The 72,089-nt window shown below is 38.9% G+C and overlaps 2 protein-coding genes, 1 long non-coding RNA gene and 1 other non-coding gene across 4 annotated transcripts; 3 read left to right on the top strand and 1 right to left on the bottom strand.

Annotated features, from left to right (window-relative positions):
* The first annotated feature begins 28,422 nt into the window (after window positions 1–28,422).
* Window positions 28,423–28,497, top strand: Trnat-cgu (transfer RNA threonine (anticodon CGU)). Its single transcript has one exon. It is a non-coding gene; the product is annotated as a tRNA-Thr (tRNA).
* Window positions 28,498–29,770: 1,273 nt separating this feature from the next.
* Window positions 29,771–32,357, top strand: LOC126260597 (uncharacterized). The gene is made up of 4 exons (XM_049957933.1): window positions 29,771–31,616; window positions 31,761–31,832; window positions 32,059–32,142; window positions 32,275–32,357. Exons 1-4 carry the CDS (start codon window positions 29,771–29,773, stop codon window positions 32,355–32,357), a joined length of 2,085 nt encoding a protein of 694 aa, XP_049813890.1.
* A 157-nt stretch (window positions 32,358–32,514) lies between these two features.
* On the top strand, window positions 32,515–36,773 carry LOC126259580 (uncharacterized). The gene is made up of 9 exons (XR_007546531.1): window positions 32,515–32,646; window positions 32,775–32,846; window positions 33,067–33,150; window positions 33,280–33,448; window positions 33,675–33,908; window positions 34,058–34,517; window positions 34,667–34,917; window positions 35,067–35,327; window positions 35,538–36,773. It is a non-coding gene; the product is annotated as an uncharacterized LOC126259580 (long non-coding RNA).
* An 81-nt stretch (window positions 36,774–36,854) lies between these two features.
* Window positions 36,855–38,699, bottom strand: LOC126260596 (uncharacterized). The gene has a single exon (XM_049957931.1). It carries the CDS (start codon window positions 38,697–38,699, stop codon window positions 36,855–36,857), a length of 1,845 nt encoding a protein of 614 aa, XP_049813888.1.
* Between the last annotated feature and the right edge of the window lie 33,390 nt (window positions 38,700–72,089).

Here is a 72,089-nt window from a genome sequence, read left to right as displayed (position 1 = left end):
TAGAAGGGAGAACCGATAGAGGTACTCCGGGTACCCTCCGCCACACACCGTCAGGTGGTTTGCGGAGTATGGATGTAGATGTAGATGTAGAAATCACTTAGGAACGAAATAAACTGGAAGTGCATGGAATCTAAGGATAAATGGCTGTATGAAAAATGCAGGGGGGGGGTGAAAGTTTCTTTTAATTTTTTTGTTTCATGTCGAACTCGTACTCGTTGGTTTGTTGGTTGTAACTTTGCTGTTGTTTAGCTTTGGGTGACTTTCCGCACTTCCAGCTGCGAGAGAAACCAAATATAACTGCCTGCGAGCATAGAACATGAATTTTGCCCTATTTTATAATCTTTCAAAAATGTGCAAACTGATTAAATCATGAACTTTACTATCAATCTCTTTAATTAAACAAAGCTGTTCTCATGTGTTAATGATCTGCCTGATAATGCTGTTTATGAAATGGTTCCTGTGCGTTCACAATTTTCGTAGCAAACTGATCCTGAAACGAAAAATACCTTACCTGCTAATATTCCTGGTAATGTAACTGGTTGGAAATGCGGTGCTTGCTTCTGTCTGTGCGCCAACTGCAAAATTTTAACTACAGTTGCTGAGAGCTAAGTGCAATGCCCCAGACAACAAGCAAACTATGTTATACGCATCATTGAATGAGAAACTCTTTAAATAAAAATGAATTGGATAGAGAATGTGTTAAATGCTCTTAGGTGAAATACTTCTATAACAATCTGTTTTTAAAATAATCTGATATACGAATTATTACTTTTTGAAATTTATGTTACAACACTCATTAACACTGATAAAAGGCAACATTGATATCAAACTCTTACGCTGACACATGTTGGACACATGATTAATAAACGTGAAAAATACCTTATAGTGAAAATTACTTAATCTTTAATCAAAAATCTAAAATTACCTGGTATGGACGTCTCATTCAACAATGATTCCAAACTATGCGCGACTACAATGCAAATAAACGAAAAAGGTATTACGGTGCCTTTATTCCTCTTTATAAGTTTTTCTGATCTCATTACATCTGATTTCATTCTGAATCACTAATCGCTTCTTTCTCCTCTATTTCACCATATTCAAACACAAATCATTTTACTTTAACACAGATGCTCTTAACTTTACGTCTACAATGACACGAGTCTTCTGTTGGGCGTCTGATTCACTACTCCTCGAACAATACAGTTCCTGCGCTTCTCGCAGCGATGACAAATCAAGCACATCTTCAAGAGACACAGCTGCTCTGACCAAAGACTGCGCACGAATAATAATGAATTCAAGATTGTCCCTTAGCGTCTGAGACATCCAGAGTATGCACAAATCCCATAAATGCAAATGACAGACTACCGGTACACCTGTTTCAGTGGTAACATTAAGAGAGCAATGGGATTCCAATGTTAAATACAGATGAGAGAGTGTATAGGTGAAAAGAGTACACTGAAGGCCTCTATGAGGGGAAAAATTTGTCTAATGTGATAGAAGAAGAAACAGGAGTCGATTTAGAAGAGATTGGGACGCAGTATTAGAATCAGAATTTAAGAGAACTACGGAGAACTTAGGATCAAAGAAGGCAGAAGAAATGGTTAAAATTTCATCAGAATTTCTAAGATCATTGGGAGGAGTGGCAACAAAACGACTATTCCCGTTGGTGTGCAGAATATATGAGCCTGGCGACATACCATCTAAGTCTCGAAAAAATACCATCCACACAATTCCGAAGACTGAAAGAGCTGACAAGTGCAAGAATTATCGCACAATCAGCTTAACAGCTCATGCATCCAAATTGCTGACTAGAATAATATACAGAAGAATGGAAAAGAAAATTGAGGATGTGCTTGATGATCAGTTTGGCTTTAGAAAAGATGAAGGCACCAGAGAGGCAATTCTGACGTTGCGGTTGACAATGGAAGCTAGACTAAGGAGAAATCAAGACAGGTTCATAGGATCTGTCGAACTGGAGAAAGCGTTCGACAATGTCAAATGATGTAAGATGTTCGAAATTCTGAGAAAAATAGCGGCAAGCTATAGGTAAAGACGGTTAATATACAATACGTACAAGAGCCAAGAGGAAGCGTAAGGTTGGAAGACGAAGCGCTCGGATTGGAGTGGGCTTAAGACAGGGATATAGTTTATCGCCCATACTGTTCAGTCTATACATCGAAGAAGCAATGAAGGAAATAAAAGAAAGGTTCAACAATTTGATGAAATTTCAAGTTAAGAGGACATCAAATGACACGATTCGCTGATGTCATTGCTGTCCTCAGTGAAAGTGAAGAAGACTTAAAGGAACAGCTGAATAGAATGAACAGCGTAATGAGTATAGAACATGGAATGGGAATACATCGAAGGAAGACGAAAGTAATGAAAAGTGACAGAAATGAGAACAGCGAGAAACATATCATCGGGACTGATGATCACAGAGTAGATGAAGTTAAGGAATTTTGCTGCCTAGGTCGCAAAATAACTAACGGATGGAGCAAGGTGGACATAAAAAGGAGACTACCATGGGCGGAAAAGGTATTCCTGGAGACGTCTGCTAGTGCCAGACACAAGCCTTAATTTGAGGAAAAAATTTCGAGGATGTACGTTTGGAGCACAGCATCGTGTGAATTGTGTGGTAGTAAAATATGGACTGTGGGATAATCGGAACAGAAAAGAATCGAAACATCTGAAATGTGGTGCTACAGAAGAACGTTGAACATTAGGTGAGCTTGTAAGAGAACAATAACACTTAACATACGAACTGTGGATCGATCATGCACAGGCAACAGACAGCACAGTTGTAATTGTTGTGGAGCGACTCAGCTCGGTGGCAGTAGCATTCAGGCAGAGCTGATAGTCGCTCACTGGAAGCAGTACCTTACACCAGAGCTGACAGTCTATCTTGTAAACGGTGATTGTGTAATGGCACACAGTTTGTTTGAAGTGTGTCTAATTGTGTCTGTTAATATTCATGCTCGTATGTTCAACGAAATAAATGTTGTATGGTAAAATCCGCGAAATGTTAATTTCAATAGTATATCGGCCAGCATCACTTACAATAATGAGTAAATTTAACAGTAGGAAAGCAGCATTTACAATATAAATCAGTTAAATACAGGCCACCCGTTGGCAAAAACGAGTGTATTCGGTGCGCAGACTCGGAGAGTAGCCTTGTATATGGCGACGCGTTTCGGACTTCGATTCCAACACAGTTTCGGATACGACGGAGAAAACATCACAGCAGTACGTAAGTCCTCAGTAGCGCAGCACAATAATGCATCGAGTGGAAGTGATGCAACGTTATGTAGGAGTGCCTGGGAAAGGAACAGTACTGGTGTTAGTAACATTTAATTACATGGAAGAACTTTTTTAATTACGTGTAAGCAGCAACTTTTAACAACCAGTGACTGTTGATAACGTTGTTAGCATATCCGACACAAAGCAAAACGGTAGTGTTGTAAATGAGGAAGGATATGTGAATGAATCAGTGAATGGAGAACAGAGTGTTATGCTAGAAAATACCGCAGCCAATTTAGCAGTAGATAGCGGCATTGTTAGCTTTGATCTGCCCAAACATAGTTAAACGCCGTTGGCTATTCAACAAACGGGCGCCAGTATTGTTGTTAATGGCTTCCTTACTCAGTTATTAGGGAAAATAGAATTAATCATGGATGACAAAAGCAAAGAATCGCAAAGGCAGTTAGGACCTATTCGGAAGGAATGCAGAAAAAGAAGGAATTGCGGGAGGAAAACAAACAAAAGCAGGGAAAAATTGAAACTAAATTGATCACATTAACAGATACTGTTAATAATTTGCTGATCGAGCTAACTAAGACGTTCGATGAAATCATGATGAAGTCAGGGCGAAATGTAAAGTCAAACACGAAGAAATTGAAATGGAAATCCAATAGTTTCGAAGCGAAGTTGATGATAAATGCAGACAAACAACCAAATTTGTTAAAAGCTCATGAAAAAATACGGGTGATAATGACGAAATCGTTAAAAATCAAGAAAACGTGCAGGAAGGACAAAGAATCGATGAGTATAATGGTTAGCGGCATACGACGCAGTGCAACGAATTGAACGGTGAAGTAGACAAAATCTGTAACATAATTACTGGCAGTGATGAAAAGTCGATTGCATTTAGTAAAAGAAATTTACGCAGACAGCAATAATGTTGGCGGGACTCATGTAATTCTTGACAAATTTCCAGAACTATGATCCGAAACAAGATATATATGTTGTTGCCTTTAATAAGCAATTTAAACACGCATTTTCGAAGCATTATAATGAGCGCGCTAAAATTAATACTTGCGTCAGTTACATGCAAGGGGAAGCTCATGTTTAGGGTACCGGAGTCCGAATTTCACCACAAGCATGAAGAATTTGAGTTCGCATTTTTAAATAACTGTTGGTCTAAAGAGAAACAGTGGGACGTTAAATCAAAAATTCTTGCGACCCCCCCCCCCCCCATGCCCCCCACTCCCGAATTATGCAAGACATCACAGCACCATGCGGGAGTATATACAGAAGTACTGGAACGGCACCGCATATTTATAAGATCCGATCAAGGAAGAAAGGTTTATGTTGATTTTATACAGATATTACCCTTCGTAGTTTGTGAGTATCTAGCGCTTATGTTAAAAACGGGACAAGTGTGTTTGTTAATTGACTACATGGTTACACTTAACATGGAACGAGAAAAGTGAGAACGTAATAACAACAGTAATTATCAGAGTCGAGATAATGGCACGCTGCGAGAGGAATTGCAAGGGCACGGACGACCTAGTAGATTTGATCGCCAAGATAACGGCAGGCATCGAATTAATAGTTATGACATACGCGAACGGTTCAACCAAAACAGTTTGCCGAACCGGCGGAGAAAGAACATAATATTGATCACCGGAACATCGTAAAAGCTGTGACCGTAACAAGCGGGGTAATGAATCGTTAAACTAAGCCAAGTTTCGGAAGCGACTCGCTCCAAAACTCAGTCAGCAACGCAATGGTCAGAAATTATGAGGAATGCTATTCAGTATGAACGTATTGACGCGGTAGAAGAAGATTTGTACCAGGAAAATAAAGAAACAGAAAAAGAGACTTTAATGCCTTTTGTTGAAATTGAAACTTGTGGCATAATTTTAGATGCTCTAATAGACTCAGCGAGTGAAACGAGGACAGTTTCTGAAAGCTTATTTACGCATTTAATTAGTAGGATGACAAAATGGCTCTGAGCACTATCGGACTTAACTTCTGAGGTCATCAGTCCCCCAGAACTTAGAACTACTTAAACCTAACTAACCTAAGGACATCATACACATCCATGCCCGAGGCAGGATTCGAACCTGCGACCGTAGCGGTCGTGCGGTTCCAGACTGTAGCGCCTAGAACCGCTCGGCCACTCCGGCCAGCTAGTGGGATGACATTCTCAACGTTCCCTGTGAACGGCATACGTATTGTCAGTGCAGTCGGTAACAGAAGCAAACCCATTTAAGGACAGGCCTTAATGAAGTTTCGGATTAAAGACGATAAATACGAACAGAGTATACTAATTGTTGGCTCTCTTAATGTTGGACTGGTTCTCGGAATAGATTGGCTAAGGGAAATGAAGTGTAGTATTGTTTTTGACGAAAGTTGTCTGCGGATTAAGATGAATAATGGAAAGAAGAGGGAGACTTTGTTTGAACGATTAATAGTAGAAGATGATAGTAGCTCTGCTAGAGTCAAGATAACGTTAATGTGTTTTCGAGAAGAAAATGAAATTTAAAAATTAGTCATTCTGAGAACTATGTTGAACTGTAAGAGAAGAACGATGATGAGGACGCTCTAAAAAGTATGCAAATCAAGATTCGATCGTTAATAGAACAGTCCGAAGAGAAGCAAGAAGAACTGCTTGAAGTGTTGAAATTTTGTGCCAACTTATTTTCAAAATTACCTGGACTAATTAAAGGATGTGTTCGCAGAAATAAAGTGAGGGCCACGAGCCGCTTCGCAGAAAATCATATGCTGTTCCATTAGCCAGGAGGGAAGCCGCTAATAAAGAAATCACGAGAATGCTGAATAACCAAACAATTTAGCGCTCAGATAGTGAATACTCAGACCAAATACACGCTGTTGCAAGAAAGACGGCAGCATTCCTATTGTTCTGGACTCCCGTGTGATGGATCGCATAACTCTCCCGCAACGTGATTAGGCGGAACACTTAAAGTGTTTACTACAAAAGTGCAAAGGAGTCAAATATTTAAGTAGTCTTGACTTGACTAGGTGATATTGGCAGCTACTCCTAAACGAAGACAGTAGAAAATATATTGCATTGCTACACAGCGAAAGTCGTTACCAGTTTAAGAAGATGCCGTTCGGTTTTTGAATACCTTCAGTAGGTTTTATGCGAGCGCTTGATGAGGTGTTAGGAGGGGTTTTATTAAAGCATGTGACGCTCTATGTTGATGCCATTTTACAATAATTAGTACTGTCACCTGGGAGGAACAGCATGGTATTCTATGTCGAGTACTTGACGCTTTTAGAAAAGCTGGAGTTATCATTAACTTGCAAAATCTGAATTTGAAAAATCACAGGTAAAGTTTCTTGGCCGTGTTATTTCGTCGTGTGCAACTGAAACGGATCGTGCAAAAATGAACACAGTGAAGAATTTTCCGCTACCGAAATGCCGCAAGCAATTGAAATCTTTTATCGCCGTTTTCTGCCTGAATTTTGCTTATCTTCTCCACTGTTAACGGAACTGTTAGACAAAGATACCATTTGGAAGTGAGGTAAGGAACACCAAGACGCGCTCCAACTGACTGAAGAACAACTAAATGAAGCACCAATACCACAGTGATCTAAACAAGCAATTTTATCTCGGAACCGATTCAGGTGACTATGCTGTTGGCTCAGGGTTATATCAGATAATAGAAATTAACGGAGTAATTGAGCGCCACACAACTGCATTCGAGATACGTGCTCTCACTAATGGTGAATGACAATAGACACAGAAAAAAATCACTTCCTATCGTGTGGAGTTTTGAAAAGTTTCGCTCTTACTTGTTTGGAAGACATACAGTTGATTGCAAATTGTTGCACGACAGGCTTACCCGCTGGGCGTTAGCTCTTCAACAATGCAGCGTCGAAATACCGTACATACCAGGATACAAAAACATAGTATTTTTTAAAACAGGATAAAATTTTATACCGACGGAAAATGTTAACTCAGGCCAATGGAGGCTGTGCATACCTACGCGTGTTGTAGACTGTCTAATGAAATATGCTCATGCCAGCTATGTTCATTTTAGACCACGTCAATGCATGTTAAAGTTATAGGAAAATATTATTTTCGACAATATGGCTAGGAAAGTCGCTCAATACTGAAGTCTTGCGAGTTGTGTCAAAAAACTAAAGTATCTACTATGCAGCATAAAGGATTTATGCACAGTATAATACCTCAAATACTTGGAGAAATCTCGGCCCTTGACCTCTAAGTATCCCTGCTTCGATCTAAGGAATTCACTCAAATTTTAACTGTGATGGACTTTTTTTTTCAAAATTTGTACGCCTTTACCAACTGAGAAAAGCCAACAGAAAAAATAATAATGAAGAAATTAAAAGAAGAATACTTCGTGAATACAGTTATACCAGAGTATATTCTATCTGATAACGGCGCAAAATTCCGTTCACATACGCGGAAAGATGTGGAGATTGCACCTATTACTATATCAGCACGCAGGCCCGCTTCCAACCTTTCTGAGCGCCCTATGCAAGAGTTGGGACGTTAGTTCCGTGCCTGTTGGGGCAAGAAACACACTAAATGGATTGACCGACTAACTTCATTTTAAAAATGTGACGAACAGCTTAGAATTAAAAAACTAGTACATCCGAATTCAGTGGAAGTCGAAAGGATACAGTCTGGGCAGTATCACAGTCCTCAACATTTCGAGAACTTCAAAATATACCATCAGCGAGAAAGAGAGCAAAGGTATAATTTTGTGAACAGTATTACTGTGTTTACAAATGACAGTACAGTGAATTATAGAAAAGGACAATAGTTGGTAGCTGTTGTGAGCTAGGGTTAATAGAATGAAGAGCTTAGTTACAGCGAGATGGGATCAAGCAAATATTAACGTCACATGTTGCTATACACTATGTTGTGCTACCCCGAAGAACGCTGCAGCAGACTATATTTGTCTCGCGTGGTGTGAGTGTTTTGTCGGTACAGGCTGCTGAGAAGGCTAGGCGATGCGCACAGCTTCTGTGTTATTGCACCCTTCCGTAAGAACGTTTTTTTTTTTTTTTTTTTGTTCGCATGTTGGAGAGTTGTCCAGATGTGCGAGCATCCCTGTTGTCGCTGCTCGAGAGCTGTTGGCTGGCTGTTCCATGGAAGTAGGCTGCCAGTGAGCTACGTCGATACTCAACGTAAAGGGGTGGGGGGCAGGGGTGGGGGAAGACCAAAAGCACAGTACACAGTACAGTGATTATCAGGCGTTATGAGCAGCACAACGACAGTGTGTATTATCAAATATACTTAGTGTAACGACAGTGTGTATTATCAAACATGTTTGGTGCAACAACAGTGTGTTCTCAAATATGTTATGAGGTAAATATTGGATACCAGTTACAAGGAGTGTCATACTATGGTAAACATTTAAATCTGGGGTAATTTTAAGTACGTAGCAAAATCATAACAATTCCATATATGCCCTGTTTATTTTTGTAGTGGTAGAAAGAGATTTACGTTTTTATGTCATTTAATTTTAATAATTTATGCAAATTATATCTTTGTTTATGAAAACTAATGATTTTTCATAATTAAATGATGAGACTGATTGCAGTTCGTTATTAGGGACAGCGAAGTCAAATGTACAGGCCATTTCAGATATACTGTTTCATTTATATTGTATTCAACCATCAGATCGATAAATTCTATATGGACTCTGATCAAACATACAGACAATTCAGAACATTATCTTCATGATTTATTGATCTTTTTATGTCTTCAAATTAATGCATCCGTATTGTGCATATTTATTGCTTTATAAATATGGTGATACTTTAGCATCTTTATGAAGTGATTGTGCCTATTTGTATGGTTAGTTAACTTTCCATAAGGTATGTAACATTTACCTCACTGTTTGTTTTCTTTTGACTTTAATATTAAAATTGCATGTATTTATTTAATTTATGTAACATTTACCTCACTGTTTAATTTCTTTTGACTTTAATATTAAAATTGCATGTATTTATTTAATTTGTAAATACTAAAGTCTTGTTTTTATGAGGATATGTAAGTATACAGTACCCGTTACTTGGGATCAATAATGCGCAGGTAACAGAAAGTACAACTGTAATTGTTACGGAGTGACCGAGTTATGAGACATAGATTTCAGGCAGAACTGACAGTCGTTCATTGGGAGCAGTACCGTACAGGCAGAGCAGATAGTCGGTCATGTATATGTCTTTTGTGTAATGACACACAGTTTTCTTGAAGTGTTCTTTAACTGTGCCTTTTAATACCAATGCTCGTGCGTTTAACGAAATAAATGTTGTACAGCAAAATCAGCGAACTGCTAACTAGTAGTTACCGCCCAGCATCACTTACAATAAAGAGTAAAGATAAGAGTAGGAAAGCAGCATTTACAACCTAAACCTAAATGCAGGCCACCCTTTCACTAAAACGAGAGTATCCGGTGTGCAGACGAGAGGAATAGCCTTAAAGACTGATAAGGAATGAAGAGGCTCGCCGCAGAATCAGTGAGGACAGGAATATATGGAAAACACTGACGAGAAGAAGGGACAGGATTGTTGGACATCAGTTAAGACATCACGGAACAGCTTCCATGGTACTAGAGGGAGCTGTAGAGGGAGAAAACTGTAGAAGAAGACAGAGATTGGAATACATCTAGCAGATAAATGGGATGTAAGTTGCAAGTTCTGCTCTGAGATGAAGAATTTGGCACAGGAGAGGCATTTGTGGTGGGCCGCATCAAAACAAACTAAAAAATGCTCTGGCAGATTGTTGAATGCCCGTTTACCTATGTATCTGAGCACCTCAAAACTTTGTTCTCTCACTGGTTAAAGCAAAACTTGGCATTGGGATGAATTGGCACAAACAGAGTTTCTAAGTCCAAAGGATGCTCTTTTCTTGTACGCACAGACCGGTCATGCGCTTTTTATTTGGCAACAGATTCTTCAAAAGTTGGGTTGGTGTTCATCTATTCCAGAAATTTGAGGAAAATTGTACTATTATCCAAAGAGTTTTGTTAGCTGTGTTCTAAGGAAATCTGAAAGAAATTATTCAGTAACTGAATTAGAAGCCTTAGCAATAATTTGGACATTTTACAAATTTCGTTTTTTCTTGTGTGGCAGACACACGGAAGTCTATGCGCATCATCGTGCATTACAATTTTTAATGTCTTCAAAATTGAAACATGACACGTTAAATCTTTGGGCATTGTATCTTCAAGAATTCTGTTTCACAGTAATTCATATTACTGGTTGTCACTGGCTTAAAAAAAGTCATATAGAAACGAATCTTCAGAAAAACTTCAGTACACTGGATATTCAGAAAGTTACCTCTGAGATCTTTATTGCTTCTTCTTTAAAAGATATTGCACAGGATCCCGTCTGGAAAGATCTGAAAAATAAATGGAATGACAAATCAAACACAGAGATAAGACATTCTTAGCTTGTACGCAAGAACATTCTCTTCAAACAGTGTACTATCAACAACTCGCTTTCAGTCTTATGTATTCCTGATGATTTAGTAAACAAACTCATTTGCTACACACATCTCAGTTACGCTCATTTTGGACCACAGAAGTGTTTCAACGAACTTCGCGCAACCTGTTCCTTCAATAACATGGAAAAGTCTCATATAAGTCTTATTCGTATGCAAATTGTTTGAGAAAAGTGTAAGTGGGCTGTTTATGTTTTCTTATTGGCAACGTTACGTAGCGCTCTGTATGAAAATCACTGGCTGTGCTAGTAGGCTGTTTATGTTTTCTTATTGGCAACGTTACGTAGCGCTCTGTATGAAAATCACTGGCTGTGCTGTGTGCAGTCTGTGGCTAGTTTGCATTGTTGTTTGCCATGTAGTGTTGGGCAGCTGGATGTGAACAGCGCGTAGCGTTGCCCAGTTGGAGGTCAGCCGCCAGCAGTGGTGGATGTTGGGAGAGAAATGGCAGAGTTTTGAAATTTGTAAGACTGTATGTCATGAACTGCTATATATATTATGACTTTTGAACACTATTAAGGTAAATAAATTGTTTGTTCTCTATCAAAATCTTTCATTTGCTAACTATGCCTATCAATAGTTAGTGCCTTCCGTAGTTTGATTCTTTTATTTAGCTGGCGGTAGTGGCGCTCACTGTATTGCAGTAGTTCGAGTAACGAAGGTTTTTGTGAGGTAAGTGATTTGTGAAAGGTATAGGTTAATATTAGTCAGGGCCATTATTTGTAGGGATTATTGAAAGTCAGACTGCGTTGCGCTAAAAATATTGTGTGTCAGTTTAGTGTTGATCAGAATAGGTAAAGAGCGAAATGTCTGAGTACGTTCAGTTTTGTTCAGCTGTTTGAAAATCAAATAATGTGAGGGATTTACCAGCACAGTAATTCAATAATTTTTCAAAGGGGACGTTTCAAAAGTAAAGCCATCTACTGTTACACCACTGTACACCGTTATTTTCCATCATTTCTAAAAAATTAAAAGAATTAGCAGCTGTCGATCTTCCAGGTCCACTCTTAAAAACTCAGAACGAATTTTCTAATGTTTTGGCACTGTGGAGCTAACTTCTACTAAAAGGCGCAAAGGACTCCATCACGTGTCACGTATCAAACCATTTGTGAAATAATAATTTTTGCATTTTGACCAGATCTCACCTTCTTGAAAACTACCTTGAACTGTTACTGGTATGGCGTACATTTCTAACATTTTTATGTTTTACGAACATTTCTTTTATTTTTCTGCATATGACATACAAGAGCATTATTCTGTTGACATATGTACTTTTTTCTTTTGTAACTACCTATGCAACTTTGTGTCTCTGGACCGGATTAGGTCAGACATGATGATATACATGTATATTAAAATTAATTTGGCTACTATGCATACATTCCAGTTTTATGAGACACAGTTGCACATAGGATTCACGTTGAATAACCACTTTTTGTGACGACGCTAGATAGAGATGGAAAACACGAAACGTATCATATGGTAAGCTGTGTATTTTAGTGGACAAAATGATACTAATTAATAACAATTTTTATCCTTTTCATATTTTAGCCCTTTTTAAGCAATTTTCTTGTCATGGCTTATATCAGTATTGTGAAATGTTTGTATTATTGTTGTATAATACGCTTAACATAGCTTTTGCCTCTTGTGTACTCATCCATTACACAATCATTGGTGCGCCAACGAACTGCAAGGAGTGCTGTCTTAATGGCATTTTGCCATGACACTGGTCTCTTGCATTTTTGTAATATCAAACTTCGCCTTAGTTTCTGCATCGCTTTTATGACGAAACTTTTTTGAGTGATTTGTCTTAGCCTAAGAGTATCTTCTTCATTTTGCTGCATTGCCTTTCTGATGCAATATTTATCATGTTTATATGTGTATGATAATGAATCCGTCTGTATTGCTTCTTTGATGAACGATTTTTGTGCATATATGTATATAAATAGTTTTATGAGATCTCACTTAGAATAAGAATATATTGTGAGAGGTTATAAATAGGGTACACATCATGACATGACAGAATTATGAAAAGTGGGTTTAAGAGAGTAAGTTGAAAATGTAGTAGTGCATATAGAAATGAGGACGAAATGTGACTATAATAATACAGGAATATAAATGTGTATATGCAGGTTGAATATGATTATATTAGGTGGTTATGAGGAGCTGATACTGGAATGCAGGCAAATTGATATGACTTTTTGGCAGATAAACTGACACAAAAGGTATTATTATGTGAATACGATGTTTTTTGCAAGTAAATTGAGGTAATTGATATTATGAGATGTATGCATAAAGTACAGAAGTTAGAAAGTTGATCAGTACACTTGAGTAGCACATGACACTAGGATAAAACATCATACACATCCTGACAGAAATTTTACTTTTGTAGTGCACTTATTTCCCATTTCTTTTCCTTTACTTGAATCATTATACATTTGTTTCTTTCTCGTATATTTCTGGTCTATATACTTTTTTCTTCCTATGTTGCGTGTATGTATATATTTTTATTGTCACTGTCCCTATGTTTTACATGTTAGTTGTTAGTTCTGAATAACTAAACCTTTTTGTAACATAAGAGCTATTATTGTTTGCACACTAGATTTTCTTGTACATTTCCAAGGCCCTTTGTCACCATTAGAAGATAACAACGTTTTGTCAGTTGCTCCTCCTGTTAACTTTACTTTGTATCTGGCATATAGTATTGCATAATTCTTCTTGCATATAGATGTTTTCTGATCACACTGACTGTTGTAATCTACAGATATTAATGTTTTGTACGTAAGATTCATCATACCTTTTCATGCAATGCTCTTGGACTGTTTGAAATATTTGCTTGGATGAAGGTCATGTCTTAGATAGACAATACTGCATGTACAGTTCACATAGCCTATTTTTAATGTAAATCACAATTTCATTGAAGATCCCAGGGATTAAATGAAGTTTTGCACGCACTTAAGGGATGTTTATCTACGAGATTTCGAATGGACATATGAGTTTTCAGTGGAAAACTACTACCATGAGTTTGCTCATATTTTATTCTGTATTTACTTCCAACCTTCAGAGTGTTGTGAGTGATGGACATTCTGTTGTCTTACTGGCTGCCCATAAGCCTGAAACATTCTTCATATCTGTCAGTACTACAGGATCAGAAACTTCAAGAAATGTGTCAATATTGTGCTAGTTGACTTCCTTTTCTTAGGGAATAGGTTAATGAGAAGAGACATTAACAGTATGTTTCTTGGTGCTAAGTGATGCAACAGTTATCTACAATCTACAGATCTCAGGAAATAGTGTGTGTGTGCTTCCTTCCTGAGCAATGACAATCTTGACATGTAAAACTCAAATCAGAGCACCCTCTTGTACATTTTGTAGTCCAAATCATAACATTGGTAATGTTTTTTGTAAATGTATGTTATGGTACTCACTTCTTTGTATTGTTTTAAAAAAAATCCTTCACCTTGCCTTACCACAGCTAAGACTCCACCCCGATACCTGAGTGGTCAGCGTGACGTATTGCCGTCCTACGGGCCAGGGTTCGATTCCCGCCTGGGTCGGGGATTTTCTCCGCTCAGGGACTGGATGTTGTCTTCATCATCATTTCATCCCCATCCGGAGCGCAGGTCGCCCAATGTGGCGTCGAATATAATAAGACCTGCACCAAGGCGCCCAGACCTGCCTCGTCAGGGGACTCCTGGCCAATGACGCAAAACGCTAATTTCCATACCACAGCTGGAACAATCATTAAGGCATTTTTCTGGGGGAGCAGGGGATAACGTATGGTTCTCATATATTTTCTACTACTGTAAATAATTCACTTTAACTGTACAGGGACAATAATGAATAAGTGCATTGTAGGAGTAGTGAATAAGATCCTTGACGCTGTGTTTGGTTTTATCTGTGGTTGACTTGTTATTCAGTCGGTTGAACTGCACTGAGACATTCTTGTTTGAGGCATAGTAGTGTGCACTCGAGTTTTTTATTGAATGAGAACTATTTTATGTGATCTGAGAGAAACTACGCACTAGAGGTTTTTAAAGAATGAGATCCGTTTTATGAAAATCTGGGAGAAGCTATCTAGAATACTTTATTGTTGAAATGAAAACTGAGATATAACGCTTTCTTGTTTATGCTTGTGACAGAATAGATTTCGGACGAATTTTAAGGGTATGTTTCTAGTTCCTTTGTAAAGAGAGAACTTTGTAATATCTAGAGCCTTCTTATGTTTTGTAGTCTTTCCGTCAATAGGTAGAGTTGAATGTCTTAAAACGGATTTTCCTTAAAGTAAAACCTATCTCCATGGTAGAAGAGTAACGAATTTTTGTCGTGTGTGTAATGCACCTTACGCCACACGAAGCAACAGAAGTTTCTGACAAAAAAGTTAGAATGGATTATTTATCTTTAACTGCTGATTTCCATTGTCTTTCGTACTTAAGTACATGTTACACGAGGAGGAAGTTTTCGAAGTCGGTATATTCAGTCGTCTCACATACAGACTAGATTTTTTTTTCAGAAAGGTTATAGGTTTTTCTAGTAGCCTTTGATTTACAAAATGTATGTTTTTTTCTTGATACAAAGAGTGTTTTATACATCTTTCCAGCATGTCTTTCACAAATTATTGTTGAACGCCTCAATTCCTTTTTCATCTAACACCCTTGCAGTTTTCAAATTTTTTATGCCCCAGTGCTATTCAGGAATAGACCATAGTGCTATCTGAGGTTGTTTATTACGGGAATTACACTTCGAAATCAGGATACATGAGTAAAAACTTGGAATAACAGTTTGTTAGATACTATAACTATTGTTGGAAGTTGTATGAGAGAAAGTAAACTGCATCCAGTTCCAAGGATCTCTGGAATAAGTACGCTTTAAAAAGTTAAAGTGATATCTTCACTGAACATTCCCCAGTTCTGCTTGGAAGTTGAGAAATTTAACAAAGCCTCAAGTTGTTTAATACGTAATTCGAAATCACCAGAGAGCGTATTATAATGCGACCTTTATTATTAACTTTCCATGAAAATTTACTGCTGCAGCAGACGCTTAAAAATGCTGATATCTACAAAATCTCGTTGTTTTCATAAATGTATCCACTGTTAACGTTAGGTGACTGCTCTTATTTCCTGACCTGTAGAAACTCGATGCTGAATTATATAGACCCATGTTCGGCATTTTTAAACAAGTAGTCAAATTTTGTTCAGAAATAAATATTACTGCACAGCTATATGGTACGCAGGTTGCAGCAGATCTCGTACATCACATGCAATTATAATAACAAGGAACTGATCTAATTTTCCTTTTTGCCTACTCACATGTTGTAATTACTGTGATGCATTCCGCACTTAGTACATGCAATCATGGTGTCATTGTCAGCGAATGATAGTAACATAATGGGTTCGAGCCCCATGCCAAACGTAAATATGTTATAGCCTCTTTTGCCAAATACTGTTAAACCAGGGGTATATTTGTAACAGAAGCATTAATGTTTTTATTTTTTTATAAGCTCCAGTAGCTTCTGATAATGTTTTGTTATCAAATGTGTGCATTTATTAACTTTTTTTATCTGCTTCAAAGGCGCTCCTGAATAGCTAATGCTATAGCTGTTACTATACGATCAAAGAAATAAAATGTTAATTCAATATTAGAGGCGTAAACTCTTGACATTCTACTCAGAATATCGTAACTAGGCCTTTGGCGTTTCGCTGACTCACTTCTGGCGATTGCCAGGACGACTCCTTGAAAAATCAGCATCCAGTTTATTTACTCGCCGCTGTACTAATATACTAGCGGCCTCTCTAACAACCTCGATGTAGGTATTACAGCAAAACAAAAGTTTTTTTTCTTAGTACGTAGAAGGTGTCTTGTTGTTAGTCTGTGGATATTTAATAAAATTCCTGGTAGTCTGAAATTGTGAGTCTTACTGAGATTCGAAACGGAATTTCTTTCTGGTGATTTTCATACAAACTAAGCCATTCAGTAACACAGTTTTTCATATGACGTTAGGTGTCTAATAACACATTTTGACGGGTCGGCTTTCATATTTTCCATACTTTGCAAGGGCTATTCCTCATGTCTTGGTGGACCTTGTGTGGTTTATAGTCACAAAGTCGCTGTGTTAATGTAACTACCCTATTCAAAGTTATGCGTCAGACTGTCTGAATACGGTGACAAAGCATCTGTTTAATGGTTTTGTGACTGAAACGCCTTCTTTATTATGAACAGCGTAGCCCGGTTTTACAGCGACGAAGTGGTCCTTCTTGTTTTTCCTCTGAACTTCGAAGCCAAGTACAGTCTCGTATCTCTTGGATGTAAAGTTTGAGATTTAATGAGTGAATACTATGTTAAATTTAAAGTCCCTTTGGTGTTATTAATGTGACCGTGGCGTTTAAATTACGAGATATGAGACCAACTTACTTTCTCCACAACCTCGTCAGTGTCTGGCAGCTTATTCTGCGAACAACGAAATCTGAGGGTATCAGTAGTGACCATTAAATGATAAAAAGACAGTTACATTTACCTTTCCTTTAATTTTCTTTAGAGCACTTGGGTTATCAGTTACCACATGAGCTTATATTGGCTACTTTTTTATCCTAAATGCGTTAGAAGGCACAGTAATAATTAATTGCGTTATGCTTCCATAAAGTGGTGGGCGGGCTTATTTCAAGAAGCGTCAATTTGCCAGGAATAATTAACCAGAACTAATCTCTGATAATGTCCACGCCTTCGCGGAGAGGAAGACGATTGCTCGATCAGAGAGTTAAAAAATGCACGTTACTGCCTTGTTATGAATATCAGAGGCCAGCGTAATATATAACGGGTGTTCATAGATGTTTACCCTGATCTCAAGATTAAATATTAATTACATTTATGATAGCAACGTTCCTTTTTGTTACAGGTCGACTAGGGATCCCATGAAATTTCTGTACGACTGTGTCTCATTCAACACTTTCGCCACAAGGGGCGCTGTGTGAACTATATCGTAAAAGTGCCTTCCCCCCACCCCAACCCCTCTCCCAGAAGAAAACTCATTGTATTTTGTGGCTAGCAGGAACCAAATCAGTGATAACTGTGCAGAGAAAGTTTTCGTCCCATTATGGGAAGAAAGCGCTTGATGTCAAGTTAATAAGAGTATGGGAATTTTTTTGCAAAAGGGTCGGTTCAGAAACGGACAAGCAGCAGCAGACCACGTGCTTCGGAGGAGGCTGTGCAGGCAGTTCGCATTCACAAAGTCGCCATAGAAATCGATTAGACAAGCATCACCGCCGTTTCAAGTGCCAAAAAGTACAGTGCATAAAGCGGTGCGCAAACGTCTTAAACTGAATGGGTACAAGGTCAAAATTGTTCAGGCATTACAACCAGATGATCATCCAAAAAAACATGAACGATTTGCAGTGGACATGCTGAACCGTTTGGATGAGAACAATGATCTCTTGAAGTATTAGTGTTTTTCCCATGAGTCTACATTTCAGCCTCTGCTTATGGCTCAGTTAACCGCTATAATGTCAAGATCTGGGAATCACAAAAACCTCATGTCGTACAAGAACACATTCAGGACAGTCTAAAGGCTAACGTCTGGTGTGAGTTATTTATTCCTTGAAAGCAATGTAAGCGGATATGTTTACCTAGAAATGTTTGTGAATTATGTCGTTCTCAAGCTACAGGATATGCAACACATTATCATCTTTCGGTAAGATGGTGGTCCACCTGATTGGAATTCAGAAGTCCGCGATTTTTTTAATGAAACTTCCCCGAACAGATGAATTGGCAGAGACGCCCCAGTTCCATGGCCCTCGACATCACCTGACATTTTCCACCTAGATTTCTTTCTTTGGGGGTATGTAAACGATATTGTGTACGAAACAGCAGTTTCTGATGTCTTGATATTGCAACAACGTATCAGAGATGCCACTGACACAGTCACATAAGACATGTTGCGAAATGTGTGGCAAGAGACTGAATACGGACTTGATATTTTGCGTGTTATCAGGGATGTACAAGTGATTTAAACGTTGAAGGGTATTGTCCGTATTAAATGTTTAAGTAAGGTTCGAAACGTAATGAATAGAGGCATATGCGGTATAACGCCTGTTTCGTTTACTGTCTCCAGTAAAGAGTTACATTGTTTTGTTATCAGGGTAAACATTTATGGACATCCTGTGTATTATAATGAAATTACTTCTCCTACACTGGAGTCTTTAAAATAAACATGAGATGTTACAACAGGTTATGTTTGACACACGTCGAACTGTAGCACTTATGTGTTGTATATAGGAAAGTATGGCAAACTTCATATGAGCATGGTGTGCTTCCTTTCAAGCATCATCTGATTCCACACACTGATTGCCCAAATTAAAATATATTACTACACTGAATAAAATAATGAAGGAACTTAATTATTTATCTATTATGTATTCTATTGCTTCTGAGCTACGCTAAGATTGGCCTACAACGGATAGAGATGGTACGTCAGCCGTGGTGAAGGCTGCTTCTCCAGCGGAAGAGTAACCGAAATTACGGTTCCTTTTCTCCAGCAGTAGAGGCTTAACTACGGGCCAGTAACATCTACTAGGTAAAAAATTAACCACTTAAAAGCTTTAGCAGATACATAGACGGATGGACAATCATTGGCTCGACCATACCATGAAAACGTACAGAAAGAAAGGATATGGAATAGGGGACAGCTGAAAGATAGACAAGAGAACTGATATATTAGCTGTAACGGAAAGGAAGAATATTTTAAAAGGACCAAAGGTGGTTAATAACATGACGAACTTTTACAGGAGAGTACCGCAAGACACCAGAGCTCAGGCGGGAGTGGCCATACTTGTTGACAAAAAATGAGCATCTAAAATAGACTCACATAGCTTAATTAAAGAACGAATCGTGCCTGTAAGATTAAAGTACAACAGAAGCTACTTGACGGTAATATCAGTACATACACCAGAAGAAGGAAAGGAAAAGAAAAGAAAATAGTTTTATTCTCTTTCGCAAAATGAAATAGACAAACAAAATAAAAATGACTCAGCGATTTTACTTGGTGATTTTAATCTGAGAGCAGGAAACCTGTTTATAACTAATGGAACTGGCGCGCAAGGGGAAAGAATTAAAATAAATAATGGACAAGAATTAACAAAATTCAGAATTTTCTAATAACTTGAAAATTACTAACACTTTTTTTTTAAAAAAAAATAAGGGTATTCTCAAGTACACTTGGACACCTCGATGTCGAAGGAACGTAATTAATTGATTACATAATAATTACAAAACAGCATCATGACTGATAACCGATAGAGCATATCGAGAATGTGATGTTTATTACGAAAATTTAGTAATTTCTAAAATGTTTATTTTAAAAGATGGAGAAGGAGTAATAAAACTCACAGAAAAAAAGAAACAACATTCAAAATTATTTACGAATGCATGGTTTTTCGGCGGTTTGTACTGGTAAAATTCTCTCGAGCTCGTGGATTTTAAATCACTTGTCACGGCGGGAAGCTTGAGAGCTTATTATCAACAACATTCAAAGTACACTTATTACAAGATAGAGGCATAAAAACGTTGTATGAAAGATATTTAATGAAAAATTGTTAATGAAACCCCTAGTGAAGATATTCACGACGAATGGGAGAATATAAATAATAGTGTTCAGAAGACAGCTTTTGAAGCATTGGGAACAAGATTTAAAATAATAATAAGAAAGGATTGATAACGTGGGATGATGAATTACAAAACCTAATAAGACAGAAAAAGGAAGCATATCTAAAGCGTCTAAAAAAACCGCCAGAATTAAGAGAAGCATACATTCGAAAAAAAGAGCGATTGCCAAAGGAGAATTTAAGGAATCACTCAGGATAAATTGTTTATTATTTGTCGTTGATTGTGTTAATGTTTGATGTACCGTTCTGTCGTCTGTTTGCGTGTTTGACATGAGACAGTCAAACTCTTATGCAAACGACAGAATGCTACATCAAACTTTAACACAATCAACGACAAATACTGGTAAGAAATTAAAAAAATTCTGGTACGACCAAAACTTAGAGGAAAAGCAGAAAATCTGAAATTTATGAGTGTGGGAAAGGGGTGGATGTCCCGAAATTAGCAAAACTAGAAGCAGTTGTAAAAACAATGAAAAACAGAAAGGTAGGTGGTATAGGTGGCATTAACAGTGAGTTATTATCATGCGCGGAATTGTGAACAAACTCACATTTTTCGCTTTCTTAATTCTATGCTGGGAGAAAGCGAGAATTTCAGAAATCTGGTCAACAGCTATTGTGTACTCAATCTTTAAAAAAGCAGATCGAAAAGATTGTAACAATTATAGAAGAATAAGTATTTTAAGAGCTGGATATAAAGTATATGCAAAACTTTTAAATCCGAGGTTAAGAAAAATAGCCAAAACTGTTTTAACTGAAGACCAGAGTGGATTTAGATTTGGACGAACAACAATGGATATTTAATTGAAGTTACTGATAAACAAAGCAAGAAAATTTAAGAATGAGACACGATCAGCTTTTATCGACGGTGTCAAGGTGTTTGGCAGATTGAGCAGGAGAAAACTTTGGTTAACATTACAAGGAAATGGAATTCCACGACACTTGATATAGATCACGAATCTGTAATGAAAACATGGAGCAAAATAAGTAATAACGTCGTTTTAACTAACACAGTGCTGAACAAGGTTTTTAACTTCCCTCCCCTGTGAAAGTTGAAGTTAAATTATTATGACTGAATAATTTGTAGTTACTTGAACGGAAACTTTTGGGCGAGAGAAGTCGCTTCCCCAGTATTTTTTGCACAATCATCTCAAACTCTCTAGTTAATTAAATTAATTACTCCGTCTGGAATAAAATCTCTGTGGCTCTGCATTTTTCCGCCGATCGTCGACTCTGAAAGTTCTTAAAATAATCAAAGGCACAATCGTTAGCCATGAGGAAGCCGTCTTGGGTGCTATGACGAACTCATTCTGCAACTTGGGAATCAGTGTCTAAGTTGTGTATCAGTTTCGATAAAGACCAGAATCTGTCCTCGTAAAATAGAGCATAAACGATGGTGGAGTAGGCTCTACTGATTTCCCAGGATACCAACTTCCCTACCAGTTACGACACACCAAGTACTGTTGCGAACCACAGAGAAGGGAGAAGATAGAATAACAAAATAATTGAACGTATCTCTCTTCCTTTCATGAAATTATATTTTTCCATAAACGATTTTTCTAGCTACACTTTAGTACACATCATCCTCTTGCATGCGATGAAACGTTATCATAATTCATAAAACTCCATTCGGTGTTCTAAATGGCAGCTTACAACAATGCCGCTAATTATAATTTCACTGCGATCCTACTCTCCGCAATTCTAAATCAGAAGTAAGTCAGTTGCACAAGTAATGTTCCACATTCTATCCACAGAGTTTTTATATCACGAGTCATAGATAATCTGTCTCTCGCAGTCGTAAGGATTCTTTTAAATCAATTGCTCGGTTTTATATATATTGTTTGTGCTCCATGAACCATGGACCTTGCCGTTGGTGGGGAGGCTTGCGTGCCTCAGCGATACAGATGGCCGTACCGTAGGTGCAACCACAACGGAGGGGTATCTGTTGAGAGGCCAGACAAACATGTGGTTCCTGAAGAGGGGCAGCAGCCTTTTCAGTAGTTGCAGGGGCAACAGTCTGGATGATTGACTGATCTGGCCTTGTAACATTAACCAAAACGGCCTTGCTGTGCTGGTACTGCGAACGGCTGAAAGCAAGGGGAAACTACAGCCGTAATTTTTCCCGAGGACATGCAGCTCTACTGTATGATTAAATGATGATGGCGTCCTCTTGGGTAAAATATTCCGGAGGTAAAATAGTCCCCCATTCGGATCTCCGGGCGGGGACTACTCAAGAGGACGTCGTTATCAGGAGAAAGAAAACTGGCGTTCTACGGATCGGAGCGTGGAATGTCAGATCACTTAATCGGGCAGGTAGGTTAGAAAATTTGAAAAGGGAAATGGATAGGTTAAAGTTAGATATAGTGGGAATTAGTGAATTTCGGTGGCAGGAGGAACAAGACTTTTGGTCAGGTGATTACAGGGTTATAAATACAAAATCAAATAGGGGTAATGCAGGAGTAGGTTTAATAATGAATAAAAAAATAGGAGTGCGGGTTAGCTACTACAAACAGCATAGTGAACGCATTATTGTGGCCAAGATAGACACGAAGCCCATGCCTACTACAGTAGTACAAGTTTATATGCCAACTAGCTCTGCAGATGATGAAGAAATAGATGAAATGTATGACGAGATAAAAGAAATTATTCAGGTAGTGAAGGGAGACGAAAATTTAATAGTCATGGGTGACTGGAATTCGTCAGTAGGAAAAGGGAGAGAAGGAAACATAGTAGGTGAATATGGATTGGGGGGAAGGAATGAAAGAGGAAGCCGCCTTGTAGAATTTTGCACAGAGCATAACTTAATCATAGCTAACACTTGGTTCAAGAATCATGAAAGGAGGCTGTATACATGGAAGAAGCCAGGAGATACTGACAGGTTTCAGATAGATTATATAATGGTAAGACAGAGATTTAGGAACCAGGTTTTAAATTGTAAGACATTTCCTGGGGCAGATGTGGATTCTGACCACAATCTATTGGTTATGAACTGCAGATTGAAACTGAAGAAACTGCAAAAAGGTGGGAATTTAAGGAGATGGGACCTGGATAAACTGAAAGAACCAGAGGTTGTAGAGAGTTTCAGGGAGAGCATAAGGGGACAATTGACAGGAATGGGGGAAAGAAATACAGTAGAAGAAGAATGGGTAGCTCTGAGGGATGAAGTGGTGAAGGCAGCAGACGATCAAGTAGGTAAAAAGACGAGGGCTAATAGAAATCCTTGGGTAACAGAAGAAATATTGAATTTAATTGATGAAAGGAGAAAATATAAAAATGCAGTAAATGAAGCAGGCAAAAAGGAATACAAACGTCTCAAAAATGAAATCGACAGGAAGTGCAAAATGGCTAAGCAGGGATGGCTAGAGGACAAATGTAAGGATGTAGAGGCTTGTCTCACTAGGGGTAAGATAGATACTGCCTACAGGAAAATTAAAGAGACCTTTGGAGAGAAGAGAACCACTTGTATGAATATCAAGAGCTCAGATGGAACCCAGTTCTAAGCAAAGAAGGGAAGGCAGAAAGGTGGAAGGAGTATATAGAGGGTTTATACAAGGGAGATGTACTCGAGGACAATATTATGGAAATGGAAGAGGATGTAGATGAAGACGAAATGGGAGATAAGATACTGCGTGAAGAGTTTGACAGAGCACTGAAAGACCTGAGTCGAAACAAGGCCCCGGGAGTAGACAACATTCCACTAGAACTACTGATGGCCTCGGGAGAGCCAGTCATGACAAAACTCTACCATCTAGTGAGCACGATGTATGAGACAGGTGAAATACCCTCAGACTTCAAGAAGAATATAATAATTCCAATCCCAAAGAAAGCAGGTGTTGACAGATGTGAAAATTACCGAACTATCAGTTTAATAAGTCACAGCTGCAAAATACTTACGCGAATTCTTTACAGACGAATGGAAAAACTGGTAGAAGCGGACCTCGGGGAAGATCAGTTTGGATTCCGTAGAAATGTTGGAACACGTGAGGCAATACTGACCTTACGACTTATCTTGGAAGAAAGATTAAGAAAAGGCAAACCTACGTTTCTAGCATTTGTAGACTTAGAGAAAGCTTTTGACAATGTTGACTGGAATACTCTCTTTCAAATTCTGAAGGTGGCAGGGGTAAAATACAGGGAGCGAAAGGCTATTTACAATTTGTACAGAAACCAGATGGCAGTTATAAGAGTCGAGGGGCATGAAAGGGAAGCAGTGGTTGGGAAAGGAGTGAGACAGGGTTGTAGCCTCTCCCCGATGTTATTCAATCTGTATATTGAGCAAGCAGTAAAGGAAACAAAAGAAAAGTTCGGAGTAGGTATTAAAATTCATGGAGAAGAAGTAAAAACTTTGAGGTTCGCCGATGACATTGTAATTCTGTCAGAGACAGCAAAGGACTTGGAAGAGCAGTTGAACGGAATGGACAATGTCTTGAAAGGAGGATATAAGATGAACATCAACAAAAGCAAAACGAGGATAATGGAATGTAGTCAAATTAAGTCGGGTGATGCTGAGGGAATTAGATTAGGAAAGGAGACACTTAAAGTAGTAAAGGAGTTTTGCTATTTAGGGAGTAAAATAACCGATGATGGTCGAAGTAGAGAGGATATAAAATGTAGACTGGCAATGGCAAGGAATGCGTTTCTCAAGAAGAGAAATTTGTTAACATCGAGTATAGATTTAGGTGTCAGGAAGTCGTTTCTGAAAGTATTTGTATGGAGTGTAGCCATGTATGGAAGTGAGACATGGACGATAACTAGTTTGGACAAGAAGAGAATAGAAGCTTTCGAAATGTGGTGCTACAGAAGAATGCTGAAGATAAGGTGGGTAGATCACGTAACTAATGAGGAGGTATTGAATAGGATTGGGGAGAAGAGAAGTTTGTGGCACAACTTGACTAAAAGAAGGGATCGGTTGGTAGGACATGTTTTGAGGCATCAAGGGATCACAAATTTAGCATTGGAGGGCAGCGTGGAGGGTAAAAATCGTAGAGGGAGACCAAGAGATCAATACACTAAGCAGATTCAGAAGGATGTAGGTTGCAGTAGGTACTGGGAGATGAAGAAGCTTGCACAGGATAGAGTAGCATGGAGAGCTGCATCAAACCAGTCTCAGGACTGAAGACCACAACAACAACAACAACAACTAAAAGAAAATAGTACTAAATGTTGCGGACTGTCCAAGTTTATTAATTATAACTGATATAATAAGAAAGTCTCTTGAGGAAACAATAAACGGAGTTAAACTACAAAAGAACCAGTAAATAAAAACACTATTGAGTGCTCACGGCCAGATTATAACAGACACTTCAGACGAAGAGCTGCAAAGATATATTTTTAAATTAAATCAAATCGGCCCAAATTACAATTTAAAAATATCTATAGAAAAAACATAAGCAATGGCATTCTGAGAGAAGCAACAGGTGCGCTCAACAACAGTAATAGAAAACAAAATCATGTAAAACATTATCTGTTGCAGTACTACTTTACGGACCTGAGGTTTCGATAGCAGACAAGGAAGATATGAATCGAATAGTGACGTCAGAAATAAAATGCCTCACTCAGTTAAAGGATGCGAGCTACAAGAATAAGGAACGAGGATATTGGAAATGAGTTTAAAATCTTTGCAATAGCATAAAAAATCGGCACATATAAACAGAAACAGAAGCACCCTGAAGGCAGAACGCAACAAGACAGACTGCCTAGAAAAGTTTTGCAACATATACTCAAAGGGGTAAGGAATATAGGTCGACGCCGGAATTGTTGGAGATAAGACTCTTGAGCCAGAAAAGGTTCTGCGGAGAATAGGATGGGCTGTCATGGAATTCTATATCTTTCAGTCAAACATAGCAGCAAGCTGGGACACAGCGCCCAAAACCACCATATCGGGTAATCTTTTCATACTGTTATAAGATGTTACGAGAGATTAACACCAATCCTCAGTTGGATAGTTAACTGCAAATTTGGCCGATAGGCAATATGTTGCTCCACAATCTGGCTCCAGTCGGAGGCAGGATAAAGGGAAGGTTTAACGGGAAGCTGGCGTCGATCTATGGCGGGTTTACACTAATGGGCTCCGTTCTTTATGCGGGCTGGGTCCGTGCAGTACATATATCTCCCAGTTCGTTTCTACACCGTCCGCAGGCACTTATCTAGAGAGATGTACTTTGGAATGATCCTAAGTTCGAAGAGCCACTGCATCTCAGCATAACGTTGACAGGAACCTGTTTGGAAAGAGATGAACTTATGCCGTAATCAACTAGTCTTGTTTGACATGAAATTACTCAATGTTTTCTGTGGATTTCTCGTGTCATTTCTTTTTAAAACTCATACAATATCCACTAATACCTTAGTAGGGAAAGCAGCCTGATTGTGAAACAAGTAACGGAATCACACAGATATAAATGATGTGGTAGTGATTTACTAAATAATTTAGATCTGTGTGATTGCGTTACTTTTCTGACAATGAGCTAACCTTATGACAAACACATTTTTTTAAAAAAAGAGAGATAAGTGCACCAAGAACTTTTAATACAAGACATGTGAGGCGAATATAATGATGGTCATATGAAATTGCTCAGTTAGCCTTTGGTATCGTCAGGAGAGCACAAGAAAAACAGTCACTTTTGCAGGGGTGCAATTATATTTTGCACTGTCAAGTTTACTGAAGGTTTTGCGAGAATACTCCTAGTCTTGAAATCCTGCGCAAACAGCTCCGCTCACATTTTCCACGAACTGTGTTTCGTATAACATTCAAACGTGATGGTACAACGAAATACACAGGACAGAGCATCAGGGAGATGCGCGTGTGCAGATAGGTGATAGCAACAGACGGGTGCATTGAAATCACGGTTTCCAGCACTTAGCTGTCACAAATGACATCTGGAAATGACAGGTGAAGTCATTATACTTTCATAGTGTTATGCATCTTATTGTATAGATAATGTTTTTCTGAAAGTCAGATGATATTTCACTAGTGTCACACATTCTGCATACCAATAAATACAGTAGTTTTCTTGCCACTTTCCCCAATGAGGTTAGAAATTCTGATGGAATGTTATCTATCCCTTCTATCACATTCGATCTTAAGTCTTCCAAAGCTCTTTTAAATTCAGATTCTAATACTGGATCTGGATCTTATCTCCTCCATATCGATTCCTGGTCGGCTATAGTGCCAGAGTGGTTCAGTATTCCTGCGGGGGACTTCCAACGACTTGTTGAGTCCATGCCACTCCGAACTGCCGCCGTACGCTGGGAAAAAGAAGGTCCGACACGATGTTGAAAGGTATCCCATGCATTTTGTCACCTCAGTGTATTCCCTGATGTCTTCATACATTCTTACAGTCAGAACGCCTCTTTATCAGTGCATTTCGTGTACAGTATGAAACGCTTTGTTTCTCTCCATTTCTTTTCAGCCCGTATGTCACTTCAGTTCAGCGCTGTGCCATAGACGCACATTCTCAGAAATTTCATTCCCTGGGTCTGCGTAAAATGTTAATGAAATTGGTTTGGTGAGAAACGCTCTTCTTTGCCTGTGCTAGTTTGTTTTTATATCCTCTTTGCTTTGTCCGTCATGGGATAATTTGTTTCTAAGGTAGCAAAATTACCCTGCTTCATCTACTACCTGTTCCCCAATTTTTATGTCCAACTTATCGCTGTTCTCATTTCTGCTGCCCCTCAATGCTACTGCTTCTCTTTAGTTTACTCTCTGCCCATATTCTATGCTCAGTAGACTTCATTCCACTGAACATGCCCTATAATTCTTCCTCATTTTCAAGGAGGACAACAAAGGCAGCAGGGAATCTTTTTTCATATTCTTTCACCCTAAATTTCAAGCCCACTTCTGAACCTTTCTTTCATTTCCTTCATTGCTTCTTCAAGTCACAGACTGAAAAGTAGAGGCTAAAGGCTGGTGCGTCTCTGTATTACACTGAAGCGCCAAGGAAACTAGTGTAGACGTTACAGTCATCAGTTATTTTAGTATAAGAAGGAGGTGAAATGGAAGGTAGGAGACGAGGCACTGGCAGAAGTAGAAGTGTGAGGACGGGCCGTGAGTCGTGCTTGGGTAGCTCAGTTGGTAGAGCACTTGCCCGCGTAAGGCAAAGGTCCCGAGTTCGAGTCTCGGTCCGGCACACAGTTTTAATCTGCCAGGAAGTTTCAAGAAGGTGAAATACTGTATCAGTAAATACTATGCGAAGTAAAAAGCTGCTTGCAAACGGGCCACAGAGATTTCTTTTTGCACCCGAAACATTGTAGTGCCTGTTAAGTAAATTGAAGGTGGAGGGTGGAGAAAGGAAAGGACTATTGCATCAGGACTTTATGCGGAATCAGAGATAACGAGTGAAAATATGTGCCGGACCGGGATTGGAATCCGGGATTTCTTGCCTACTGTACAGTTGCAAGAACTACTGCGCAGCAAACGTTAAAGCCTGCGAAGATCCCAGCGAGGATCCCCCCCACTCTACCTCCCTGCGACACTCACCCCGCACTCAGCTCGCCCACGATGGGTCCTCACCCCACCCCCATACCTCGCTCACGAACGGGACCTCACCCCACCCCCCATAGTTCCCTAACAACGGAAGACCGGAAACAGTACCTGCATTTGCGGTTTGGAGCCCGGGTGGTGTTGCTGCTTTGTGCGTCGCTTTGTGAGTGCGGACAGCGTGATATTTTCGTGTGTGTTAAAATCATTGTGAGTGCGGAGTGCGCGTGGTGTTGCTGCAGTAGCTGTTTTTGTGAGTGCGGAGTGCACGTGATATTTTGGCTTTGTGCGTCGCTTTGTGACTGCGGAGAGCGCGTGATATTTTCGTGTGTCATAAAATTATTGTGAGTGCGGATGCGCGTGGTATTTTTTTGGTACGTCTTTTTTTTATTGTGATTACAAAATAGCGTTTGTGTTACTAAAATGAGTGCTTTTAAATGCGAAGTGTGTGGGCAAGTCTATAATTACAGAAAGAATCTCAGTCAGCATGTTTGCAAAAACCGTCAACAAGAGCTGCCTGTTGCCACTACAACTACTGTAGCTTCGTATCAGTGCTATGTGTGTGACAAAATTTTTTCTCTTAAAAATAATTTGTATCGCCACCAAAGAAATATTCATGGTTTGCAGGAAGGGGGGTTGTTCTTCAAGTGTACATTGTGCCCATTTCAAAGTAGTTCAAAACAGGGTTGGATAGATCATTTACAAACTGCTCACCAAATTCAACTTAATTCCGAAGATCTGCAGTTCTCAAATGAAGACGAGTTTTTGCAGTGGAAAGAAGACACTGAACGCACGACACATTCAAAGTTTATTAAAACGCATGGGTCTACTAGTTCCACACATTATTATGGCTGCCATCGGTCAGGTAACTTTATCTCCAAAGGTAAAGGCACAAGACATCTTAAATTGACAGGCAGCAACAAAATGAATGGAAAGTGCCCTGCAGAGATGAAAGTAACTGTGCACGAAGGTGGAACATACCAAGTACATTTTGTGTCGACCCACATTGGTCACAAACAAGATTTAACGCACCTGCCCCTGAGTCAAAAAGACCGGGAAACCATAGCAACAGATATTGCAATGGGACTTCCGTATGACAAAGTTCTAGATAACGTACGGACAAGTTTGCAGGATTCGGACTTGCAGAGAATCCATTTGACTACCAAGCAAGACTTATATAACATTGCAGCAAGCTATAACCTCTCCTCCAAGTCGGTCAGACATAAAAATGATGCAATCAGTGTCGAAGCTTGGGTAAAAGAAATGAACGAAAGTGAGAATCCGTCTGTGTTATTCTATAAACCACAAGACTCGACTAGTGAACATCAAGAACTGAGGAGTGAGGATTTTGTATTAGTGATAATGAACAGAGCACAACGCGAAATGTTATCAAAATATGGAGAAGACTGTATCTGTATTGATGGAACCCATGGGCTTAACGGGTATGATTTCGAAGTGACCACTCTCTTAGTACTGGATGATCTCAGGCAAGGATTCCCATGTGCATTTCTAATTTCGAACAGGAAGGACGCCGATGTTTTAAGTATATTTTTGCAGTACGTAAAATCACAGGTTGGACCAATTTGCCCGAATGTATTCATGTCTGATTTGGCAGAGTCATACAGTATTGCATGGAACAGGACAATGGGTGCTCCTAAGATGAGACTCTATTGTACCTGGCATGTGGACAGAGCATGGAAAACTAATATCAAGCGGAAAATTTCAGATCTGGATAAAAGAAATGAGGTGTATCGGCTCATTAAATCAGTCTCAATGCTGAGAAATGTAAGTATGTTTCGGGAATCACTGCAAAAAGCACTGCAGAAGCTCAGTAGTGACCCTGACACATCAGAATTTGCTTCATACTTCAAGACACACTATGAGGGAAATGTGGAGTGTTGGGCCTACTGTCACAGAATGTATGCTGGTCTCAATACCAACATGCATGTGGAGAGTATGCATAGGACGTTAAAGGAAATACATGGTAATGCAAGACAGATAAAACGACTGGACAAAGGCATATCTACACTAATGTCCCTAGTTACAGCCAAGATGTTTGACTGGCTTATAGCAAATGTAAAAGGGAAGGTTACAAGCAAAGTTCAAGACATTCGTAATAAACACAAAACTAGTTTGTTAATGGACAAGGACCTCATCACTGAGGTAGATGGTGGTTGGGAAGTGCCATCCACATCATCTTCAGAGGTCTACATTGTTAAAGATAACAGAGTCAACTGTGAGTGCAAATTAAAATGTAGTGATTGCAATGTGTGCATACATAGGTATTACTGTACATGTATGGATTACAGTATTAGATTCAATATGTGTAAGCACATTCACACTGTTTGCCGAGATGACAGTGTCGGTGAAAATCCCCTGCAAAGTCCAGAGGTACTGGGTACTGATGTTGATGCCACCAGTGAGAGAGCAGCAATATTAGCTGAATTAAGCACAAAATATGTTTCAAAAACACCAAAATCTTTGTTAGAAGGGAGACAGAAGCTTATTTCAGAGTTTTCCAATATTGTCAGTGGAATGTCTGAGACTGAACTTCAGTTGGCCAAAAAAACTGTGTTATCCTTAAAGGCAAATGTAGGAGCTGTTCGAGCCCGAAACAGTTATTTCAAACAAACAGATAAGGGCCAGAAAAGAAAGCTAATACCACAGCAGAGGCTGTTTTCTACCAAGAAGAAAACAGCACGTAATATTTCTCTGGCTGTTCCAAATGCTGAAGAAAGATGTGAAGTAGTAAAATCACTTCTGAATGAGGGTATGTATCAATTTTCAAGTTATTGAGTAGATACATTTACGTGTTGAACCTTGGCAGAGTAAAATGTAATTCATGGTTAATATACGAATATGTGTTCAGTACCTGTCAACTTTGTGTGAATTATAATTTGAAATTTATATGCAGAGCTCAACATGAATCATGATGTTCCTGCGGAGCATAGTCGTGCCGTGCCAGATGTACAGCATAGCAAAACAGGTAAAACTTGATGGGATCCATCATTCTAAATATGTGTGGTACTATTATAAAGTCCTCACACCAAATAAACATGTCACATTAAGTAAAATTTAGAATTTTGCTGTTCAGTAGCAATGCAGTGTGTTTGGAATCTGATGTAATAGTTACTTGCAGTACAGTATATGTATATACTATCTTTCAGTACCTATCAATTTTGCCTCAATTGTGATATGAAATTTATTTGCAGGGCTTGACACCAATAATCACTTGCATGTTGTAGAACAACCACACAGTATGTTATGGCAGTCAGGTATTCACCATGGTGCATCAGGTGTGTGTAAAGTAAATCTAATGGAGGTAACATATTTGAGTATGATAATAATCTGAATTCATATTAATGTATATTGATATCTTTAAATTCTATTTTACTGTGTCTGCAATATAATATTAAATTAATTTACAGGGCTGGACATGAACCACATTGTTGCTGTGCAGCATGGTTATGCCATACCAATTGTGCAGCACAGCACAACAGGTAACACTTAATCGGACCCATTATTCCGAATGTATCTCATACTGCTCTAATGTCCTCATATAAGCTAAGGGTGTCAGATTAAGTAATATTCACAATGTTGCTGTTCAGTAGCAATGTAGTGTGTTAGGATTCTGATTTAAAAGTTACTTGCAGTGGAATATATGCCACCTTTTAGACCTATCAATTTTGTCTGTATAATAACACAAAAATTATTTGCAGGGCTTGACACCCACAATCAGGTCCATGTTGAACAACCACACACTATGCCATGGCAGCCTGGTGTTCATCATGGTGCATCAGGTGTGTGTAAAGTAAATCTAATAGAGATAGCATTATTTGAGTATAATGAAATCTAAAGTTACATATGTATATTGATACGTTTGTATTCTATTTTACTGTCTGCAATATAATGTAAAATTAATTTACAGGGCTGGACATGAACCAGTTTGTTGCTGTGCAGCATGGTTATGCCACACCAAATGTGCAACACAGCACAACAGGTAACACATTAATGGACCCATTATTCCCAATGTATCTCATGCTGCTCTAATGTCCTCATATGAACTAAAGATGTCAGATTAAGTAATATTTACAATGTTGTCATTCGGTAGCATTGTAGTGTGTTTGGATTCTGGATTTAAAAGTTACTTGCAGTGGAGTATAAGCCACCTTGTAGAACTATCAATTTTGTCTGAATAATAACACAAAAATAATTTGCAGGGCTTGATACCCACAATCTGGTCCATGTTGTGCAACAACGACACACTATGTAATGGCAGTAAGGTTATCATCATGGTGCATCAGGTGTGTGTAAAGTAAATCTAATGGGGATAACATTATTTGAGGATAATGAAGTTCTGATTTGATATCTGTATATTGATACTTTTGTATTCTGTTTTACTGTCTGCAATATTATATAAAATTATTTTACAGTGCTGGACATGAACCACATTGTTTCTGTGCAGCATTGTTACACCACATCAAATGTGCTGCACAGCACAGGTAACACCTGATGGAACCCATCATATCAAATGTCTGTGGTACTGCTCCAATGACCTTATATTCTTTAACAATGACAAATTATATATGAGCAGCACATCAGGTATGTAACATTGTTTTTTTAATTAAGTAATCCTATTTATTAAAGTAATAGTGTTTCATCTGAAGACTGCCTGTCTAATATATGAAGATACCATAATGCAAACTTTCTACTTTACTCGCCTTGGGCCTATACAGTTTCTAAAGTGGTAGTTGTGGAGAAGACAGAGTAGTAGTTGTAATTATATTCTTTCTGAACAGTAGAACTTCAATGCAGTGTTTACTTGCAGTCTGGATTATGCCATGTCAAGGAGCAGTGAGGGAGGTCCCAAACATTTGGATCTTGACACTGATGTCAAGTCAGGCACGTTAGGCTGCCACAAGAGCTGATGACGAGGACTGGGATACACTCAGCCTTATCTGGCCACCAGAAGGAGAGTGGAAAGAACCTTGGAATTCCATCACTTCAGAGGGGGCAATCTGGATCCATTCAGCTTCATCACGCTTACTGAATGGCCAGATTGGTATGTAATGGTATTGCAGTTAATGGGGCACAATATAAGGATGTTTTGATGCTGGTTTTTAGTCCAGTACGTCATTATCCACCATGTAAATTGTTATTATTTGGGAGCAATGTGATATATCTGAATTCTGATTATATGCTTACTTGCAGTCCGGACTATGCCATCTTGAGGACTAGAGGGAAGTCCCAAACATTTGGAGCTTGGCACTGATGTCGAGTCAGGCCCCATAGACTGTATCAAGAGTAGAGGACCTTATATCCACAACATCTGGACTTCAGAAGGCCAGGAGTAGGATCCACTCAGCTTTGCCTGGCTGCCAGAAGGAAAGTGGAAAGGAACATTAGCGGGCCGCTGTGGCTGAGCGGATCTAGGCACTTCAGTCCGGAACCGCGTGACTGCTACGGTCGCAGGTTCGAATCCCGCCTCGGGCATGGATATGTGTGATGTCCTTTGGTTGGTTAGTTCCAGGGGACTGGTGACCTCTGATGTTAAGTCCCACAGTGCTCAGAGCCATTTCAACCATTTTGAAAGGACCTTGGAATTCCATCACTTAAGAGGTGGCGATCCAGATCCTTTCAGCATCATCAGGCTTACTGAATGGCAAATCAGGTATGTAATGGTATTGCAGCTGATAGGGCACAATATAAGAATGATTTGATACTGGTTTTCAGTCAAGTATATCATTAACCATTATGTAAATTGATATTACTTGGGAGCAATGTGACATATCTGAATTCTGATTAAATGCTTACTTGCAGTCCGGACTATGCCATCTTGAGGACTAGAGGGAAGTCCCAAACATTTGGAGCTTGGCACTGATGTCGAGTCAGGCCCCATAGACTGTATCAAGAGTGGAGGACCTTATATCCCCAACATCTGGAGTTCAGGAGGTCAGGACTGGGATGCACTCTGCCAGAAGGAGAGTGGAAATGTCCATGAAATATCAGCACTTCAGAGGTCAGGATTGTGATTCACTCAGCCTCATCAGGCCTAGTGAAAGGCAAGTCAGGTGTGTAATGGTATTTCAGTTAATCTGGCACAATATAAGTATGTTTTGATACTGGTTTTCAACCCAGTATAATATTAATTATTATTCACACTTCTGTTATTTGATAGCAACATGGCATGGCTGAATTCTAATTAAATCTGTATTTACAGTCCAGAGTGTGATGCATTGAAAGCAAATGGGAAGGACCTGAGATGTCTCCACCATTTGGAGTTCAGGATAGCATTCCACCCTGTCCACTACAGCTGCGTCAGGACCAGATTTGAGAGGAACTGCAATATCTGATCCCAGAACTAAAGACCACTCAGCACCTTCAGGAAGACTCGAGTGTGTGGAGGTCATGCATATATAATAAGTAGAATTAGGGACTGAAATGCTGTTGGCATTGCCGGGTCACCACAGTAATGCTTGAAGTAAGTAAAAATAATTCATCTAGTAATACACCAGATAACACTGCTTTTATCAAATTCCTATAATTTCCTCTATAAAACACAAAGGGTCATGACAAGTAAACATTTGTTAAACTGATACATTCCACATAATTATAAAGAGTCATATTCATGATCTGTGAAACAAATATTAATTTAATATCTAATGCGATCTGACGTGAATTTTATTTGCAGGTCCAGTCATTAAGAACTGGATTTCTACAGCATCAACAACAGCCAGAGAAATACTACGTGCTCTTTTCTTCTTGGTAGACAGCAGACTCCTCTGCGGCATAGCCTTTCTTTTATGGCCCTTATCTGTTTGTCTGAAATAACCATTTTGGGGTCAAACAGCTTCTACATTTGCCTTTAAGGATAACGTAGTTTTTTTGGCTAACTACAGTTCAGTTATACATATATAAATTCAGAATTTCATTATAATCAAATAATGTTATCTCCATTGGATTTACTTTACACGCACATGATGCACCATGATGAACACCAGGCTGCCATGGCATAGTGTGTGGTTGTTCAACATGGACCTGATTGTGGGTGTCAAGCCCTGCAAATAATTTTTGTGTTATTATACAGACAAAATTGAAAGGTCTAAAAGGTGGCATATATTCCACTGCAAGTAACTCTTAAATCAGAATCCTAACACACTACATTGCTACTGAACAGCAACATTGTGAATATTACTTAATCTGACACCCTTAGCTGATATGAGGACATTAGAGCAGTATGAGATACATTCGGAATAATGGGTCCGATTAAGTGTTACCTGTTGTGCTGTGCTGCACAATTGGTATGGCATAACCATGCTGCACAGCAACAATGTGGTTCATGTCCAGCCCTGTAAATTAATTTAATATTATATTGCAGACACAGTAAAATAGAATTTAAAGATATCAATATACATTAATATGAATTCAGATTATTATCATACTCAAATATGTTACCTCCATTAGGTTTACTTTACACTCACCTGATGCACCATGGTGAATACCTGACTGCCATAACATACTGTGTGGTTGTTCTACAACATGCAAGTGATTATTGGTGTCAAGCCCTGCAAATAAATTTCATATCACAATTGAGGCAAAATTGATAGGTACTGAAAGATAGTATATACATATACTGTACTGCAAGTAACTATTACATCAGATTCCAAACACACTGCATTGCTACTGAACAGCAAAATTCTAAATTTTACTTAATGTGACATGTTTATTTGGTGTGAGGACTTTATAATAGTACCACACATATTTAGAATGATGGATCCCATCAAGTTTTACCTGTTTTGCTATGCTGTACATCTGGCACGGCACGACTATGCTCCGCAGGAACATCATGATTCATGTTGAGCTCTGCATATAAATTTCAAATTATAATTCACACAAAGTTGACAGGTACTGAACACATATTCGTATATTAACCATGAATTACATTTTACTCTGCCAAGGTTCAACACGTAAATGTATCTACTCAATAACTTGAAAATTGATACATACCCTAATTCAGAAGTGATTTTACTACTTCACATCTTTCTTCAGCATTTGGAACAGCCAGAGAAATATTACGTGCTGTTTTCTTCTTGGTAGAAAACAGCCTCTGCTGTGGTATTAGCTTTCTTTTCTGGCCCTTATCTGTTTGTTTGAAATAACTGTTTCGGGCTCGAACAGCTCCTACATTTGCCTTTAAGGATAACACAGTTTTTTTGGCCAACTGAAGTTCAGTCTCAGACATTCCACTGACAATATTGGAAAACTCTGAAATAAGCTTCTGTCTCCCTTCTAACAAAGATTTTGGTGTTTTTGAAACATATTTTGTGCTTAATTCAGCTAATATTGCTGCTCTCTCACTGGTGGCATCAACATCAGTACCCAGTACCTCTGGACTTTGCAGGGGATTTTCACCGACACTGTCATCTCGGCAAACAGTGTGAATGTGCTTACACATATTGAATCTAATACTGTAATCCATACATGTACAGTAATACCTATGTATGCACACATTGCAATCACTACATTTTAATTTGCACTCACAGTTGACTCTGTTATCTTTAACAATGTAGACCTCTGAAGATGATGTGGATGGCACTTCCCAACCACCATCTACCTCAGTGATGAGGTCCTTGTCCATTAACAAACTAGTTTTGTGTTTATTACGAATGTCTTGAACTTTGCTTGTAACCTTCCCTTTTACATTTGCTATAAGCCAGTCAAACATCTTGGCTGTAACTAGGGACATTAGTGTAGATATGCCTTTGTCCAGTCGTTTTATCTGTCTTGCATTACCATGTATTTCCTTTAACGTCCTATGCATACTCTCCACATGCATGTTGGTATTGAGACCAGCATACATTCTGTGACAGTAGGCCCAACACTCCACATTTCCCTCATAGTGTGTCTTGAAGTATGAAGCAAATTCTGATGTGTCAGGGTCACTACTGAGCTTCTGCAGTGCTTTTTGCAGTGATTCCCGAAACATACTTACATTTCTCAGCATTGAGACTGATTTAATGAGCCGATACACCTCATTTCTTTTATCCAGATCTGAAATTTTCCGCTTGATATTAGTTTTCCATGCTCTGTCCACATGCCAGGTACAATAGAGTCTCATCTTAGGAGCACCCATTGTCCTGTTCCATGCAATACTGTATGACTCTGCCAAATCAGACATGAATACATTCGGGCAAATTGGTCCAACCTGTGATTTTACGTACTGCAAAAATATACTTAAAACATCGGCGTCCTTCCTGTTCGAAATTAGAAATGCACATGGGAATCCTTGCCTGAGATCATCCAGTACTAAGAGAGTGGTCACTTCGAAATCATACCCGTTAAGCCCATGGGTTCCATCAATACAGATACAGTCTTCTCCATATTTTGATAACATTTCGCGTTGTGCTCTGTTCATTATCACTAATACAAAATCCTCACTCCTCAGTTCTTGATGTTCACTAGTCGAGTCTTGTGGTTTATAGAATAACACAGACGGATTCTCACTTTCGTTCATTTCTTTTACCCAAGCTTCGACACTGATTGCATCATTTTTATGTCTGACCGACTTGGAGGAGAGGTTATAGCTTGCTGCAATGTTATATAAGTCTTGCTTGGTAGTCAAATGGATTCTCTGCAAGTCCGAATCCTGCAAACTTGTCCGTACGTTATCTAGAACTTTGTCATACGGAAGTCCCATTGCAATATCTGTTGCTATGGTTTCCCGGTCTTTTTGACTCAGGGGCAGGTGCGTTAAATCTTGTTTGTGACCAATGTGGGTCGACACAAAATGTACTTGGTATGTTCCACCTTCGTGCACAGTTACTTTCATCTCTGCAGGGCACTTTCCATTCATTTTGTTGCTGCCTGTCAATTTAAGATGTCTTGTGCCTTTACCTTTGGAGATAAAGTTACCTGACCGATGGCAGCCATAATAATGTGTGGAACTAGTAGACCCATGCATTTTAATAAACTTTGAATGTGTCGTGCGTTCAGTGTCTTCTTTCCACTGCAAAAACTCGTCTTCATTTGAGAACTGCAGATCTTCGGAATTAAGTTGAATTTGGTGAGCAGTTTGTAAATGATCTATCCAACCCTGTTTTGAACCACTTTGAAATGGGCACAATGTACACTTGAAGAACCACCCCCCTTCCTGCAAACCATGAATATTTCTTTGGTGGCGATACAAATTATTTTTAAGAGAAAAAATTTTGTCACACACATAGCACTGATAGGAAGCTACAGTAGTTGTAGTGGCAACAGGCAGCTCTTGTTGATGGCTTTTGCAAACATGCTGACTGGGATTCTTTCTGTAATTATAGACTTGCCCACACACTTCGCATTTAAAAGCACTCATTTGACTTACTACCATTAATTGCTGGTTTAATTCAAGTACATGGAGCAAATATTGAAGACATGGGGGCTGGCCAGAGTGGCCGAGCGGTTGTAGGTGCTTCAGTCTGGAACTGCGCAACAGCTACGGTAGCAGGTTCGAATCCTGCCTCGGGCATGGATGTGTGTGATGTCCTTAGGTTAGTTAGGTTTAAGTAGTTCTAAGTTCTAGGGGACTGATGACCTCAGATGTTAAGTCCCATAACGCTCAGAGGCATTTGAACCATTTTTGAAGAAATGGGTGTAAGTGCTACTCTGAGATGAACAGACGGGAATTTGTGTCTGTCTTTCTGACAATTATAATACAAATGATGGATACATCATAATTGCGCAAGATTTCTTGTTGCATAATTCACACAATGTATGCGTCCTCTGAAACATTATGATGTAATATAACACAGCTGGAAATATTATTAATTTTAGCTTTTTGAAATAGTTAGGTATTTCCCATATTACTGCAGAAGTTGTGTTCTAATGCATGACGATTGGCATAAACATAAGAATGTCCCAATTGGACACTGGTGATCGATACTCGTGATGTTTTCCATGTCTGTACTACTGCATTTGTGACCTACACAAGCATGTTTTTATCGGTTTGAAAACAACATCAAAATTGCTGGAGGTAAAGACAAATAGGTACTTTCAACTCTTAAGATTTATGTCTGTCATTTATAGTACTGTAACATTGATTGTTCACTGTCATCATGGTACAAGCAGTATTTCTCCTTAAGTGCCCAATGTAATTATGTTTTTTGTATGTCTACTTGTAATCTGTTTCTGTAATGCTTTATTATTCATGACACTTCTTTTTGTACTAATGTATCTGCAATTAAATGATTGGTTGTATATTGTCAGAGAACTCAGTAAACTTTTATTTTGTAAAACGTACAATGTATGTATCATGTTGTAATTTCATTGTACTGTTGGTACTGTATGTATGGAATTATTTCATAATGTTCTAAATTGTACAACTTTTGAATGTTAATGTGGTGTACTATCCTAAGAAACAATTGAAATTGTGGCATGTAGTGTAACACAGATTGTGTTTTCAAAAATAGTTATCTGAATAATCAAATATAGTTTGCTACACCATTTGTATGACCAGTGAGAGAATTTAAACATCTATGATTGAGACTGTAGTTTGCAAAGTGAAAGGAATTCAGTTGTGACCTTTGAGATTTTTTTAATGATTAACTGTTGACATTACTACACTCCCAAAGATAATGGTATCCTCTTGGAACATCAGATATTGAGTCCCAGGCTAAATGCACCTTGTTCCCCACATTTGGTTTACTCTGTTGTGTTAGTAATTTATAGAAAGTTAATGATTCAATAAAATTATATCACTGAAGAATTTTCATTTTCATTATTGCATTGCCTGTCCTACATAATTAAATGCCATTCTCTGTGCTGCAGTGTCAAGAAAGTAGTCATCCTAAATATGTTATGTAACATGAATGTACTGAAGGCATAAACAAATCTCTGAAGCAAATCTCATAGGTGGTTCACGATTTTATCCCCAGCACCTCCCTGCATATCTTTCTACATTTAACAGAAAATCAGCCCCTAGGCTGAGAGTAAGAATTCTTCTCTATCATTTCAGTCAATAAAGGTCTTCCTGGAAGGTCTTGGAGAGAGCCACTGGTTTCTTTGGAAAGATATGGAAAGAGGTAGTAGATTATCAAAGTTTTATGACTGGCTCAATTGGCAAGAGAGCTACTCTACAAAAACCAGTGTGGTATCTAGATTCAGATTCAGGCTGGTTCACAAATTTCATGTTTCATTAATGTTTCAAAAACAGTACACTCCACTGCACTGTAAAAGATTTCATTTTTGCGGTGTATACATCACAAATGGTTCTAATTGTTACATCACTTCCCATGAAGCTAGGTTATTGTTCATGTCTAATAGTGGAAAAACTGGGATGTGACTAACAAATCAAGGAATTAAGTCACCATTAATCTCATTATCTTGCAGTTCCTTGGAAAATATTTCTGACCAGTTTTGCTTTTTTTTTTTTTTTTTTTTGATGAAATCCAAGTGCTGCCACCATGCACCACAATACTGACGCTTGCTTGAGTTGAGAACTGGTAACACCTAATATCATGACAATACACATGATGTATTGAACAATTAGTCAGGATATTTTAATAACACGGGACATTGAGCCAGAATGGAGTCTGGTCCCTTTTTTCTAGCCAGGGTATATCACCCGTGCAAGAATCTTTTCCATGTTCTGTGTGTTTACACATAATCCCTGGGGTTCTTGTTATGCATCCAATAGCCAAGATGGTGACTGCATAAAGATGCAATTAATGAAACTTGTACTTCTGTGCAGAACACTTTTAAAATAAAAATATTAGGTCTCACACTATAGATAATTGATAATATTTGAAGTCTTGTAGTGATATACAAAACTTTTCAGAGGATAATACAATAGCTACATTTTCAGTTGTGATCAGTAACTTAATACCAAGAATGATCTCAAGAAAGAGATGTAAGCTAACTACTGAGAAATTAACTGTCAAGAGTCATGAAATATACTGGATCAAGTGTTATAATGAGACTGATGAATTCTTTTCATGGGAGGAAATTTGCATTACTGTGATAAATGTCAATTTCATAGCAAATTCAATTATATAATCACTTTAACTACCTCCAGAATTTCTATGTCTACCTAATCTTATTTTGATCTGAGGTATGTTGGTAGTTGTCTTTGTAGGATTTTGTTGTGAAATGATGTTTGGTGAAATGTAGGATGCATAACACTTACACAAGTATACTGCAGCTAAATATATTATGAACTGATATAAATAACATTCTGATTTACAGTGTTATGCATTTTTATGTTTTCACTGTGTGTTGTATCTGATGTACAACTATATTATGAGTAGTAATATAAGTCAGAAATGGAATCAGACATTTTAACTTTAGAGTGAGGGCTTTCAAAGTAATACTCAATAAAAAATAATTATGTATAAAGGAAACTTACGTTAAAGTGACATGTTCCACATCATTACAAAATATCGTATTCATAATCTATGGAACAAGTATTTATTTATGTATGTATAATAGAGATGGTACAATAATACTATTATACAAAATAAAACAGTAATATGTAATACTTACGTATGGTTAGTTTTCACCCACCCCAATATGTGGTTGGGGGATTTGGATTTAAAAAAAAAAGTTCAGAGAAACAAAATTTAAACAACGATAGAGTCATTAGATAAACTCTTGTCAAGAAGGGGAAAATAATTCAAAATATAACAGAATAATTTTGCTGCTTAGTAAATGTGGAACATATTTGGCCAACCGCAGCCACCCTCTGGACACACTAAAATCTCCCATGAAAAAAAACGACGGAGGGTCTTTAAGACAAACTTAATGAGATAATCAGACACAAACAAGAGTAGTGTCACTGATTAATCACCAGACTGATGTGAATTATCCATCATCTTTAGAAAAACAATTCTGTTAATCATTTTCAAGTAACAATCAAAATTTAGTAACAAATATTGCAAAAGTTGACTTGTTGAAGGAACTCAAAAATTCTACTTAATCTCTAATTATTTTCCTTCGAGTCAGCAGACGTTTCTTTGCTAATCAAAGTTCGTGAGGATGAATGTGTGAGTAGCTTGGTGGAACATGGAAGTAATGAAATGCTTTCATAATGCTGAAAGACAGCCAACTGGCTGGCTACTGCCCAGTTAGCCATTTTGGGCACTCCCTCTGTCAGGTCTACTTTATCTGGTGCGTGGGTTCAGATGGGGAAGAAGTCACATATACAAAGGTTGACAGCCACGTCCCAATGTGCAGTTTCTGTCAAGATGAGCAAGGAGGGTGAGAATAGATCTATGGTAGTAGGTGACCGTGTAGCAGTGCTGAAGCAGGTAGCATGCGTTGCATAGCATAGAATGATATCTTCAGTCTGTGTGAGACCCTCAGTTTCTCAAACCCTCAACCAGGTGCCACTCCCCTCATATTACACTGTATGCAGGAGAATTATAAGTGAAAACTGGGCAATAACCTCTTAGAGGTTCTCACTGTCAAGGATCATGTGGTGGAAGACACTGTGACATTAAATAGGCATGTACCATCACAGCAACTGCCTATGCAGATGTGATTAAGGGTGCTGTAAAGGCTGATATATGTCATGGACAAAAACAGCCAGCCCGCATTTTGCTCTGTGATTGGTACTGTCTTCTCTTCAGTGGAGGCTATTGTCTACCATCACAGGAGTGTCAATAGGTTCAAAAATGTTCCTTGCAAACAGAGACACAATTGTCTTTCCAGCACTATGAGCTTCATTTCCTGTATGTGAATTCTGTAACCCATTACATGGGTGCAATTTTATCTACTTTGCTTCTTCTACCCTTCTATTGTGACAGTGGGGCCGTACAGGATTAGCCAAGTGGTCTAAGGCACTGTAGTCATGGACTGCGTGGCTGATCCCAGTGGAGGTTCGAGTCCTCCCTCGGGCATGAGTGTGTGTGTGTGTGTGTGTGTTTGTCCTTAGGATAATTTAGGTTAAGTGGTGTGTAAGCTTAGGGACTGATGACCTTAGCAGTTAAGTCCCATAAGATTTCACACACATTTGAAGTGGGCAACTGATCTGTGGGGTAGGAAAAGCAGGATTTACAGACGTGAATGTGGAAGCATCGGTGTTGTGTGGGTTGGGGAGCATTTGGCTTTTGGGTAGCAAGCCTACCACTAGAGTTTGACACTGAAACATTTTCTTCCATAATCTTCCAGTTGCCATGGCCACTACTCTTATTTCCTTATGACAAGATCACCTGAAGGTGGAGGATTTTGATTGTTTTTGGAGAGTTGGCTCGTGCATATGTTTCTGTTGATGTTGCAGGCAGTGAGGAGCTGGTAATTATGATGATAAATAATCACTCAGCACTTGCTACAAATACTTTTATTCTATGCTACATCCATTGTGTATATGCTGCAAGAATAAAAGTATTTGTAGCAAGTGCTGAGTGATTATTTATCATCATAATTACCAGCTCCTCACTGCCTGCAACATCAACAGAAACATATGCACGAGCCAACTCTCCAAAAACAATCAAAATCCTCCACCTTCAGGTGATCTTGTCATAAGGAAATAAGAGTAGTGGTCATGGCAACTGGAAGATTATGGAAGAAAATGTTTCAGTGTCAAACTCTAGTGGTAGGCTTGCTACCCAAAAGCCAAATGCTCCCAAACCCACACAACACCGATGCTTCCACATTCGCGTCTGTAAATCCTGCTTTTCCTACCCCACAGATCAGTTGCCCACTTCAAATGTGTGTGAAATCTTATGGGACTTAACTGCTAAGGTCAGTTCTCTTCTCTTTAGAGAACTGATCTGGCAAAGAGACAGTTCTTCTTGCTGCCGTATAGGGCAGCAATATTATTGGGGGTTAGAGCCAGCGGTTTGACATCCCCACACTGTCTTCACCACTGTAACAGCATAGGCCAGAAATGCTGGGATTTGGTGACCTACAATTAATCTCAGAGTCCACTGAATGTGATTCCTTTCATTATTTTTACTTATTACAATCTTTCTCTGCTTGGAAAATAGGGTAATCACTTCTCAAATCTGAGAGGTATCTGAAGTAGTCAATGTGCACCAATGAGGTGCATGCTGCCTGCTTCATGTGTGCCTCAACATATTTGCTGTAAGATGTCTTACCCTTGCAGGTCATTACCATAAGACCCAACTAGTGAAATTTAAAACATCACATGGTGCTGATGATGAATGCCCTAACCACTGCACACATTACTACCTGTGTTTACATACTGTGGTAAGTAGGAATGATAAATCATAACAAATGTAACAGTTTTTCCAGGTCTTTATTGTTCCTACTAGTGACTTGTACTGCATCCATGATCCATTGATAAGCTGCTTCATATTTTAAAATCATGTCTATGAGGTCTCTACATATTACCCTTTCTACTATTTGGAGCATAGAAGCAAGCCTCACTGTTTCCTTTTCTATAAGTAGTATGCCATTAAACAGGCCCGTTATTAAAGTATATTGTCAAAATTCAAACAACAGAAACTCCAGGGAAGGATATCAACAGTGTAGGAAAAGACACATTGCTGCTTACCATAAAGTTTATATGTTAAGTTGCAGACAGACACAATTAAAACACACTTAAACACAAGCTTCCAGCCACAGCCTTCATCAGATAAAAAACACATCATTCATTCACAGAAGCAAGCACATCTCACGTACACATGACTGCCACCGACAGCAGCTCAGGCAAAATGGGGGAGTTGGGGAAACCTTCTCAGAAGATCCCTCCCTTCTCCCATCATCAAAACCATGTCCCTAGATACTGGAGCCCTGACAGTTTTATCATAGCTTTCAAATAATTATTTAAGAACTCTGAATCATTATAACTGTTTTTCATGGAACTGAGGTATTTAATGGCTCACGAGGACTTTTTAATATCTGCCGTTATCCACTTGTTTTGTGAGACATTGATATGATGTAGGTACCTCTGGAAATGTCTTTTCAAAATTCAATTTAAAAATGTTGAGAATTTAGAGATTTTCACATTTACATCAGTTTCTCCATATAATTCATCTCAACTTTGGTTTGCTTGTTATTTTGAAATATCTTCTATTTTTATTTCTGATAGATGTCTTTCACAAACTTGCAGTTTTGGGGATTTTCCGATGCCAGATTTTACTGTTGTTATTTGCCAGAAATGGTCTGACAGCCAAAGATATTTTTCAGCTACATCACACTTTTCCCTGTCCATGTTTGTGGCCACAGTGTCAATCACCAATGGAGTCACTGCAGTAATATTTATTACACCATTGACCAACAGGGACATGCAAAAACTCTGAAGAATATTGATGAGGGTTTTGTTTTCATATTTGTGTTTATGTCTCCACAGAGAGGTTTGTTTACTTTAGTGTCTGAGGCTTTTAGAACTTCTGTTAATTTATTGAAAAAAGTTCCCACACTACTACTAGGAATTTGATACACACACAATATGATTAATTTTCTGGTTGTATCAAGCCCTGTTAATTCAGTAGCTGATATTTCAAAGTGTTTGTCGTCACTTATTGTAGTAAGGACACACCTTGATTTGAGCCACATTTCTTTTCTTGTATAAATTTACAATCCTCAACCCTTTTGAAGTAGCCTTGCGGTAAGGGTCTGTCCTTACATACAATGCTAATAATACATGTTTGATTTCTGTGTCTTTACACCAGTGCTCAGTGACAGAAACTACTGTGCAGTACAAGGACTGGATCTCACCTTCAGACTGTTGTATTTTATATTTTATTGATTGTATGATTTGATGAAGAGTTGTTAAGTCTCTGGAATGTCCCATGATACTTCTTCCGATGGGTTCTTGTTTTCTTATGACATGTAAAAATATCCATATTGTAAACTATTGTATCAGATTTTTTTTATCTGCTGCAGATACTCTTTAGTTGGGGAAATCTGTTATCTGGATTTATTATAAAAAGGATCTTCTTCTCCTGTGTATGACAGCAAATATTTCATCATGCTTGGCCCGAGGTACACCCCATATACTATGGTGAATCTACTGTACCAATCTTCTCTTCCTCTTCCTGCTTAGGACTAGGCCATGTCTAGTGAGACACCATGATGGTATTGACTGGCATGACAGCAACATGTGTCAACCTAGCTACCATCACTGCCTTCTGTAACTCCACATTAATCTGCCTCAAAGTTCCATATAGATGTGGCTGATCATGACACTGGGACAACTCATCAAAGTGTGCATTTGTGCCATGTGTCAGGGAAACTGTCTTCTCCAGGTCACCACCTATGTCTTATGCCCCATTCCTGTCCAAACTGTTTCTGACCCCTACCCACCATCACCACATGGTCATCTTTTGTGAAATCCGTAACTAAAGACCTCAAGTCATCCATCATTTGACAAAGCCCTGAATTTACTTTGAATATACTCGTGACCTTGTATGCTACCCTAATTTTTTCTGTAACTGAGGCCTACATCTTGCCCATGACTACTACCTAGTAGCACCACATTTTTTCTTCCCAACTCGTTGTATACTCCTAGGTTTCCTGACATTGTTTGAAATGCATTGTACATTTCATATTGCTAGTCCTACCCAAGGCTCTGCTCCACTGAACTCTGGCAGAAGTAAATACCTGTTTTTTGCGTTTTTTCTTCCTGCCCACTGCCAGTTCTTAACCACTGTCGTCCCCTTTATCTCTCTTGATCCTGATCAATTCCTACTTGCTTCCTTTTCTGTTCTTCAGACAAAATGTTCCTACTGCATACTCTGCATTTCCAGGAGTTTTCCCAGTGTTCTCCCCACAGCATCTACCCCCCCCCCCCCCGCCCCCTCCCACCATAGTGAGAATATTTTCTACGAGACTGGCAACAAATCACCCTACTCGCTATTCTATAACAGCTCCTGTATCTCTCACTCATGATTGAATTCCATCGAAGAATTAGTTCAGATTTGTCAAGGACGTGAGATTGGCTGTAAGTACACACACACACACACACACACACACACACACACGATGATAAATTGTTTTGCGTTTTTGCCGCTGTTTACGTTCTGTTTTAGAGGTACAGCGGCAGAAGAATTAATTACTAATTGCTTTGGTTTTGGAGAATCACGTTATAAAGAATGTTTAGATATGTTTTTAAACGTTAGCAACTCAGAAATTGTATGCCTACATCACGTCTGTCCAACCAGTAACAAAAACGAACTGTGTTGATAAAAATGAATTAAAACGTTTAATTACTGTTTTCTGGTAAGAACAGACAGAATAGACACTACTGGAACTAACTGCTGCCTTGTTTTAACGAAATTTAAATTATTAAGAAAACTTAAGCAGATATTTTAATGTTTATGTAACACAAAATTTCGGCCTACGTCGCGAGTATTGGGATTTCTAATAAACGAATTGCTTTTAAGAAAAAGTATTACTGAAAACGCTAAATATTTATTTCGTAACAAGAACGGACACTACAGCAAGTACACAAAATACGAGCTCCTACGTATTTGGTAATTATAACAATAATTCATAGGTTGCAATATACCTACTTTTAACTTTACATACAGACGCAAATACTATATTAATGAAATACCTCATGTGTCATGTATGGAAAATACGACTGTCTTCATACCGTTTTTGTTATCAGTATGATTTTTATATTCTTCATTTCTTTAGATCTAATGAGTCAAGCTACATTTTATAAACATAAAAATATTGAGTCAAGTGAGGACATTGTAAACAAGTAGGCCTGTCTATTTTTATTAGATTATTGCTTCTATTCCGTAGCAGAATATTTTGGATGTTTGAGATACAGGGACTAGAAACAAGATAGTGCAGCTTACGTTTATGTCTCTACTGACATAATACAGTATTTTTACTGTGCTGTTTTGGTTTGTGTTTGTTCTGTGTCTTATAATCTGGAAAGATTTTTTTGGATGAATAAAAGAAATAAACTCTGTTGCCATCTGCGACATCGTAAGCTTTTATTACCGACATAGTATCATTTCCAATCACATTATTTGCGAAGTGTAGTTTTCCCGAAAGATCACGTTATATTAAGCGATTAATTTGATGATAATTGGCTCACATTATAATTAACAGACAGCACGTTTGTATTTCGCTTTCATTTATTATTTTAAATCATTCGTGATTTTTTGTTCCGCTTGTTGTAAATACCATTAGGTACCGGAAATCCATTTTAAGTTATAGACACTTCTACTTCGTCAATAATATACAGTTATAATCGTAGTCGTGTCTGTAAACGTTTACATTAATACCTGAAACTTAAAGTCTTTGCATTATACGTTGGAAATTGTTCATTTTCTAGTTCTCGTTCTAGGAGTAACATATCTGCGACGATGTGTATCGTTTTGCTCCGGTTGGGCGGAGCATCTTGCTGATCAGGGGTGGAGCTTCAGTGGGGAGGGCGGGGACTGTGTCGGGATCTTCGCAGGTTTTAAGCTCATGTCTACTGCGCCACGAGGGGACAATGGTTAGTGCACCTGCGCGCGCTGCTTCGGCACGCCCCTCGTCTGACCCACTCTCCCACCTAACGCCACCTATTCGCGGTCCCTGCCTGTGTCCTCCATGCTCGCTCGCTACTTTCCGAGAGTCCCGCAGCAGGTCAGATGTAGTCGTGTATCCGCACTGAAGACTGCTGTTCCTCCTTCTGTCACGTCATCAGTTGAAGACTGCAAGAGCCGGCAGGCGCGAGAATTACCGCCCTATCAGATTAACAGCGCACGCATTCAAGTTGCTGACGACAATAACATACGGAAGAATGGAAAAGAAAATTGAGGATGTGTCCGATGACGATCAGTTCTGCTTTAGGAAAGGTAAAAGGCACTAGAAAGGCTATTCTGACGTTGTGATTGATAATGGAAGCAAGACTGAGGAAAACTCAAGGCGAGTTCATAGGATCTGTCAACAGCGACAAGCGTTCGACGATGTAAAATGTTGCAACATGATCAAAATCCTGTGAAAAATCGGGGAAAGCTATAAGGAAAGACAGGTAATGTGCAATGTGTACAAGAACCAAGAGGCAACAATAAGACTGGAAGACAAGAACGAAGTGCTCGGATTGAAAAGGGCGTAGGACAGGGATGTAGTCCTTCGCACCTGCTGTTCAATCTACCTGTCGAAGAAGCAATGACGGGAAGAAAAGAAACGTTCAAGAGTGGGATTAAAATCCAATGTGAAAGAATGTCAGTGTTAAGATTCGCTGATGACATTGCTATCCTTAGTGAAATTGAAGAAAAATTGCAGGATATCTCGAATGGTATGAACAATATAATGAGTAGAGAATATGGACTGAGATAAAATCGAAGAAAGAAATGGCCGAAATGATACAGAGAGAAACTTAAATTCAGGATTGGTGATCACGAAGCAGATGAACTCGAGGATTTCTGTTGCTTAGGCAGCAAAGCAACCCATGACGGATGAGCAAGGAGGATGTAAACAGCAGACTGCCTGGCCAAGAAGTCTAACAGTATAAAACATACCTCTTAATTTGAGGAAGAAATTTCCGATGGTATATGTTTGGAGCACAACACTGTATGGCAGTGAAACATGGACTGTGGGTAAACCGGAACAGAAGAGAATTGAAGCATTTGCGATGTGGTGCTACAGAAGAATGTTGAGATAGATGGACTGATGAGGTAAGGAATGATGAGATTCTTCGCAGAATCGGCGAGGGAGGGAATATACGGAAAACACTGACGAGGTAAGGGACAGGATGATAGGACATCTGTTAACACGTCATGGAATAACTTCCATGATACTGCAGGGAGCCGTGGAGGGTAAAAACTGTAGAGGAAGAGAGAGATTGGAATACACCAGCAAATAACTGAGAACGTAGGTGTGAAGTGCTACTGTGAGGGGAAAAAAAAAGAAAAAAAAAACGGCTGGCAGAGGAGTTCGTTCGGGGCGCATCAGACAAGTCAGGAGACTGATGACTCAAAAAAGAAAAAGAACTTGAGAAAAATTGAAAAAAGCCCCATTACACAAAGGAAAATGGGAGTTGGAATACAGCACAGCCAGGAGCGCATTGGGATGGATACTCTAATGTGAATGTAGTTTCCCATCATAACGTCACAGCAATAAAGTGTGGAATGCAGAAGAACTATAAAATACGATAGTTATGAGAGAATGAGACACTGCTAGAGTTTTACGAAGTGTGCATTACAAGAGAATTATAGTAATACATTTCATTTCAAGCAGCCACCCTGACCGAACTTGACATTTCGATATTAGAGATAATATTACGTCTCAGGAAATTAGCTACTGTGTGTATATGAAACACATGTGAAGGGTGTTTTGGATCCTTTTTTCTAAAACCAGTAAAACTGATATTCCTCCCTTCTGCCTTGCTGAGGCTCGCTGATACGAGGTTGTATAATTCCTGTAACTTATATTCTATCTTAAATAATAATGCTACTAAAATTATTAACATCTTATTCTGGTAGTATAGTACGAAATACCGCGTTCCCGTACTGATGAAGTCGGTTTTGTAAAATTTGTGGCATGTAAATTAGTTGTAAGTACGTCATTTCGATGACGCGACGATCTCGGACCACAAGGGAGCTATCTTCTTCCCAGTTCAACACTTGAAAATCGAACCTGCAGTATATGTCTTTAATGAAATCCACTTAATTTTACGCAGAAATAACGATGTGCATTAACAATTAAGGACAACACGGTTTCTCGTCATCAATCTCGTCTTTTTCCTATGACAATTGCTGGGCCTGAAACTAATTCTTGTAAGAGAATGAAAATAATCTCGTAAGAGTAAAAATCATTTTATGCCGTAAGAAAAGACTAACAAACCTAGTACCTTCTTGCGAAATTTACGATTACATGTTTTGCTTTCTTATCGGCAATGTAATGTATCCTCCCTCTCATAACATTTTACTTTCATGAACAAATCTAAAATAACAAAACTCATACAGAGGAAGAAATGCGATACACTATATTGTTGACAGTTTTACAAGGCAAATTTTATAACAATTTTCTGTCATTATGTCATTACATATTGATTTTCTCAGTTTGATGTGCTCAATGGAAACTGGAAAATACTGAGGAAAAGTCTAAAGTCAACGAAAAGTAAGTCTTATTAAAAACAACATTACAAAAACGAATTTCAAACAATTTAAGAAGCATGCATAAACATTTCTTGGTTCACTTGCCACGTCAAATTTGGATAAAATTCCTAGCTTTCGATGATATCCACCACCATCTTCGTCAGGGACAATTATTTTTTTTTTTATGTTTGGTTGTGGTGGAGCGTTATCACCTTTGGTGATTTTGCTACCTGTGTGTTAGGTAAGGGAGAGGTTTCAGACTTAATTTACTGGTCTGTATTTACAGATGTTGGGTACAGAAAGGGTTCCTTTCACCTGCAGGAATGATGGACGTACTTTTTAAGTTATTTTTTGTTTTATTTATATTTTTATTACTTGAATTGGGGGTATTTAGTGTCCTGCAGATGCAACTTCCATCATCTGCCAGGCTGGATCGTGACACTTTATATTTGTGCCACCGCTGGGGAAGGATTGTGTCTACCGTTGATAGTTGATGAGTGGTGTGACGTATCATGTCGAACTTGCATACAGCTTTTGAGCCTTTTTCCTCACCTTTTGGCGCAGGTATTTTTCGTGGAGTGCATCATGGAGTTCCTTTGTCCTTATCTTCCAGTGTGCTCTGGGGGTCTGTCGGAGACATTTGTTTTGCGTGACTTGGAGCTTCTTGAAACTGTTGTAGCATGTTGTGCCCCATGAACTCGCTCCATAGAGCAACATGGGCTTAGTATAGTCTCACCTTCGGGCAACATTCCGATCCTGACTCCTGAAGAAAGGGATGAGAGGTCACAACGTTCTTAGTCCTGATTTCTTCTTTTCTGCGACGAGAAGGGTGAAGAGTAGTTTCGTGTACAGGTAAACGACCAGGTATTTTACCACGGGTCACCAATGCATAGGTTGGTTTCTGATACGGAGCCTCGTACGGATGACGGGTCGGCGTCTTGTGAAATTAATAGCCACTATTTTATACGAGTTGACGGTAATCTTGTGTAGTTGCGCGCATCGCTTCATGAGCTCCAGTACTTAGTGCAGTCTCGAAATCCCTTGATCTAGTTTTCTGCAATCCCTTGATCTAATTTTCTGTCTCTAGTTAAAAACTTTGTATCGTCAGCATAGAGGCTAACCGACACATTTAGAACTGTCGGTATGTCATTGATATAGACGTTGAAAACTGCTGGGGACATTACAGATCCCTGCGGGATACCGGCATGGACTGGTTTCTTGGCAGAGTTTCTGTCGCCGGTGCGCACATACAATTTCCGTCTTGAAGGAAGTTATCAAGTAGTTTCACGTACCAGTCGTTCATGATAGCGTTTTGGTTCAACTTGACAGTTGAGGTTTCTCGCCATACTTTATCTTAAGCTTTCTCGAAGTCCAAGGACACTCCAGTTGCCGAATATCAAAATGGCTCTGAGCACTATGGGACTTAACTTCTAAGGTCATCAGTCCCCTAGAACTTAGAACTACTTAAACCTAACTAACCTAAGGACATCACACACATCCATGCCCGAGGCAGGATTCGAACCTGCGACCGTAGCGGTCGCGCGGTTCCAGACTGTAGCGCCTTTAACCGCTTGGCCACACCGGCCGGCAAGCCGAATATCGTTTATTAAAGTTTCTTGTATGGTTTAGATAATCCGGAGAAGTTGAAGTTTGGCGGAGTGTTTACTTTGGAATCCGAACTGTTCCGGTCGGATCACGTTGTCCCATGCCACAGTTCCTTGTAATCTTTTGAGTAACAGCCGTTCGAAGAGCTTCCCCAGCCTCAGTAGAAGACTGTTCAGGCGGTAACTCTTCTGAAGGGAATGATCCTTCCAGGGTTTCGGCAATGGCACTATCCTCGCCATTTTCCAAGCCTCTAAGAAGTATCCATGGTGAAGACAACTGTCAAAAATTCTTGTGATTAGCATCAGCGGCTTCCTGGGAAGATGATGTAAGTCTTCATTGGTGCCGAAGTCGTGTCCAGACGAGTTGTTTCATTTCTGCTAGAGTGGCAAATTGTCGTCAGGTACTAAAACCTGACAGTCGTGAGCTCTCAAGGTTCTCTCTGTTATACCCCCAGAACGGCATCCGACTGTCTGGAATACGTCATGATTGCACATACAGAGGAGGCGCGCTCTACGACCACAGATTTTGCTTGCACTCTCTTGCGTTGCTTTCAGTGCCATACATCGCATCAGGTGGTTGTAAGAGGTCCGAGCAGATGTAATTTCGATGTATTGCTCATGCGCTGCCTGCGATATGCAAGGTCTCTGACCAGAGAGCAGTGTTGACTGCAGTAGGAACTGTGTAGCTGTAGCAGTAAGTTGTTGTTAGTCTGCAGTCTGCTCTGGTCTGGTCTGGTGTATCGTGTTGGCTGGGCCAGTCGTGGTACAGCGATGCCGGAGCCTGAGTATTATTGTATAAGGTAAAAAGGAGCCTCGCGCATATGTAGTAATGTTATCTCAAGTCGCATGTAAAGGTTTTAAAAATCTCGTAATAATAATCTTCCTCATAAAAAGTAACTTTTAACAACTATTCATTTCAATTTAAACAATTTACTAATTTCTCCCATCCATGATCATCCCGATTGTTGTAAAAAAAAAATCAGTTGCTTCCTTTCATAAATGACAGATCTATCGGCCAGCATTGCACACGGCTGTGCCAGAAAAATTTATTGTAAGAGCAGATATACACTCCTGGAAATGGAAAAAAGAACACATTGACACCGGTGTGTCAGACCCACCATACTTACTCCGGACACTGCGAGAGGGCTGTACAAGCAATGATCACACGCACGGCACAGCGGACACACCAGGAACCGCGGTGTTGGCCGTCGAATGGCGCTAGCTGCGCAGCATTTGTGCACCGCCGCCGTCAGTGTCAGCCAGTTTGCCGTGGCATACGGAGCTCCATCGCAGTCTTTAACACTGGTAGCATGCCGCGACAGCGTGGACGTGAACCGTATGTGCAGTTGACGGACTTTGAGCGAGGGCGTATAGTGGGCATGCGGGAGGCCGGGTGGACGTACCGCCGAATTGCTCAACACGTGGGGCGTGAGGTCTGCACAGTACATCGATGTTGTCGCCAGTGGTCGGCGGAAGGTGCACGTGCCCGTCGACCTGGGACCGGACCGCAGCGACGCACGGATGCACGCCAAGACCGTAGGATCCTACGCAGTGCCGTAGGGGACCGCACCGCCACTTCCCAGCAAATTAGGGACACTGTTGCTCCTGGGGTATCGGCGAGGACCATTCGCAACCGTCTCCATGAAGCTGGGCTACGGTCCCGCACACCGTTAGGCCGTCTTCCGCTCACGCCCCAACATCGTGCAGCCCGCCTCCAGTGGTGTCGCGACAGGCGTAAATGGAGGGACGAATGGAGACGTGTCGTCTTCAGCGATGAGAGTCGCTTCTGACTTGGTGCCAATGATGGTCGTATGCGTGTTTGGCGCCGTGCAGGTGAGCGCCACAATCAGGACTGCATACGACCGAGGCACACAGGGCCAACACCCGGCATCATGGTGTGGGGAGCGATCTCCTACACTGGCCGTACACCACTGGTGATCGTCGAGGGGACACTGAATAGTGCACGGTACATCCAAACCGTCATCGAACCCATCGTTCTACCATTCCTAGCCCGGCAAGGGAACTTGCTGTTCCAACAGGACAATGCACGTCCGCATGTATCCCGTGCCACCCAACGTGCTCTAGAAGGTGTAAGTCAACTACCCTGGCCAGCAAGATCTCCGGATCTGTCCCCCATTGAGCATGTTTGGGACTGGATGAAGCGTCGTCTCACGCGGTCTGCACGTCCAGCACGAACGCTGGTGCAACTGAGGCGCCAGGTGGAAATGGCATGGCAAGCCGTTCTACAGGACTACATCCAGCATCTCTACGATCGTCTCCATGGGAGAATAGCAGCCTGCATTGCTGCGAAAGGTGGATATACACGGTACTAGTGCCGACATTGTGCGTGCTCTGTTGCCTGTATCTATGTGCCTGTGGTTCTGTCAGTGTGATCATGTGATGTATCTGACCCCAGGAATGTGTCAATAAAGTTTCCCCTTCCTGGGACAATGAATTCACGGTGTTCTTATTTCAATTTCCAGGAGTGTATATGCGTTATCCGGCGACTTCATTGAGGTAAGAATTTTTCCTGTTTTTATTGAGAATGATCTTTCAGGGCCATGACGCATCACTGCTGTCGTCCAAAATTTACCAGGATAAATTCACAGTGAATTATTGAAAAGTCATAAGTGAGTGACAATTTAATTGAGAGGTTAGTTACATTGTATTACGACCAGGTTACTGAATTTTTTTTTTTTTTATTGGGACGTTACACTGAATGTGAAAGACATAATTATAATTTTTACTGTTGAGAAGTTTAGGAATTTTTCTGTTTTGAGGTGACACTAAATTAGAATCATATTCATATTATTTATTTTATTTTGTGGGGAGGTTACATGGTGAACGGCTTGAAGTTATCCTCTGTGTTTGCCTTGCAAGTGCACACCTCCACGCATTGCTAAATGCATAGCCGGTGTCTCTATTGAAGTTGTTTTCACAAATGTTCATGGTAAATTTCGAAGAACGAACGTCGAACAGTGCTCCCTTCCAGTCCTGTTGCTTCTTCAGATATGTTGACAGTTCATTTTTAATATGGCCGTATGGTAGTGAGACGCCGCAGCAATTAGTCCAATAAGGACTTTTCCGATTACAAGAACTAGAAAACAACTAAAGCATCTCCAGGAGTATGATCATTTTTACACGTTTAATGCCTAATCGTATTATTAACAATAAACCGCTATTAAGTTTATTAAAGAAAAACGGTGAAGGAACTGTCAGTAGGACTTTGATGAAGTCAAACATGATTTAGTGAATTCTGAAATTTTACATCCCTTGGTATGTCAAAAGACTTATGAATTATCACTGATGCCTTTTTCTCAGGATTTGCTACTCTTGCACTGTCTGAATGAGAGCAAGCCTCTTCTACCACAGAATTAAATAACACGGCTTAGTCTAAGCATTTAAAAAATTTAATTACTGTTTTTCTGGCTAATTTTCTGAAGTTTTCTGTGATCAGCAAGCCTTATGTTTTATCATGAAGTGTAAACTGCTTCATGCATGACTCACACGTTGGTCCTTATTTTTACAGGAATACAATACTGAAATGGCGCATGCTTCTGGAGTCGATAATATAGTAGCAGCTGCTTTGTCTCAGTTACTTCAAGGTGTACTGGAACTTTTAGAACAAACCTCAGACTACATTCTATTATTCATAAAAGACACCAATTGTGAGTAATATTTCTTGGGCATGTGTCAGAATATAGCAGCTTTACGGGGTGGTGACGATTGGTTGAAGAAAGTTGTTTCTTATTCCACAGAATTACACTGGAAGATTAACCCTCCACTGCAAAATATATAAAAATGTACTGTTCTATAGGCAAAATGTTCATTCTGACACTTGCAGTTTATCTATTCCCACTGCATGTCAATATGCTTTGATTTGATATATACATCGTACATTGGTCACATTATGGTGCAACAAAATGTTCAGGAAAGACAAATTTTCATTGTTGCTTTCCATAATGCAAAGGCATGTTCAACAGTTATTAAAAAACTGCATAATATGTTAGAAAAGTATCAACCGAAAAATGAAATCGTATCCATTGATATCGCTGGTTCACTACCTTCTGCTACTGGTGGGGCAGGTATATAGTAGCAGTCTATGATATTTTTTCAAAATATATTAGATTACATGGCACAAAACCTACCACCACAACTCCTATTATCAAATTCTAATGTACTGTATACAAACAGCTGGCAAGATAGCTGAATTACTTTCTGCCAATGCATCAAATTTCACCGGAAGAAAATGGAGAGTATTTTCACATGAACACCAAATTAAGCTAATTTTAATATCGAAATTTCATCTAGAAAACAACGCAGTGGAGAAAACTTTTCATGAGTGAAGTATTGGCACTTTAAATAAAACTGTCCAGTATCTCCTACGCAAACAGTTGTCACTATGTGCTGTACGTTACACTGTTGTATCTCACCAACAGTTAGTGATACGTTCGTACTCTAGAAATGTGTGTTATCCTACGCCATTAATAAGAGTACTCCACACATCATACTTTTAATGACATTACTTTTAGTTAGCTATGAAAAAGATATTTTCATCCATACGTATTTTGCGTTCCCTTTCCAAATTGCTAGCCATTTTCTAACTCCAGTTACTGCTTGCTACTTCGCGAGGGAAATAAGCATTTAACAATTTTTATTGTAGAACAGAGCAAGTAATTTGTTATTTCTTTTGCTGTTCATTGACTGGCAGGATAAATATCCCATTTGGGTGAACTTAACATTTCTGTTTTGCTAAGACTGTACTTTGGGTATCGGTGCCGCCATACATAATTTTTCTCATACAGTCGCGAAAACACCTCCCTTACTATAGCTTTCCCTTACACTTTTGCTCATGAGGTTAAGCAACTGAGACGTTTTTCGCGGTAATGCCATATGACGTCTCAGAACCGTAATTTAATCTCTAGCTGAAGGAAATCTGTGAGCCAATCTGCAGGGAAGAAGAACACCAGGAGCTGCTGCGAAATTGAGTTTAGGTGCTGCACTTTGCGTTAACAAAGGCTCCCTCTGGGAGCAAAGTCTGCTGCGGCGTCGCAAACTAAGGCCATCGATTCTCCGCGTGAAACGTCTTACGTCTTCACTCAGAATGTTGGTCAGTGTTTTATACTGCAGAAGGGATTCTTTTTTTGCGTCTAAGTCAATTCAGTCAAAAGATACAACCATTTATGTCACATATTTTGATTATCGAAAACTCACTCACAAGATCCTATAAGGGACTTCCCGTTGACCTAGAATCGTAAAATTTGGCAAGGAGCAAGGTTCTGTAGTACATCTAAAGGGAAAAAAACCTCGAAAATTGTTGAGGTGTACCTATATAACACGAGAAAGTATCTTTCGTCATTTTTTTATCCGTCTGTCTGTCTGTACGTCTGTTACGACACGTTTTTCTCTTGAACAGGGTGCTGTTTCGAATTAAAATTTATGTCACGTGTCTGTGGCCGTACCGGTGTAAAAATTTTAAGCCTCCAAGTTAGTGCAATCAAAAGATACGGCCATTTATGTCACATATTTTGATACTCGCAAACTCACCCATCAGAACCTGTAGGGTACTTGCAGTTGCACTAGAAACAATGAATTTGGCAAAAAGTAAGTTTTACAGCACAAGCCATAGAAAAAATTCTAAAATTGTTAATTTGTAATTACATAGCACGAAAAAATATCCTTTGTCATTTGTTTTCCGATGTCAAACATGAAAATACAACAATCGGCATTTCTACTTTCAGGCTGATTGGGTCGCAATGGTTGAAGTCAGATATTAGGGTAGGAACGACTTCATTGCTCATATGATGTGTTTTAGAATTCATCCATTATCAGATATCCAGGAGTGATTACTGCAGGTAGATATGGCTTTTAAGTCTGTGAATGTTTGCTTCACTTAAAACTTGAAACGCCATGTATACGTGCAGTAATCGCTCCTCGATATCTGATGAAGGATAAATTCCGAAACGCGTCATATGAGCAATAATGTCATTCCTTGCCTGGCGTCCCAGACAGCCTGAACGGATTTTATAATGGACGCCTGCCTCCTACATAACTTTATGTCACATGTGTATTATTGAAATTAAAACATTTCCAAAAATCTTGGTATCCCTGCGACCAATACTTCCATAGTATATGCTGATCTCATGTCCCACTATCATAGCTCGCTCATCGTACTGACCTGTAATCAACGAGTGGTGTTTACAGTTTAAAAAGTGCCAAATAAATAAATAAGACTGTTTAGTACGTTCGAACTTTTCTCTAGTGTCCAGTTGATTGGAGCTCCTTGAACCTTTGAAATATTTCTCCATTTCACTTTTCTAGTTGTAGCTGTAGCTGTGGAAATATTTTCAAAACCCTTCTTGAAGCCAGATGTAACTGGTGCTGAGCGTCGAGTGTGAATCTTTACGGAGAAATGCAAGGATGAAGCTACGGTATCAGTTTCCGAAAGAAGTATTCCAACAGTACGATACCAATCCACGAGTTATAACAAATGTGCAGTATCTCTCGTGTATGCGGCAAGTGCCGTTTCTTCTCTGGTTCGCTCATTCACGTGTCGTTAGAGCAAATGAACGACTCAGTAGTATCATTCGATGGAAGGACATTCATATCACCAAATGTAATTTTCGGTCTCGTTATAGAGTAGAAAATACAACTACGAAATTCGGAGAATGGTGTAATAAAGCGAAGAAAACAATAGACAATAACACTGACCCTTTAGTAGTCTTCAAAGTAGTCTAAATTGACCATAATATACTTTCACTAGCTTATCGCCCGCTGCTTCGCTCGCGTAGACGGCAAGGTCTACACAGATTTTTTTGTTTTTATTTAATAGAATTTTTATGTTGTTCACAAACTGCAAGACCTTCTAAGCACTTCACCCTAATTAAGGCCATATTCCCGAATGTACTTCTGACCAGAAAGCTATTCTCGTAGCTGGAGTGCAAAGTTTTTGTTAATCTTGCAAATATTTCTTTATATCTAACCGAGAAGTGAAATACCAATTTTCATAAACTTAGCTTCAAATTTTGTTAATATAACGAAATATTTTCTTAATTATTTTTCCACTTATTGAACCCCGTTAGGTCTTGAATTTTCAGAAACACTGGAACACATAACTTTTATTTCGATGTAGCCTTAAACATCCTTTAGTAGTTCTTCGGTAATTATTTATTTTCAAGACAACTTGCACCCATCATGTTACGCCCTAAGAGGCTGAATTTTTGAAAATGCTGAATCACGTATTTTTTTATTTTCTGACTGAGAAAATAAATACCAGTTTTCGTAGTTTTAGCTTCAAAATTCCCTTAATAGCGACATACTTTTAAAATGCCTATCACTGCCTATTTCATCTTCTTAGGAGTGGAATTTCGGACAAACCCTTCTTAAACGATGCTCCCACCCTCTCCAAACTATACGTGTTGGTTTGTACTGGGCAATGATGTGCCAGAGAATCAGTCTGACCCTATTTCACCCCCTTAGGGGCCGAATTTCCAAAAACAGTGAAAAAAGTATTTTTTATTTCTAAATGAGAAACCAAATTTAAATTTTCATAGATTTGGCTTTAAAACTAGTTTCGTAGTAAAGTATTTTCATAAAAAATTTCTTCCCCTATTTCACCCCCTTAGGGGCTCAGTTTCCAAAAATAATGAAACACGTATTTTTTTAAATTTGTAACCGAGAAGCCAAATACCAACGTTCATAGATGTAGCTTTAGCTTCAGTAGTTCTTTAATAATGATTTATTTTTTAAAAAAAATCTTTCACCCACTGTTTCATCCCCATAGGATTAAATTTTCAAAAATGCTGAAACACGTATTTCTTTATTTATGACCAAGAAACCAAATACCAGTTTTCGTAGTGAAACTTCCCCTTTGAATAATTTTACACGACTGTGCTTAACCTGACACACAATATTTTTTTTTTTTTTAGCGCAACGCAATCTGACTTTCAAAAATCTCTACAAGAGAATGGCCCTGACTAACATTAAACTATACCTTTCGCAAATCACTCACCTCACAAAAATCTTCGCTGCTCAAGCTACTGCAATACAGCGAGCGCCACTACTGCCAGCTAAATAAAAGATTCAAACTATGGAAGGCACTAATTACTGATAGGGATAGTTAGCAAATGAAAGATATTAATAGAGAACAAAGAATGTATTTACCTTTATATCATCATATATATATATATATATAGAGCAGTTCATGACAACTTCCAAAACTCCGCCATCTCTCTCCCCACATCCACCACTGCTGGCGGCTCACCTCCAACTGCGCAACGTTACGCGCTATTCACAGCCAGCTGCCTAACACTACAATGGTTGAGTATTACAACAATGCAAAGCAGCCACAGACTGCACACGGCACAGCCGGTGATTTTCATACTGAGGTGGCGTTACCAATAAAAAAACCTAAACAGCCTACTTACATAGCCCCCATGCTCCCCACAAAAAATTTTACAAATTTTGTTGGGCACTGGCCAATACATATTTGTTAAAATTTTTCATAATCGTAATTACAATAACAAAGAAATCAAATGCACACACTTATTGATACAATGTTGGTCAAAAGCTAAAATTTTCTCACAGTCCATAAAGACAGTCCTGATCATTCATCACATTGCAGTGTTTTTCTCAAAGTCTGAGCAGTAAAAGAAAATGCACACGGAAGTAGTGGATTCCCATGCAGTCTTGAAGAAGTATCGTTGTCCTTCCAGCGGAAAGACAGTGCTGACTCTTGACATGCAGGCAGGTAATGGGCCACAACAGAGCAAACCCACAGCGGAGTCAATCGAAGTTTTGAAGAGTATTGGTGGGTAGGTCATCACAGAGCAGACCCACTGTAGTCCTGGTAGAAATGACGGTACTGGTGGGCCACCAGAGGTGCTGACCCACTGTAGTCCTTGTAGAGATGGCCAGCAGCCATCTGTTGTGACTGTGCAGGTGCACAATCACCATTGAAGAGTCTTGCGGATAATTTAGCAAGTCCATAACCACCACTTGTGCACTCACAAAGTTTTTGGAATAGTCCTCAGAACCAGCAATGCTGTTATCCAGTCCCTTGCTGAATCATTAAAACATGTGCAAACACTATCACTCCCTACTTCTCACATATTGTGCATATGCTATGACCAACAGAAACGAGTGCAGTCAAAATATACTTAATTTGACGACCTGGTGTCAATTACAATATTATAACATGAGAATACAATTACAAAGGTACAAAATACATTAGTAAAGAACATAACAATACAGATAACATTTGTAGGAAAACAGGCTTTACAAAAGAATAGAAATAAACATATACATTAGTGTTACAAAAATAATGACATAAGTACATACATAAAAGATCAGAATAGCTTTTGAAACATCAACTTTACACATGAGCATTAAAATAGAACAGAATTACTAATGTCTAACATCTTTACAAAGTAAATAACATATTATCAATGCAAATTATATTTGAGGATAACAGTATTCCTCATCATAGTGAATGTAGCTTAGTATTAGAAAAATTCTACAACATAAGTCTTATCAGATATACATATAAATACAGGAAAAACATAAATACACAAGGGAACACAAACACATAGGGGGATAACACAATGGAAAGGACAGGGTTCGTTTTCAGTGTAACTTTTGGTACTGCAGTATTTTGCGAACAAAACTTTTTGTTTGTTCTTGGAGATCTCCCTTCGTTCGTCATTATTCCCAAAAAGTCCTATCTGTACCTCTTTTCTGTATTTTTTTCGTATAACTTCTAAATGCATTTCTTCCAATTCCTCACAACGCAGTCTCTTATATAGTCTACCCCCTCTTAAGCTAACTTAAATCTACTGAGCTCAGACATTAAACTAAGGGACGAGGCAATGCAGCAACACATAAAACAATAAACGCAAACAGCAATGACAAAAATTGCAGATTTGCAAAGGAAGCAGCATTTTAGAAATTAGCAAAGCAATTGTAATATTACAATTAATCTAAGGTAATGTGCAACAAATAATAACAAGAAATCATTAGTAAAACTGGCTTAACAGAATAATACAAAGTCAAATTCAATAACACTATGCCTGGCAAACAGCAGCAACTTATACCTAAACATGACATAGCTCAAGCAGAAAAAATAGTACACTAAAGATAACAATGCAGATAAGGGAAATGTATAATCACATCTTAATGTCTAAGTAATGAAAGTGGTGCACCACAACAAGGTATTGTAAAAAAAATATTACCATATACTTGAAAAGAAAATTATGTGTTACTGTTACTAGTCCCTTCTTATTGTTCTTTCCTTTCCAAGTGCTCCTTTTTTTTTTTTTAATGTGGATTACAAAATTATTATTTAATAGATCTGTAGAAAGAAAATATTTAAATTAGTACATCTATAAAATTTTATTTTAACCAGTGCTGCAGTGCAGCTAGAAACTAGATATTAAACAAAATGGGCAAAGCAAGGCGTGAAACGTCATTCACTAGCCATATGGCATTTCTCTCAATTAACACGACAATAGCCGTGAAATGTTTCTCATCGTTTTCAAGTTCGACCGTGTCGTTTTTGCGATGCTTTCTACAAAGGAACGTCAATAGCAATTATAATGGCCTCCCCTAATGGCTTTTTCTTCTACCTGTGCCGCTGGAAGGCTAATGGCCCCTTTTTTTTTGTTCGGGCGGCTGTCGCCCAGGTGGGTGCCCGCGACGCATTACGTGCAGGTGGTCACTTAACTTTCGTACGGAAATATTTACGACAGCAGTTTCCACTACAATGGCAGTCTTAAATATTTCACAGGTCAAGAATTAGCGTTGCAAATCTGTAAAAACAAAATCCTATGAATATAACAGTGTCCAAAAAATTTTCGTCGGCATTGTGATACATTCACGCATTTACACACATTTCATAATTCTAAAAGTACGATTCTCGGTTTCCAACATACGTCTTCACAAGGCAGAGTTCCTAACCGTTACTCATTACTCCTTACCTTATTATACATATATATATTCGTCGACACTTCTTTAATATTTCATTACATGAAATACGTAGCATAATCAAATTCCTCATATAGCATCAGCTTCTTGACCATAAACATACCTCAGCAGCACAAAACACATCGTCGTCGTCAAAATAACATCATAACACCTCAGTCAAATCTCAAAAACGTCGTAGCTTTCTGCAATAATTTCAAAACCTAAAAAAATTCTCTGCTCATGTCAGTAGTGTCATTTACCTCAAACGTACTTTAAAAATCATGCTCCCTTACCAAATACATCATTCAAAGCTCTCATAGTATCACAATGGTTCTGAAAAAATATGAAGAGTTCACAAGGTACATACAAAATACAATTTCGTAAGAGTGAAGTTATCCAACTGTGTAATTACGTAAACATCTGTCACTGATGTAGTAAAAAAAATGTTTATCTCTCAGTTACATGATCAGATAGCTGTGTAATTTATGTGTTGGAGAAATATGGTACCGATGTGTAAAGTTGTATAAGCAAATACCATATTAGCTAGGGTTCCTTGTGGTTGCCACACACATGGTACACAAAGTAAGCGTGTACCCCCCTGAGGATAAATGTAATTATACCCTCAGGTGTTACAGATTATTGCAATGGAATGAAATGTATCACGGAAAAACTTCGTATCATTGTACTTCAAATATCTTTAAAAATAAATGTTTTAAGTACCAAATTAATCACTCAAATACGTGTCCTGTAACGCTAAATGTGCGTCTTGCTGTAAGATAATTCTGTGGAAGTGTCGTAATTATCGTCCTCCGAAAGCTAAGTTCTGCAGAAGTCAATGTACTTACCTCATGATAAACAAAAGTGAAATGCTTTGCGCATAGATATCATAGTTATTACGCTTATTGTTGTGATGAAGAAAGTACTGTGCTGTAACGTATTGTTGTGCTACGGAAAAGGCTGCCTCATTGTTGCTATACCACAAAAGTTACTACTAAAACATGTTTTACTTTCCAGAAGAATTCAGAAAAACTGTGCAGATATAAAACAGATACACCGCAAAAGCAACAAGGTGAATTGTGTCACACATTAGTAGCGTCGTGATATAGTCGTGTAGCTGTCAAATAAACTAACCACTGTGTCACCTGGTATCTCTCAGAAAGCACCTTGAATCCATAATGTATTTGCAAGTAAACCAAAATGCTGCATTAAAAAAAAGCAGATTATCTTTCAATAAACGGTTTTACATGTGAAATGTGGTGTAAACCTTTACTCTTCCTAGTACGCAGAGTTTCAACTTCAACGCAATTATCATGTGGTATACGTCGGATTCTGTAAGGTCCATTGTAAACTAGAAAGAATTTGTGACTCAAGTGTTTCTTCTTATGTGACAATGAATGAGCTTTAATGAGAACTTTCTGACCAATATACAATTTCTTTGCGTTTGCTTTTCCGTGTAGTTTTCTCCTTTTGTCTGCTGCAGATTTTATATTTTTAAGAGCCAAATCAATTATGTCTTTGTGTCGAAGTTTACGTGTGTTCGGGAAAGGTACAAGCTCTCTGATTCTGTTCGGTGGTTTTTCATTCTTCAGCACAAGAGTAGGTGGTAAAGCAGTGGAGTCATGAGGCATTTCATTCAGCACGTTTTGAAATAAGTGTAAATATCTGTCCCAATGCTGATGCTTTCTGTGACAATAAAGTCTGCAAAGCTTATTGATTTCTTTCATAATCCGTTCGGCGGGGTTACAATGTGGTGAATACAATGAAATAAAAACAGGTTTGATTCTATGGTTGCGAAGCATGCGAGACCAAACAGCAGATCTGAATTGCGGTCCGTTATCTGAAATGACTTTAGCAACGTGGCCAACTTCACGTAAGAAATTTTTAACAAAGGCGTTGGATACAGATCGTCCAGTGGCTTTACGTAACGGAGTGAAAGAAACAAATTTGGAAGTAAGTTCAACAGCGACTAGAACGTACGAAAATCCATTCGATGTTCTGACAAGGGGTCCCAATAGATCAACTGCAGCAAATTCTTTTAATTTAGAAGGAATAATAGGAAACAACGGAGCACGATGTGAGACAGTAGATGGTTTCGCCTTTTGACAAAGTTTACAAATAGACAAAACTCTTCGAATTCTCTTTTCCATATTGTTAAAATAACAAGTCGTTCGAAGAATATGATAACATTTTCGTGGACCAAAATGTGCGTAGCTGAAATGAATGTACCAAATGAGCTTATTAACAAAATCGTCAGGAATGCAAAGTACCCATAGCTTGTCATCAACAGTGCAGCGTTTGAACAGTATATTGTTTCTAACCAGATAATAATGCCGAATCTGTGTGTGTGTCTTTTCATGCCATTTGCTTTTGATGTCTTTCCAAATCGGATCTTTATCTTGTTCATGAGCAATGTCCTTTAAAGATGTGGTGATGAAGTTTTCAAAGGCGACTTTCTGAATGTAAAGAATACTGAAATTTTTCTCGAGGTTGCCTTCTGTGTTACTTTTCTCAAGCCCAGCCGGTGCGCGTGACAGTGCGTCCGCAACAATGTTCTCTTTGCCGGGAATGTAGACTATTGTGAAGTGGAATTCTTGCAGAAACAATGCCCAACGTTTTAACCTGTCATGATTTAATTTTGAAGACATAAGAAATTGTAATGCACGATGATCACTGTATACTTTTACGTGCTTACCAGAAAGAAAGAAACGGAATTTGTTAAATGCCCAAACGATAGCTAAAGCTTTTAATTCAGTAACGGAATAATTTTTTTCAGATTTTGTTAGCACTCGGCTAGCAAAAGCAATGGTTTTCTGAACAGTAGTGTCATTTTCTGTGGCTTCTTGAAATAAATGGGCACCAAGACCGACTTTAGAAGAATCCGTGCTAAGGCAGAAATCTTGTGACAGATCTGGATGAGCTAGAATTGGCGCGTTAAGTAGCGATTCTTTCAAAGAATTGAATTCCAACTGTGCTTGTTCGTCCCAGTTCCAAATAGTATTTTTTCCAGTGAGAGAACAAAGTTTTGGTGTAACAAGAATTTGCATATTCAGAAAACGACGGTAAAAATTTACGAGACCTAGAAAACTGCGGACTTGTCTTTTTGTGGATGGAACTGGAATGGCTCTGATTGCTTCTAACTTTTCAGGATCCGGCTGAATGCCTTCAGAAGAAATAATATGTCCCAAAAACCTCACCTTTGACCTACCGAATTCAGACTTTTCCAAGTTAACTGTAATTCCAGATTCTGCAAAAATACGTAACAAACTGTTGAGGATGCGATTATGTTGTTCCCATGAAGCTTCTGCTATTAGAATATCGTCCACATATAAGGTGATGTGACGTTTTAAGAACTCAGGTAATATGGAATTTAGCCCGCGAATGAATGCTGCTGAAGAAATGTTCAAACCAAAAGGAAGTTTCCGAAACTGATAACAAACGCCGAAACAAAGGAAAGCTGTGTATTTTCTACATTCTGGATGAAGTTCGATCTGATAAAAGCTGGATCTGAGATCAATGGAAGACAACACTTTTACACCATTAAAATTTTGAAGAAGTTCTTCCAACGTTTGCGGCCTGTCTGTTTCAGGAATAATGATCGTATTGATTTGTCTCGAATCTAAGACAAGCCTGACTGATCCATTTTTCTTCTCAACAACATGTAATGGATTGTTGTATGAGCTTACTGCAGGCTCAATAATGCCCTCGTCAAGCATAGATTGTATTTCTGTTCTAACACGGTCCCTATAATGCGCCGGAATTACGTATGGTCTAACACAAAATTTAGTATGCTCACGAACACGAAATTGGTATTGAAATCCCTTGATGGTTCCTGTTTTATGAGTAAAAACTGTGGAATGTGCTTGTAAAATCTCAAAAAGGTCCTGCCTATCAGTGTCATTACAATTCTCAATTGTTTGAATTTTATTCTGAATTAACTCATAAGTATCAAATGCGCCGTCGATATCACCCCTGTCAGTACTTGCAGAGTGATTGTTAGTGTCCAGTTCCGTCGAAAATTCCGAACTGTTGTCTAACAGGAGGTAAAGCCGATTAATTTCTTCGTCATGGTTTGAGAGCCAATCTTCAAAATTCAAAGCTACTGACTTACCTTCTTTTTCTAAACTTATTTCAGCATCGTGAAAGCTTAAGATTGCTTTGTATTTATTCAAAAAGTCTACTCCCAGTATAATTTCCGTCGACAATAATGGAACAATAAGAAAGTTCATAGAGAAGCTGTGGCTTTGACAAAAGAATTCTAAGTAGGTTTGTTGGCGTACATCTACACTTTTTCCAAAGATTGCACCTTGTAATTTAATCTTACGTAACGGAAGTCTGGGGCAATCGTTCGATATGTTGCATTTTCTAAAAGCTGTTTCACTAATTACTGAAATGGGACTGCCAGAGTCAAGTACTGCCGTAAATTTTACGTCATTTACTGTAATGTGAATCACAGGATATGCAATGTTGTTATGTTTTACGTCGTGTTCTTGGAGTAAGATGTCCCTAATGTCTTCCATTTTTACGTAATTACTTGCTACGGCAGCTGCGTCGTTAGTGTCACACGTGCGTTTCGTGGCTGCCAGCTGTATGAGTCACTGCCTATTGTCTCTTTGTTGGCGCGCGTCGTTATTGGGGTTTGGAGACCTAACTTCTACAAATTCACCGTGACGAGACGGCCCTGCCCTGTTTAAATCCCGCCAGTTCTGATGCAATTCAGGTCTGTCGTTACGATCACATCGTCTGTCGTCATGTTGGTAGTTTCTGTGGTTTCTTTCTTGTCGGTTAAGTGGTGGAGAATTTCTCCCTGAATCGTAACTGCGCGCTGGACCGTTGCGTCTAAAGTTATTCTGTCCCTCGTAATAATAATTGTTTTGGTTCCCATATTGTCTGTTTCTCTGATTGTCTCTGTGATAGTCATTACCGCGGAGAGGTGATCTTTCCCTGTAATTATTACTACTCTGCCAACGGTTGTTATACGGGTGGTGTCTGTTTCGGTCACGATTTGTGTTGTGAGAATAGCCTTGTCGCGTCCAGTTATTATTTCTTTCATCGCGGAATTGCGACGGATGTGATCTGTAATTGTTGTGCTCGTGCGTTCCGCGATTGTCAGTGTCAATTTCCAGTTCTTGTAAGAGTCCTTGAAATGCTTCAATGTCGTCTTTGCAACGTCCTGCCAAAATAATATGTCGCAAATGTTCAAGCAGTTTGATTAAGCAAATGCGGATGAGTTCTGAGGGGCTGTATGGGTTTGACAGGTACTGATTCTTGTGCAACATGTCTTCAAAATATTTCACAAGACTGGAGAATTCAGTTTGTTCGAAATGTTTCATCATTATGATGCCATGTTTTACTCGGTCTTGTGTGGCTTGAGACCAATATGCTGAGAGGAAGGCATGGTAAAATTCTCCTTCACTATGACAATCGTAAATGACCGAACGCATTCTTACAGCTGGTTCATTCTCTAAATAGCCACACATAAATTCTAATCTGTGTTCTAATGACCAGTTGGGGGGAAAACAATGAGAGAATTGATGGAGCCACGCTTGTGGATGAATGTCGTTGGCAGAATTTTTAAACGTTTTGAATTTACGTGTGGTAATGAACAGCTTATAGTCAAAGTCATCATGTCGGCGAGTCGCATATCGGTCATTGTTACGTCGTGTCGGCGGTTCCATCTCAAAATTCGGTGTGCCTTGCCAATTTCTTTTATAATTTCCGAAGTGTCCTGTGTTATTATTTTGTGGTTGTTCCGTATTTCTATGTCCCTCTTCCCGTATTGGGGCGCGAGTGTCCTCTGAAATACGTAATTCTTGTATTACCTGTGTCAGCTGATCTTGTACTTCGCGGATTTCTCTTTTGTACTGTGTATTGATTTGATTTTGATTTTGTTTGAATTTTCTAATTTCTTCATACTCTTCTGTGTCATTAAAGACTACTGGTTTTGTGTCGTTCAGATTATCATCTACCTTCGTAGATAAGTTAGTGAACTGATCCGAAAGTTCGGCTACTTTCTCCGATAGTGAACACATTTCCTCAGTGTGTTTTTCTGAACCAAGTTTCAGAGTGTCCATTTGTGTTGAAATCGAATCTACTGTGTCCTTTAAGTTTTCTTGAGTTTTTGCAAGTTGCGTAACCGAATCGGTAGATGCAACTGAGTCAATTTTAGCCGACAAGGTCTCATGATTTTCATGAACAATGGTTTGCAGTTCTTTTATGGCTGCTTCGTGATTCTGTAATGCATTTTCATGCCGCGAAAAAATAGGTTGAAAATGCTCACAAATTTGTGTTTTTACATCATTACAGACTTTTTGACATTTCGATTCAATATTATGTAACTCGGTAGTTAAGTCTTCACGTGTTTGTTCAAGCTTATTTTCCACTGAGTCTAACTTTTGAAGCTTTTGTTCCATTGCGTCTAACTGTTGCTGTGTTTGACTCTGATTTTGTTCAAGCGTTGTGTCTAACTTTTGAAGATTTTGTTCCATTGTGTCTAATTTTTCAAGCTTTTGTCCCATTTGTTGCATTAATTGTAATAACAATGCACTGGTGTCTGAAACACGTTCCTCAGTGCTTTTCGGCAGTGAAGTTGCACCGGCAACATTCACATTTTGACAAGCAGAAAATGTGTCTTGACTTATTTGAGAAAACGGTGAGGACCCAAAACCTGAATTCACAGCATTTGCGAGATTGTTTCCTGTCGTTTCGGATTCCTGAGGCGAGCTGTCGCCGACCGATCGATCGATAACGCTTCCCTGTTCTCTAATTGTTTCGCTGTCTACACCATTGTTTGCAGCCCGCTCCATTTCCCTATGCACAGCTACCAAATTATTACTTTGAACATCTGTTAATTCATTACACAGTGGTGCTGGCAAGCTACGCTCGTCGTCACTATTATTTCTCAGTTTGCTTTGGAGCCTAGTGTTACGTTTTTCACACGCCATTATTGTCACAGTATTTCACACGACAACACAGAAAAACACAATTTGAAGAGCAAAAATAAGAAAACACATTAACATAACACTGAAAATAATATCTAGTTAATTGCAGCTGCGAAATACTTGGTGCAAATCTACATGCATGCCACAACTGTTTTACTGTACAACAATGAAAAAACTACAACTACAATGGAAATTCTCTACAATTACGCGCTAGCAATAAACAAAATCTACACTAATTACACAAACTACAAGAAAAAAATCAGAAGATTCCAGTGAGGTATCCTCGGCTAAGGGTCGACATATGAAACTTCCCCTTTGAATAATTTTACACGACTGTGCTTAACCTGACACACAATATTTTTTTTTTTTTAGCGCAACGCAATCTGACTTTCAAAAATCTCTACAAGAGAATGGCCCTGACTAACATTAAACTATACCTTTCGCAAATCACTCACCTCACAAAAATCTTCGCTGCTCAAGCTACTGCAATACAGCGAGCGCCACTACTGCCAGCTAAATAAAAGATTCAAACTATGGAAGGCACTAATTACTGATAGGGATAGTTAGCAAATGAAAGATATTAATAGAGAACAAAGAATGTATTTACCTTTATATCATCATATATATATATATATATATATATATATATATATATATATATATATATAGAGCAGTTCATGACAACTTCCAAAACTCCGCCATCTCTCTCCCCACATCCACCACTGCTGGCGGCTCACCTCCAACTGCGCAACGTTAC

The sequence above is a fragment of the Schistocerca nitens genome, chromosome 5 (genome assembly GCF_023898315.1).
Source record: "Schistocerca nitens isolate TAMUIC-IGC-003100 chromosome 5, iqSchNite1.1, whole genome shotgun sequence".
In the NCBI taxonomy this organism is placed as follows: domain Eukaryota; kingdom Metazoa; phylum Arthropoda; class Insecta; order Orthoptera; family Acrididae; genus Schistocerca; species Schistocerca nitens.
Note: the sequence above shows the minus strand (reverse complement) of the source record. Positions and strands in the feature narration are given on the sequence as shown.

What these genes read in the sequence shown, in the direction of transcription:
- LOC126260596 (XM_049957931.1), bottom strand. Translation starts at nt 38,699, where the DNA reads ATGAATGGAAAGTGCCCTGCAGAGATGAAAGTAACTGTGCACGAAGGT.
- LOC126260597 (XM_049957933.1), top strand. Translation starts at nt 29,771, where the DNA reads ATGAATGGAAAGTGCCCTGCAGAGATGAAAGTAACTGTGCACGAAGGT. An exon ending in AAAATCACTTCTGAATGAGG is followed by an intron (nt 31,617 to 31,760) that starts GTATGTATCAAT and finishes ATTTATATGCAG; the next exon opens with AGCTCAACATGAATCATGAT. An exon ending in TATTCACCATGGTGCATCAG is followed by an intron (nt 32,143 to 32,274) that starts GTGTGTGTAAAG and finishes ATTAATTTACAG; the next exon opens with GGCTGGACATGAACCACATT.